The sequence below is a fragment of the Silene latifolia genome, chromosome 9 (genome assembly GCF_048544455.1).
Source record: "Silene latifolia isolate original U9 population chromosome 9, ASM4854445v1, whole genome shotgun sequence".
In the NCBI taxonomy this organism is placed as follows: domain Eukaryota; kingdom Viridiplantae; phylum Streptophyta; class Magnoliopsida; order Caryophyllales; family Caryophyllaceae; genus Silene; species Silene latifolia.
In genome coordinates, this window is record NC_133534.1 from 35,675,921 (window position 1) to 35,748,009 (window position 72,089).

The following is a 72,089-nucleotide window of genomic DNA, read 5'->3' on the forward strand; positions in this document are numbered from 1 at the left end:
AGATGATTTTCCACGAAATACGCAAAACCTAAGCATCATTGAAATATGAATGTTTTTGTACGCATTGAAATTATAACTGAAATGTTGGATCTCCCTACAAAGGGTAATCCTCCAAAAATAAACGTATGCTACTTATGAGCAGCGAGCACACGGTATTCTTTAGTAAAAGGCGAAAGAATAGTTCGCTTTGTGCTCACTGCATAGCTGCGTGAAGAATACATGTTTACATGCCACTTTTTTATAGTGGGTTTCTAGCTTGTATCTTATGTATTCTCCAATGTGGGACTCGTTTTGCTAGAGTTGAACTAGGTAGCACCAAAACGGACACAGACACGGACACGTGACACGGCATCCCATGAAATTTAGGACACGGGACACGTTACTTAAATTTAATAAAATATATATTTTGTAGTTATATATGTGTGATTTTATTTTTGAAAAAGTATTTGATATTAAATTTAAATAAATGAAGGTAAAATTTGACATCAAATATAACTTATTCTCATTTCTAAAACCAAAAACGAACTTATAATCAATCTATTTCGACATCTCATTACTTGTCTAAAGAACATCATTTGCCCACCAAATTAAACCATATAACAATTCACGCCATTTACCTTAAATTCAACTTTCCGTTTGAAGGTGTGTCCAAATACCATGGACACGGCTCAAAATACCATGGACACGCGTCGGACACGTGCCCAAATAAAAGATGAAAGTTAGACACGGCTTTACAGGTGTCCGACACGTTTTGACGTGTGTCCGACGAGTGTCGTGTCCGACACGGGTGTCCAACACGGGAACACCGATTAAGAGGAGTGTCCGTGCAACCTAGGAGCTGAAGACCAACTTAAAAGTTAAAACCACAACTCCACTCACTGACGCATTGATTTTTCAATAACCAGTACTTTATATTTCACTTCTAAACTTAAAATTCAATAGTTTAACCGTAAACAGTATTTATATTTTACTTCTAAACTTAACATCCAATAATTCAATAATTTGATAATTAACGAGGACATAATTGCTAATTTAAAAATATATGAGTAAGAAAATTATGCATTGATTCAGTTTTCCTTGACTACAAAGGTGCGATACGATGTGTATTGATTTTCATACAATCATACTCGTACATTGGTCTCCTGTCACTGATTGACAATAATCATAGAACAAGAAAATAGCTCGACATTAGACACGATATTTTTTTATGAGCTATGACACATTTGCGTTTGTATACGTTGGCCTTATGTTGAAGCAAATTTGCTGTCATAATTGGAGCGAAAAGCGGAGGCGATCTCAAACACATGAAACTGACTCTTTTTTTTTCTTTTTTGGACGAATTGAACATTTATTAATAACAAGAGGAAAAGGTTCGATTACATCACGGTAGGGGGTCGGGATTAAGGGGCTCATATATTCGGCCGTTTTTGGGTATTACAGATTTCATTGGGAGGCTCATTGACAGAATTAGCTGAAACGGAAATTCACTTAAATTGGACAGAGGCTGCGCGAACGAAGGCCTCCACTAGAACAAATTATGATGTAGACTCTCCCAAATTGAGGAGATCTTAGACATGTACCTCTCCGTAGTGCAATGGAGATCACAGGCCTAGGCTATGAGCCTTCTTGATCACCCAAGAACCCCATCAAGGTAAGTAGTTTGTTAGATGTTCGTGGCTCGTTATTTATACCTACCTCCACTTTATACAAGTTTATTTTATCGATGTGGGATTATGCCCTAACTCGTGTCCTACGAACAATACCAGCATGCTTTGCTCTATTATGCACTACTATTGCTGGAAAAACCTACTGAAATCTTTCATTCATTCAAAGTGTAGATTAATTTGGAAGATATGAAATCATTGTTTGACGTTTCTTGACGTTTTTCCTCAATGTCGGTGAACTTCCATTGTCCCGTTTATTTATTTACTTCTTATATTATCTGTAACAAATATTTAAATCAAAAGTAAATAAATGATTAGGAGAAATATAGGTTATCGTTACATTTGGCAAATATTAAGTTTATAACAACTGCCTTTGTAACCACGAGCGCTATATATTTTTGTCTACCGGAAAGAAAATGAAAGCAGAATTTAAAGTTCTCAATAGGCTTTAACAGCAGCAGATGTTATATCATAATAATCTCGTACTAAACCCTAATATTCCAACTATGACTACATACAAACATACTATGCATTTACCTGAATAGTGTCATGGTCTGAAACTTTTTTTTTTTCTGTATTGGAGGGAAAAGTTGATCCCAACCAAAACCCCTTAAATTGACTTAAGATGTGAAAAAACATTTTTCTTTGTATTGGAGCGGAAAGTTGATCAAATCAAAAACCCTTAAATTGACTTAAGATAGTTGTGAAAGGTCTTAAATCTTAAACTAAACACATAATTCACTGAAACCATAGAACCAAAGATTATTAATGTAATGTTATTGTTCTTCATACGTTATAAAAGGCCGAGAGGACATTTTCCATATGGTTAAGGGGCACAAGAACAGAATTAACTATTTCCATATTTGTTTTTGAAAGACGGATTTGGGAGGCTATGTTCGTTGCTATTGTGACCCTTATTTGGGAGGTGAGGAATGAATGCATTTTTGAAAACAAAGCGCCAAATTGGTTATGTATGACGGACAAAGTGGTCTTACGGGTAGGGATGTGGAGTAAAGCTTGGAAAGATAAAATGCCATACTCGTTAGAAGATTGGATGAACAATTGGAAAACGCTAAGGTCGTGGAGGGGATAAATTTTTTAGGGTCGAATGCTTTTGTATTTGGTCTGATGTTGTATGGCTGCTTGTAGCTGTACTTTGTTTTTTTGTTTCTTTTTGGGACTCTACTCGTTGTAGGTCTCCGGGTTAATCCCCCCTTTTTAATCAAAAAAAAACAAGAACAGAATTAACTATTTTCCTGTGAGGATTATGGTTAGAATTAGCAGAAATGAAAAAGTTCACTTAAATTGGGCAAGAGGCCGCGCGAACGTAGGCCTTCACTAGAACAAATTATGATGTAGACTCTCCCATATTGAGGAGATCTTAGACATGTGCCTGTCCTTAGTGCAATGGAGATCACAAGCCTAGGCTATGAGTCTTCTTGATCACCCATTAACCCCATCCAGGTAAGTAGTTTGCTAGAGGTTCATAGCGATTTATTTATACCTACGTACCTATGCTTTATGCAAGTTTTTTGTCGACGTGGGATTTTGCCTTAACTCGTGTATTAGGAATGTATGTTGCTCAAGGAATGACACCAACATGCTTTGCTCTATGCCTCTATTGCTTGAATAACCTACTGAAACCATGAATAAATTTCAAGTGCAAATAAATTCTGAAGATATGAAATCATTGTTTGAGGTATGAAATTATCAAAACTCTTCTGTTAACGATTATCATTATTGCACAATATTTATTTATTTATTTACTTGTATAGTAGTAGAGATGTGAGTATGTGACTCGTTATAACGTAAATATTTCGTGGAAGTTACCACGATAAAAATAAGTATCATATGGCCTTAGGGCAATATATGGGTGGACAAAAATAAACTAGTTTGTGTACTAGACTGTAAGTCTGTAAGTGGTAACATTGATGTTTAAGATGTGAGCGAACTCAATTCAACATAAGATTTCAGGTAACTAGTTAAACTTCATTATTTATCTAGCTTAAGAAGATTAATCACTTCATGAAATTTAAAGAGTTTAATACGAATGAAAACAGATGATTTGTTTTCTAACGTAGGGAACAATAAATACACAAAACCTACACACCCTTGAAATATGAATGAATGTTTTTGTATGCACTGAAATGTTGGATCTCCCTGCAAAGGGAAACCCTCCAAATATAAACGTATGCTACTTATGAGCAGCGAGCACACGGTATTCTTTAGTAAAAGGCGAAAGAATAGTTGGCTTTGAGCTCACTGCATAGCTGCGTGAGAAATACAAAGTTACATGCCACTCTTTTATATTGAGCTTCTAGCTTGTATCTTATTTGTTCTTCAATGTGGGACTCGTTTTGTTAGAGCTGAACGACAACTTAAAACTACAACTCCACTAAATGATGCATTGATTTTTCATTAACCAGTACTTATATTTTACTACTAAACTTAAAATTCAGTAATTTAACCGTACATAGTGGATAATTAACGAAGATGTATTGCTTATTTTTTTAAAAAAAAATTGGCAACGATAAATAAAGGTTCCTTACACGAAGCTCACCTGCATCTCTAAATCAGATGCAAACACTACATTATCCATACTCTTTAAAAAACCCAAAGATGACTTACTGTAGCTGTAACAGTACCCCAATACTATTCTACCCATACTGCCCCTGCCTTTCATTCTTATTACTTCCGTGCCACTATTTATTTAATTAATTCAGCTCATTCCCCTCTTTCCCCTCCCAGACTCATATCCCTGCATCATTTGGTATCTTTTTTTGCTAATTTCTTCTTCATCAGATCGACAACAATGATCGTCACGAATTTAGTTCGGTTGATGCAAACACGTAGCAGGTAAGTTGCCCTGTTCATCAGAGTGACTGCATGTAATTTCTGGGTTATTTGCGTGCTTTGATCCCTCTATTACTGTGATTTTCTTCCTGAATGTAACCTATTGAGCTTTATACTTGAGATTGAGTTAATTTAAATAACTTAGGGTTTAGTTTTTGGGTTCTAACATTTATTGCATGCAAGGATCTGGCCATTTTTAAGGGTTTAAATTGATTGCATGGAATAAATTGGGTAGCTTTTAATATGGGTCTGAGTTAATATAAATAACTTGGGTTTAGTTTCTGGGTTAAAATTGACGATGTTGTTGGTGCCTTGAGCGATATAACGTGAAATTCTCGTGAGGTTTGCTGACAATACAATGAAATTTAACAGGCCGTTACCGACCATGGTCCATAGTAAAGAGGGATGAATAGTTTAGGAAGCTTAAATAGTGGTTTAGTATAGAATATGCTTGCTTCTGCCTCCTGTATTCTACCAAAACATAGGCAACTCCTTTTCACCAGGTGCATAGACTAACAAGTGTGCCTTGGCATGATAACATTGTCCCATATGATCTTTGTCCAAGTAAAAGCAGTAGAAGTTCCTCTACATACACATATCATACACAGGTTGTAAATTTGTAATTTGTAGCATACCTTGCTTTATCTACCGAATTTAATGGTAATACTTATGCAGACTTGTGTTGGCTGGGTGTGCTTATCTTCAACAGTGAGGATACATCTCCAAATTTAAGATGTAGAGACATGAGTGGCAGCTAACTGCTGTCATGACTGTTATATATATATGTATTATTCGGTTCATCTTGACCGTACTTATTCACGTACACAACTTTCGTGTACTCTTAGCAGCTCTCAAAGAGAGTTGGGGAGTAATAGTCAGTCATACACACCAGGAAGTTTCCCAAATTTCAGTATTGAATTGGGGTTTGTTACTTTGTTAGTGGAATTTCCATGTCTTGTTTGAGACCACTTGTGTACAACCAAGTTATTAACTCGATTATAAATAGGATATATAACATGAAAAGAGTCTGTTGTGTGTAGTCTGTGTACAACTGTCGCATTTGAGTCTGTCCTTTCAATTTGCTTTGAGTGTAGGGTTTTGTGATAGATATACTCTTTACTATTTCTTATTGTTTTCTATATATTTTGCAGGTTAACTTGTAGTTTTTGTGCTATTGTGGAAATTGAAGGACATTTTCGAAGTGAATTTAAAAGAGCGGCGTCTCAGACAGCAAGGTAGCTTTACTTTTTTCGTAATTTTTACTGGTTTTGTCAACTGCTGTTTAAGTTATCTTCCGTCATTCGGACCCATTCGAGAGTGGGGGAGAGGGAGGGAAATAAGGAGAGGCAGAGGCAGAGTGAAGGGGAGGGGGAGGGAGAAAGACAGGGAAGGGAGGGAGAGGGAGGGAGGAGGAAAGGAGTGTTGGAATGGGGTGGAAAAGAGAGTCTATACTTGTTTTGGTTCAGATTTTTTTTCCTGCAGGACCGTAGAGTTCGAATTCAGGTTATCCAAGGAGTCAAAAACTCACTATTATTCGGCTTTGAAATAGTGAAATAAAGTAATTTGAAAATATCATAGCTGAAGTCTTTCTATTATCCTTTACTTGGTATCGTTTGGTTGTCACTATAAAGGTTGGTGAAAGTTCACATGAATTGGAAAAATGGATTGTTTGGTTGCCCAAATCACAAGATTCACTTTTTCTTATGCATTGTCAGTTCCTCCTAGGTAATTGAAAACTCCTAGCTCAAATTTTGGATGCCAGTCAAATAGTATTGTCCGATTACCTCTTGCAAATCATATAAATTGAGAAATCTAATGAATTACAAAAAGTGGAGTTGTGAACTATGAGAAATTGAGAACCTATGTTTGAAAGGATTACGGGGCAATTAATTATGTGTTTTAGGTCACCAATTAACCCAAAAATCTGTTTGATTGGGAAAGACTTGGGGTCAGCTAATTCTTGGCAGATTATGAGTATGTTGTACTTTTCTACGGTCCAATTAATCGGTTTGCTTGGTTATTTGTAGTTTTCTACGTATTAACTGCCACCAGATGGGCAGGTCACTACATTTGCAAATCTATTTTTCCCTGATTATATCTTATTGCATTTCAGGCTGTTATGTCTCTTAATCATTAACTGTTCAATATTCTATTTTCATTTTCAATGACACCAGGGACTCCGTATTATTCGGCTTGGGAATATTGTGGAATAAGGCTTAGTACATTTGACCCATTGGCCATTGAAACATTGTGTATTGTTGTTTTTGTCCGTGCAAGATTTTTCATTTTTCGATTTTTATGAGAAACTTATAGTCTTCTCTTTCCTTATGTAGCCGGGAAATCTTTTGAAAAGCCACGACCTTCATTATGTACAAAAGAGGGAGCAACCGGCTGAGGCAGAAAAGGAAGAACAGTTAGCCAACGCTAAATCCGGAAATCAGGAGGGTTCACTAATGGAAACAAAAGCAAAAGGTGATGATCAAAGTAGTAATGTGAGAACATCAACTGCGTATCAGATCGCTGCCAATGCTGCTTCTTATTTGCATACTCGAACCGAAGCCATTCTTCCTTCTAAGTCCTTAAATGACAAAGTGGATCAAAGTGTAAAAAATTGCAGTATTAATTCTGAGATGGCTTCGCTGATGGCTACCACTGATTCGACGACGACTGTGATTGCTGCAAAAGAGGATGTGAAGCAGGCCGTTGTTGATGATCTGAGCTCAATTAGCTCATCACCTTGCGAGTGGTTTGTTTGTGATATGAGAAGAGTGCAACTAGATTGTTCGTCATTGAGGTAGCCTTAATCATGTTTGTTTCATTAGTTAGGATATTTGTTTCCTCGGTGTATTAAAGTACTTCAACTAATTATCCATCTAATAGCTATTGTAAATTCTTTCATGTATAGGGATCTGAAATGTTGGCGTCTTGGCAGGCTAACCTACTCTTTGAGCCAACACAGTTTGAGGTAATGCTATATTTATACTCTATTCCTAGAAAGATTTTTTTTCCTTGCTTTGTGTTAAACGTATCAGTCCAATTGTTGAGGTACAGCCTTAGAGGTCCATTAGATTTTATTTTATTAAAAATCGCATTTAGTTATATCATGATGTTATCAGAGTTAATATTCTTTTCACTGGTCAGAATTTCTTTCCTAATAATTTATTTTGAGTCTGTTGACACTTTTGCTGTCAGTTATCGTTAATTCCAAATTCAAAGATTTTGGAGCACCTGTTGGAGACCTTTCTACATGTGTCAACCTGGATACGGGAAACAGGTCTGCACAAAGTTAGTTGGCGAGTTCTTTCTTTTAAATTTGGATTTGGGAGTCTTGAGTCTTGACTGATAAGATAATCAATATTCAGCAGTTTTTTTTTTTTACTGCTCCCCTTCTCTTGGCTTATCTATCATGTTCACAGGGTTTATCCCTATCGTCAATTGGTGAGTACTATAAATCAGAGGACTCACATATGAACGCTATTCACCTTGCCTGTGATTTTCTCGAGGCATGGATTCATCTAACCTAGGTAGAGTGTTTTAATGATTCATTTGTGTTCTTATCACTAAATGTAGTTAATGTATGTTGACGTTTCCATATATGAGTAACTTTTATTTAGGCCTTGATTCAATTCTGGTACATGATTTAGTCTTGCGTCTATATTCATTTCAGAATGTTTCATATCTCTATTAAGTAATACTACTACTTTGGGTATTAAGTTTGGTAGTGTCATATCTCTATTCAGTAATAATACTACTACTTTGGGCATGACATCTCATATACGTGTGATTATCCACACATGAATCAAAGGATGTAATAATTTGATAAATTAGGGATTGTGATGTGGAGAGGATCGTGGGAGTAGTCGTTATTCGGCTAGGTGATTAAATTTAATTAGGCCGGTGGCATTTACTTATGCAAGATTTCGTAAAAGTTAGATCGTGGATATATGTTCTTAATCGAATATATCTGAAGTCATTACAATCAGATCTGTAGTTACTCCTGACTCACCAAAAGTTGGTTGTCTACTACTTATGTTGATTAATTTCTCGACAGGCTGAGGACTTTGAGATGAGAAAGTGATTGAAGCTTGTTCATTAGCGACGACTTCTTTTTATGCCATGGTATAGTTCGTCAATTTCGTAACTATGTAATATTATTCAGTGTTGATATCATATGATGGTCTTGATTTAATACTTTAATCCTTTCTTGTTTGTTATCGTATATTTAGTTTAGTTCTGACTTACACTATTCCCTTTTTGCTCCATAACTAATGTATTATTATGATTCTAAATGTAATATACATGGAGTTTCGAAAAACACAACATGAACAACAATACATTATTATTGCTATAGAGAATTTTTAGAAAAACAATAGAGGTTTCATTGACCAGATTGTCATTCATTTATTTTCTACTTGATCAAGCAAAGAGGCAAGCCTCGGAGCAAAAAACGGTACCACCATTGCCAGCCTTTTTTTATCACACACCTGCTTTTCTAGCGTTTCTGGAAATTTAAGTGTAGTTTAATAACCCCAAGTCGTTTACCCCTTGTATTTTACTTACATTCAATTGTGTTCATTTGGTATTGAGTTGATTATCAAGGCAACTACTATTATTTATTATAGTGTTTTTCAAAATTTTATATTATCCGGCTTTGAAATAGAGAAATAAGGTTCATTGGTTCATTATTGTGTAGCTTCAGACATAGCAAAATTTTAAATGTCTGCCCAGTGATCATAATTATGCTATGTACCGGATAATAGGTTCATTGTTCTGTAGATCTCAACCATATATGATATATGAGACTGATTATGCTCAGGTAGGCAGTCGAATTTGCTCAAATAGCGTGGAATCTGTCGGTTTCTAAATCAGAGGCACATAGTTTCTTCCCAACTCAATGTCGTCTCATTCCAAGACCGGACTAGGAGCTCCCAAATATATGTTGTCGTTGATTTCTGCAGTTTCAAACATCATGTGGTTTTTAGGTACCTCTTAAGTTGGCCTTGTCTTACGCCAGTTTACTGTTGATTAATTTACTGTTAGTTTGTAAGTTCAGTGTGACCCATTAGTGAGCCATTTTCATAATCCAAATCAAAAGATAGTGAGTTTTTAACTAAATTAGGAATGGAAACTATAAATATGTACTGATGGAATCAGAATAATAATCGTTTCCATTATATTCTTCGATTTGCATAATATAGAGAATGAACATTCAACAGGCAGACATGGAATCAACACTTCCAATGGAATGACAAGCGGAGATTATGCAGACTTCCTTACAACAATTTTCGTCTGTAAAGATGGGTGACAACATCGACAACGACTGAGAAGTTATCGATGTCGAGCATGAATATAGTTAAATCAATGTTGAAGTCAGTCAAATTTCAAGCATGCTGTTAAAACCTGATGCCGAGGAAACTGCTGAATATGTGAGTAATGAAATGGAAGAAGAAAACTTCTATGAGCAGATACTGCCTCCTATAAAAGAAAACTCAATAGAACAACCTTTTTCTGAAGAAAGTCATGAGGTTGGAGATATTATTGCGCAACTGAAACCTGAAGATGACACTTCAATGAAAACAACAAAAAAAATTCAGGAGCAAAATAACAGCAGACGAAGAGGGCAAGTCACCACAAACCTTAAGTTATGAGAAAAAGTTGGACAATGAGGGCGTGTCACTCGAAGATGCTGAACAAATTTCTGACGAGATATCAGAGAGCAGAAACGGAAGTCGCGCAGATGAAGAAGCTGAGCCTACCGTTGAACCCCAGCAATCCTACCAAGAAATATTAGAGCCAAGTCAAATTATATGTGAAGAGCCGAAGAGGTAAGAGGAAACTGAAATTTCATTTTTAGTAGTTGAAAATTTGCATCTTGGTTCATAAAATGCTTTTGGAAACAATATTGGTCTTTCAAAGGCAAATGACTCAAATAGGACGCTGATAACTCTAATGAAACAGAAGTCACGACGTGTACAAAAGAGATGCTGGTTGATAGCAGTTCAACCATTGAAGAGTGAAGAGACCCAAGGGGTAGCGGAGCTCGGAAAGCAACATCATTCAGGTGACATCAAAATTTCATAACTGGATAAAATTTACAGGCCTGGTAATTGTTCAAGTCTTAATTCTTAGCCTTATTAGTAAAATTTGTTGTTCTAAGATCAAAATTGCAGACAAAAGTCTAAAATGGAGTTTGACTTGATTAGGTTTTAGTACGGTATACAATTCCTGGTTTCTTAACAATAGCATGATTGCAATTATAGAATTAAATGTTGTTTACATTATTCAAATTGAGTATCTTTATTATAATGAAGAAACAGGGATTGAGTTCAACTAATACGATGCATGCATATTGGAAATTTTTGCTCACTTAAGTGCCATGTACAAATTTCTACTAACTGTGAGCTATGGTCAAGCTAATCTAAGTACGATTAGTTAAGATAAAGTACATTTACATACAATTATATGGGGATTGCGATTTGTCATGAGGAAATATTTGAGTATACATCTATGAAAATCTACCGACTGTTGTTCACTAATTATTTTGCATTAGACATCTGTAGCTACATTATATGACCAGCAACATCTTTACCATACATGTATACTAAAACAATGATTACAAACCTAGGTAGGTATACAGGGTCACATTCAACTCAACTGTGAAGTTTCTAACGGAACTGGCAAACTACCAATAACAGCCTTTACCACGGATGCAGAGAAGATCTTTCGCATGTTGGCACCAGATCGGATGAAACATTCCGTAAGTCTTTCTAATTTACTTACAATCTTTCCAAGAAAAAAGGAAGAAACAGTAGAATAGACAAATGTCATTTACATTCTAAATAAAGAGATCAGAAAACATATTCCAGATATGTTCCTTGCTAAATAACGCATATCAAATGTACAAGAAGACGGCGACATTTGACACGCTGAAAAATCTACTCCAGACATCGCCTAACTCAATTGAGGTTGGCCCAAACAAAACACTCTCAATGAATAATGTGCTCCAATGTGTTCTAAACAAAGTTGTTGCTGTGCCTGACGAACCACGGAAATCAACAACTGAAGAAACAATATCGCAGGTGACTGAAAATGCAAGCATTGAATCTATTGTTGCACCAACAACTGAGCAACAGATAGTGCCATCCACAACAGTTGCAGCACCTAACAACAATGATGCTACAAAAACCATAAACAAACAGCTAAGTGCTGCTGAACAACAACAAGACCCTATACAAAATGCAGCACATGTTCTTGGGCAAACAAATGCCTGAGCCAGTACACATGTATCACCTTGGGTGTCAAAGCTGATCTTTGTTAAGATAGAAGGTGCAAAATCAACTACTGCAAAGCAGAAATACTGGCATCAAAACACACGCTTCAGTTTCAGTGATCGTAGGTCCGTAGTATCTGTATAAGGTCGCCTTTTTTTTAGAAATTTTGACGCTTCCTTTTGCACGATAATAGCTCTTTGTAATATAAGAGTTTTGTACTGTTCAAAAGCATTGCACGTTTGCTTTTGATCAACACTTCCTCTTGCACAATGAAAACAATGGCCCTATGTAATACTTGTGTTTTATCCAATGTTCTCTACAATATGCACTTATAACTTTACACAACCTATGCCTTGTAAATCTGTCCTGCTGCTATTTTTCAAGGCTAAACCATGTACGATTTCACCAATTTGGGGCACCGCGCCCGGTAGGGCGCGGTGCAACAACTAGTTATTATAAAAACTTAAACTAGGGATGGTGTTACTTAAAAAACGGGGCTTCTTCGAAGAGTTGTTGGAGTAACACATTGAGGATGTCATATCTTTTCTTTTCTTCGGTAATTGAACTTTTGTAGAGTACCTGCAACAAAACACACTTACGCCACGAGGACGTAGAAATTTATGGGAGAGAGATCTACTTTCGGAGAGATAAATTGTGTCTTGGAGATTCATCCCCTTGGCTATGCTTCTTCTTGGAAATGGCCATTCTCCACTTCTCATGCACACGATGAGTAGAGGGGTACCTGCAAAGTATAGGTGTAAAATGGGAGCATGGTGGTTTCTCAAACGAGTAAGTCTTACACTTCTTGGGGCGAGCTGAGAAAATGAAAGGCTGATGGTCATCAGAAGCCTTCTGAGCTGGAGAACAAGTAAAAGTAGCCTTTTCATTCACCAGAGAGACAGGGACACTTGGATCATTAACCACACCCCTAGTGATATTTTGGGAGGTAGGAGTACCCAGAGAGGAAAAATTGTCACATATTGAAGACGCACTTGAAGTCACAGTCTCAGTAGAGAACACGTTCAAACTTTTGCAAGGAAAAGAAAGTTTCACGTTCATAAAATCACGGGAGTCATGTCTTCGTTCATTGCCCTCATCATCTTAGGTTTCCACTTTTTAGAACATCTTCTCTTGTTCTTCTTCTTCTTCTTCTTCTTCTTCTTCTTACATCGTTCACTTATTATAGTGTCTCTCTCCTTAGTAGCCTCATTGTGACACCCATACTCCAAGTGCCTTACCAGGACCACTCAGGTATAAAGGTATCACCATCTCGGTCTCTCGAGGCAATGATAATCATAATACAATAACGAAACAACATTTAAATAGTATAAGTTTAGTGAATAAATACAATCCAAAACCAACTGCCCAAAATACGGGTTACAAGTTCTCAAAACAACTGTCTAATCAACTAAATGAAATGTCTGACAAACTACTCAAGCTACAGCGGAAGACTCTATCATCTGAAGGTGACACATCCCAGCTATCCCATGTATCTCGACTCATACCTGCTCAACAACTTCTCACCATCCCCGAATGGATCACCACAGTTTTTAAAACAATAAACGGGGTCAGTACTAATCACACAATTTATATAACTCAACAATACAACAAACAACACAGCTCAATCTTCACAGATATACTCCGAACTCCATCATCAACTCCACAATACTGACTACACACTAGTGTGTGTAGCCCTGCCAGAGTACCCATCGCAACAGGTTACTCCTCGCCGCCAGTGGGGGGACCGCAGCCGTTCCCACCTAAGCCCCGCTCATCTCCGTCGAGCGAAAAACCCAAATCCATTAATGTGCACATCCCTTATGTGGCGGGTTCCACAAAAGGCGAATAATGGGCGTGAAGTCACTCCCGCAAGTGACTCCACTCAGCCAGGGACGCACCCCGAAAAACACAGACAAATACAATCAACCACAACTACTATCAACAATCAAAACCAACAACCGTCACAATACTCGTATGATAATATTCAACAATCACAAAGCACAGCCAACACATCATGTGACTAATACTGAGTAGAGAAACCCTACCTGGAATGCAATACAATCAGACGGTCTCAACAGCTGTTATCAAAAGGCCTCCTCTACGAATCCTCCTCCTAACATATAATCATACGATTACTAACAATCATAAAAGACAACAAAAACCCCCAAACCCCAAAATTAGGGTTTAAACAACCTTAACAAAATACAATAAAATCAGTACGTAGATCTTATCCTCGACGCAAGGATCACAAGAATGTAAAGAACGATGAATTCCGACCTCCCAAGCTCCGGAATTTGTCAATAATGCGAAGGATGCGAAGTACGTAGGTTGCAATCTCTTTTCAAAGTAATTAAGTTTGTAAAAAGTGTATTAAGAAAGTGACGGAAAGGTTTAAGTACTAATTCACATTATTAACAAAACCCGACAAAACATTACCCGTAAACCGGGCTACTCGATCGAGTAACTGACGTACTCGATCGAGTGCCTCCTACTCGATCGAGTACCAAGGCTACTCGATCGAGTACCCTACAGGTCAGAAACTATTTTAAAATGCAAAACACCCTTACTCGACAGAGTAAGACCCACTCGATAGAGTACCCACAGACTCATAAAACCGTAGTATTACAGTCTTCCCTCCTTAAAAAGAACTTCGTCCCCGAAGTTCAAACCACAACAAAACAAAGACATACTACTATACTCCCGACACAACAACCAAAACAAAACTCAACATAAAAGCATGCTACTAACCAAACTCAACCCGACTCAACCACAACAAAACATACCGACACAACACAAAAAGGGTGTAAAAACTCTTAAAAACTCTTTGCGATCATCTCCTACCCCCCTAAAACAAACAAGGTTACGTCCCCGTAACCATACATACCTGATCAAAAAAGGAAAAGGTAACGCTCTCTCATGGCCTCCTCTGCCTCCCATGTAGCTTCCTCAACCTCGTGGTTAGACCAAAGGATCTTAAGCAAAACTGTATCACCACTCCTAGTCTTCCTAACCTTCCGGTCAAGAATCTGCTTAGGCACCTCAAGATAAGACAAGGACTCATCTAGCTCTATGCTCTCTGCCTCTAACACATGTGACGGATCACTCACATACTTGCGCAACTGAGATACATGAAACACGTTATGCACTCTCTCCAACGCAGCTGGTAAAGCCAAACGATAAGCAACCTCTCCAACCCGGTCTAAGATCTCATAAGGTCTGATGAACTTCTGACTCAACTTGCCTTTCTTCCCAAACCTCATAACCCCACGCATAGGAGACACTTTTAGAAGAACCTTGTCCCCAACCTGAAACTCTATATCCCGGCGATGTAGATCTGCACAACTCTTTTGCCTATCCTGAGCCGCTCGCATCCTTTCCCTGATCATCTTAATCTGCTCAACCATCTCATGTACCATCTCTGGTCCTAGAACCACTGCCTCAGCACTGTTATCCCAACAAATCGGACTCCTACATCTCCTCCCATATAAGGCCTCAAACGGTGTCATGCCAATACTAGTGTGATAGCTGTTGTTGTAAGAAAACTCTATCAAATCCAACCTCTGTTCCCAGCTACCACCAAAGTCCATCACACAGGCTCGTAACATATCCTCAAGAGTCTTGATCGTTCTCTCTGTCTGACCATCTGTCGCAGGATGAAATGCTGTACTCATCTTCAATGTCGTTCCCAAAGATTCCTGCAACTTTTTCCAAAACCTTGAGATAAACCTCGCATCTCTGTCAGATACTATATCCTTAGGGACCCCATGTAACTTTAGCACATTCTTCCGATAAGCCATATCTAATTGTGCCTTAGTCCATGTATCTTTCATTGGCACAAAATGAGCTGACTTGGTCAGTCGATCCACTATTACCCATATCATGTTGTTACCCTGTTGACTTTTCGGCAAACCCACGATAAAATCCATAGAAATGGATTCCCACTTCCACTCAGGTACCCCTAAAGACTGAATCTTACCTTGTGGTCGTCGCTGTTCCCCTTTAACTCTCTGGCATGTCAAACAACGGGCCACAAACTCAGCTGTCTCTTTCTTCATCCCACGCCACCAGAACGTGTTCTTTAAATCCTTGTACAGCTTGTCACCACCTGGATGTACTGAATATGGTGTACAATGTGCCTCTGTCATGATTGTCTTTTTCAGCTCCTCATCATTAGGGACACACCACCTCCCATCGAACCTCAAACTACCATCTGAATGAATAGAGAATCTAGACACTGTCCCTTTCTCTACTCCAGCTCTCCACTCTACCATCTTAGGATCCAACGCCTGTTTACCTCGAATATCATCATAAAGATCAGGTTGTACTGTCAAATCTCCCATGACATCCTCTCTTTGCATCATATGTATCTCAAACCTCCCCACCTCATCTCTCAACCTCATCAAAGATAAAGTTGTACACAAAGAATGTACGCTCTTCCTGCTTAAAGCATCCGCAACAACATTGGCTTTCCCTTCATGGTAGATAATATCCATGTCATAATCGCCAATCAGCTTCATCCACCTCCTCTGTCTCATGTTCAACTCCTTTTGAGTGAAGATGTACTTCAGACTCTTGTGATCAGAAAATACCTAAAAGGTCGCCCCATAAAGGTAATGTCTCCAAATCTTGAGAGCAAATACCACCGCACCCAACTCTAGATCGTGTGTTGGGTAATTCTCCTCATAAGGCTTCAATTGCCTAGAAGCATAGGCAATCACTCTACCGTTCTGCATCAACACACATCCCAACCCACTCTTTGAGGTATCTGTATAAACCTCAAAGTTCTCACTCCCTTCAGGCAATGCTAATATAGGAGCTGTGGTCAAACGCTCCTTTAATGTTTGGAACGCCGTCTCACAACTCTCATCCCAACAAAACCTGTTCTCTTTCCTCATCAAAGCTGTCATAGGTCTAGCAATCTTGGAGAAATCCTTCACGAACCGTCTGTAATATCCAGCTAAACCCAAGAAACTCCCGATCTCAGCAACATTCTTTGGTGCTTCCCACTTGGTCACTGCCTCAATCTTTGCCGGATCCACAGCTGCCCCCTTCTTAGAGATCACATGCCCCAGAAAAACAACTTTCTCTAACCAGAACTCACACTTGGATAATTTAGCATATAACTCATGTTCCCTCAAGGTCTGCAACAGAATCCTCAGATGCTCCTCATGCTCCTCCTTAGTCTTGGAATAGACTAAGATGTCATCAATGAACACCACCACAAACTTGTCCAAAAACTGGATGAAGATTATGTTCATCAAATCCATAAACACAGCCGGTGCATTAGATAATCCAAAAGGCATTACCACATACTCATAATGGCCATACCTCGACGTGAAAGCTATCTTTGGTATGTCCACCTCTCTAATCTTCACCTGATGGTACCCCGACCTCAAATCAATCTTGGAAAAGACTGATGCACCACTAAATTGATCAAACAGGTCGTCTATCCTTGGCAAAGGATACTTGTTCTTCACCATCACTCGGTTCAGCTCCCTGTAATCTATGCACAACCTCAAACTCCCATCTTTCTTCTTCACAAAAAGAACTGGTGCACCCCACGGTGATACACTAGGTCTAATGTATCCCTTCTCTATCAGATCATCTAACTGCTTCCTGAGCTCCTCCAGCTCTTTAGGACCCATCCGGTACGGTGCCTTAGAGATTGGCCCCATTCCCGGTTTCAACTCAACCGTGAAATCTATCTCCCTCTTCGGTGGCAACCCCGGAATCTCCTCTGGAAAGACATCTGCAAACTCATCCACCACTGGTATCCGATCAATGTCGGACTCTCTATCCGGTCATCTCTCACATGGCACAAGATCAAAGGACATCCCTTCCTCAGATAGGACTTCAAGGTCACAGCTGCAATCAACTTAACTTTGGGTTTGACCACAAACCCATGATAAGACACACTAACGCCCTTAGGACCTCTCAAAGACACTTTCTTTTGATGACAGTCTATCTTAGCTTTGTACTTTCCCAACCAATCCATCCCGACTATCATCTCAAAACCGTCTAAAGGAAACTCTAGCAAGTCTACAGGTAGATCAACTTGCCCAACTATCATAGATACATCCCTATACAACCTCCCACATGATACAGACTCACCCGAAGGTATAAAAACTTTCTCACTTACAAACTCATATACCCTCAGACCCAACCGTTTAACATTACTCGAAGATACAAACGACTGCGACGCCCCCGAATCAAACAAAACAAAGGTATGAATACCGTTACCAAGAAAGGTACCAGTGATAACATGTGCGTCATTCTCAGCTGCTTTCTTGTCCATCATATACAGCTTTCCACTGGTCTTCTGTCCACCTCCCGGACAAGATCTTCGTCGAAGTGGTCGGCTTAGCACCCGACCCCTGATTGTTGTTGTTGTTCGTAGCTGGTTTCTGATAAGAATTACCGCCATTGCGGTTACCTCCACCCTGGTTGCTCTGACCTTCCCGGTTAGACCATGACCCAGCCGGTCTGTTGCTCGCATAACTCTGTGCCGGCCCCTGAGAATAGCTCCCCTGAGGCGATCTTTGAAAAGTTCCCTGTACACTCGTGCACTCATGTCTCTTGTGGCCTACACCGCTACAACCAAAGCAGGTCATCCCCCAACTACCACTACCGCTCCCACGGCCACGCCTAAAGGAAGCCCTAGCACTGAACCCCGAGCCAGAAGAAAACGCTCTAGCCTGATTGTGGTTGCCTTTCTTGTAGTTAGATTGGCCACCACCCTCACTCTCCGCCTTTCTTTTCTCACCTCCTCTCTCCCGGGCCATCTCCACCAACCTCTCAGCTCTCTCAGCCCTCTCATAAGCTTCCTTAACATCAGTAAGGACTCCAACGGGTAACCTGTCCATAATCCTGGGGGTCAACCACCTCTCAAATCTCAGCGCTAGGTTCTCCTCACTCAAACCCATGTCCTCAGCATATCTAGACTTCTCATTAAACTGCTTGTAGTACTCAGCTACCGACATATCAGACGTCATCCTAAACCCATCAAACTCCTCTCTCAGCTTACTCCTCACATGCTCAGGTACAAACTCTCTCCTCATAGCCCTTCGAAACTCTTCCCAAGGTATAGCAGGCAGACCCTGCTTCGTATACATCTCTCTAGCATTCGCTTTCACCTTGTCCCACCACTCACCAGCAGCTTCCCTCAAGTAGAACGCAATTTGTTCTATTTCATCTCATCAGGACAATGTACCAGGTCCAGAATGTTCTCCATCTCACGATGCCAATTATCAAGAATAATTGGCTCCCCGGTCCCCTTATACTCTTTTGGGTTAAACCTCGCTATATAAAGACTGATCCTAGAATGATCAACCTCCTTATCCTTTCCCACTCTCTTGAGGGCCTCCGTAAGAGCATCTTGATGCTCCAACATCTTAACTATATCGTCGATGTTCATGCTCTCAGCTCTCGCATACAAAGCGGTTTTCTTTGGCGGCATCTTGAAATTATATAAGAAAAGGTAGATATAAACATACATACCATAACCCAAAACACGAAAACAACCTGCCCAGAACCCACTCGATCGAGTGCCTAAACCTACTCGATCGAGTAGAGGCTACTCGATCAAGTGCCCATAGTACTCGATCGAGTGCCCCGACTCCAGACCCAAAACAGACATTCTGATCTCTAACATGCTCGACCGAGCAGCCTAGCCACTCGATCGAGTGACCCCCTACTCGATCGAGTGCCCCTATGTACTCGATTGAGTACTCAAAAACATGGTTCTGATCATGAAAACGTCAAAATACCCACTCGGTCGAGTCAGACCCACTCGATCGAGTACCTCACCTACTCGATCGAGTGCCCCCCACTCGATCGAGTCATGCTGACTCGTACTTACTACCCGCATGTTATATCACATACCCAACATACTATGCAACTTCATAATCTCAACATTATAATATAACTAAGCATGCAATTATACACAATTCCTCATACAATCAACAAAAGAATTTACTTCATGTTATTAAATGCCACATAATAAACAACCATCATGCTTCTTTATACAAACCATCATATAAACACACCCCACCAACTTCCAACTCTTCAATCACAATTTCAATCCTCCACTCCCAACATCCAACAACTTACAACATATACCGTTACTTTCACATATAAACTGACAGACGCCACATACGACCTTGACATATACCCCCCCATGTGACCGGTTCAAAATTGTAGGGCGAGTTCTCGACTTTAGGACGTCTCCCAAGCCTTTGCATTAGCTCCTACAACCTTTACCCCGGGTTCATTTTAATTGAATCCCTATGTTCATTATATTCATTAGTTACAGGTTTCAGGATCGTCGCTCTGATACCACTTTGTGACACCCCCATACTCCAAGTGCCTTACCAGGACCACTCGGGTATAAAGGTGTCACCATCTCGGTCTCCCGAGACAATGATAATCATAATACAATAACGAAATAACATTTAAATAGTATAAGTTTAGTGAATAAATACAATCCAAAACCAACTGCCCAAAATACGGGTTACAAGTTCTCAAAACAGCTGTCTAATCAACTAAATGAAATGTCTGACAAACTACTCAAGCTACAGCGGAAGACTCTATCATCTGAAGGTGACACATCCCAGCTATCCCATGTATCTCGACTCATACCTGCTCAACAACTTCTCACCATCCCCGAATGGATCACCACAGTTTTTAAAACAATAAACGGGGTCAGTACTAATCACACAATTTATATAACTCAACAATACAACAAACAACACAGCTCAATCTTCACAGATATACTCCGAACTCCATCATCAACTCCACAATACTGACTGCACATTAGTGTGTGTAGCCCTGCCAGAGTACCCATCGCAACAGGTTACTCCTCACCGCCAGTGGGGGACCGCAGCCGTTCCCACCTAAGCCCTGCTCATCTCCGTCGAGCGAAAAACCCAAATCCATTAATGTGCACATCCCTTCTGTGGCGGGTTCCACAGAAGGCGAATAATGGGCGTGAAGCCACTCCCGCAAGTGACTCCACTCAGCCAGGGACGCACCCCGAAGAACACAGACAAATACAATCAACCACAACTACTATTAACAATCAAAACCAACAACCGTCACAATACTCGTATGATAATATTCAACAATCACAAAGCACAACCAACACATCATGTGACTAATACTGAGTAGGGAAACCCTACCTGGAATGCAATACAATCAGACGGTCTCAACAGCTGTTATCAAAAGGCCTCCTCTACGAATCCTCCTCCTAACATATAATCATACGATTACTAACAATCATAAAAGACAACAAAAACCCCCAAACCCCAAAATTAGGGTTTAAACAACCTTAACGAAATACCATAAAATCAGTATGTAGATCTTACCCTCGACGCAAGGATCACAAGAATGTAAAGAACGATGAATTCCGACTTCCCAAGCTCCGGGATTTGTCAATAATGCGAAGGATGCGAAGTACGTAGGTTGCAATCTCTTTTCAAAGTAATTAAGTTTGTAAAAAGTGTATTAAGAAAGTGACGGAAAGGTTTAAGTACTAATTCGCATTATTAACAAAACCCGACAAAACATTACCCGTAAACCGGGCTACTCGATCGAGTAACTGACGTACTCGATCGAGTGCCGCCTACTCGATCGAGTACCAAGGCTACTCGATCGAGTACCCTACAGGTCAGAAACTATTTTAAAATGCAAAACACCCTTACTCGACAGAGTAAGGCCCACTCGATAGAGTACCCAGAGGCTCATAAAACCGTAGTATTACACTCACCCTTAAGAATCCGAATTGTTAAACTTGACAAGTCAGTTTACAGTAAAAGCTCACCTTTTTTACCATCCAGCAACTTTTTATAAGATTGTGCGGGGATCCTTAGACGGGAACTACCACCTCTTTTTTTGGAAAACTCAATAACTGACTTATTTATGAGCAAGAAAATCATCCACTAATTACAACAAAGGTGTGCAATATGTGTGCTGATTTTCATACAATCATATTGACATATGTTGAAGCAAATTTGTTGTCATAATTTGGAGTGGAAAGCTGACCCGATCCCAAACACATGAGACTGACTCTATGATGATACCCCAAAACAGCCGATAGCACCGATATGGCTGACCGACTAAAGGCCGAACCGAAAGACCCAATTTGCATCAACCTAATTGGAGCCAATGTCCGCCCAAGATGATCATCTATGACTGATAAACGGACTCGATTCTAATTCGACAGATCAATCATCATATATTATCGACCCACTGCCAATTTCTATACATTTATACTGAAACAATAGAACCAAAAAATATTTGACGCAAGTGTAGGCCATAGGATTCTGAAAACGTGATTAACAAACTTTCAAAGAGGCGGATGCCATTGCCTTGCTCATGCGGATTCATAAATTTTATGTGTCTCAGTATGTCGGGCCGCAAGTTGCGGCGCGCTGCCAGGGGCGGATCTAGGGGGCCCGGGTGGGCACGTGCCCACCATAAAAGTTTAGAAATAAATTTTTATTAGGATTATATATATGCACCTAGTCTATGTGGCTCAGTTAGGAAATGTGCTTTATACAGGAGGGGCCCATCTCATTTCCTAGCTATAATTGGTAGGCAAAAATTGTTTGATATATGATTTGAGCCCTGGATCTCAAGGTTAATGCACAAACTTCTTAACCATTGAATCACCCATTTTTATTGCTTATATTAGCACTAGAATTAACTATATCTTTTAATGAGAGATCTTATTTTTCATTAACTATAAAATACGTTTATTTTAAATTTAAAACAAAATATTATCAATCATATTAGAAAAATTATCCCGAATCAATTCTTTTTATATTTTTACATTATACTCCGTACAACATTAGTTTAAGCGAAAAAGATTGAAAATATATTTTTTCTTAAAAAATTTTGAAAATATATTGAAAATTTTTGTTGGTGCCCCCCTTATAAGAAATTCTTGCGTTCGCCCCTGCGCGCTGCTGCTTTTATTTTTACTCGACTTAGCTTTGATAAAATTGATTTGATCTTTTGCGGTGTTTATAGTATAAAATAATAATAATAATATAATTATTAAAAGTAATTAATATTAATATTAATATAAACTTTAGTAAAATGAACAGAGGTCGCGCGAGCGCAGGCCTCCACTAAAACAAATTATGATGTAGACTCTCTCACATTGGGGAGATCTTAGACATGTGTCTCTCCGTTGTGCAATGGAGATTACAAGCCTAGGCTATGAGCCTTCTTGGTCGCCCATTAACCCCATCCAGGTAAGTAGATTGTTAGTTGTTCGTGGTTTATTATTTATATCTACCTCTACTTTATACGGAGTACATGTTTATTTTGTCGATGTGGGATTATGTCCTAATTCGTGTATTAGGATTTTAGGAATAGACATTCTTAAGGAATGTACCAACATGCTTTGCTCTATTGCTAGAAAAACCTAATGAAACCATGAATAATTCCTAGTGCAATCGAGTTACTGGAGGTGTGACTCGTGGTAAAGTAAATATTTTGTGGAAGTAACGACGGATAACACAAATATCGATATGACCTTAGGGCTTTTACCTTTTTTTTTTTACTGATAAGGATCTAAACTTATTTTTTGTTTTTTTGAGTGAAGATATGGACTTAAATTAGTTATGTTTAGCTATAAAGACCTATTCTTCTTTAAGATGTTAAAACAATCGTTAAAATCAACACATTTGTTAAGAAAATTAGTACTAGTGGAGAATTAAAACGGTCGTTACTAAACATTAAATACATCTCTAAAAATGTTTTCCATTCCCTTAAAAAAAAAATGATGTTCATCAAACATAATTCTCATCCAAACTACAAATAAAAAGTGGAGATCAAATATAAACTTGGTTAGATAGTCATGGGACAAATTGGTTAAAAAGGTGAATTGATAATAACAAAATTGAAACCTGAAATTCAAAATAACCAGACCTACATGTCCACATAATGCGAAGATCTTACCCACTCGAAATAACCTCCACGAACTAACCCTACATGCACTTGACCTGGAGACCCATCGGTGCCCTCAAGTAAAATATGGGTATGTACGGGTTGAGTTTATACGAGTTTCGGGTTTGTAAAATATAGATTTGTATGGGCCGAGTTAGGGTTGAAATAGGTTATATTAAAGTCTTTTTTCAAATGTTTATTTCTTTAATTTCAATTATAAACATAATTATTCTTAATATTATAATTATAATTATCTAGTTTAATACGGAGTATATGATATTAATAAGAAATAAATATTTATTGTGTCTAATATATTCAATATCGCAATACTCTACAAAGTATTGAATTGATCGGTTGTTAGTTTGTTACAGATACATGCCAAATAATGACTATATTAGTACTGTATGAATCATTTGAGTAATTAATCATTTAACTATATTATATATTATATAGGGTTATTTAACATAAATACTCCAAATTATAGGGGACCTTCTCATAATACTCCAAACTCTATTTTAACTCAAAATAAAACCAACTATAGGGTATCATCTCTCAAAATAGAATTAGAAGACTGATTACCTGCTTAGTCAGTCATTATCATCTTTAATTTTTTTAATAACAATATTAATAATAAAAAAAATATTTAAACCCCCTTCCTCTGTCAAACAGTCAAACTCACTCACCAAAATTGTTCAATCCCTTCCACCTCACGCCACCAACGTGCCTTACTGCCAAGCTTCGGCCACCGCTCCTCAAGCCGCCGAAGCTTCAACCACCATAATTAATAATATCTGCACTCCCTTACTCCGACCACCACCGCGACTCTTTTAGATCCGAGCTCTTTTCATTCTTTTTGTGCATCGCTACCCGAACCCAACTCTGACCGTCGCAACAGCCAAGATTAGACCACCAAGAAGCAATCCACACACTACCCTGCACCATCAGCTCCAATATCGTCGCGGCGCCTGAAATATATACCTTCTTGTTCCATTCATTAATTCGACCACCACCATTGATACACCACCAACTTCTTTGTTCGGCCTTGATTCTCGCACCCACATCCGTCCTTTCGTCCACTCCTACAACAAAACCACCTTCTTATCCACCCTAAATCAACCACCATCTTCTCCCTTTTACCAACCAATCACCCTCACATCACAAGCATTTCCTCCCCCATCTCATCCACCCTAAAAATCAGTAGCTATTCGACCTCAAAGATCTTTTTAACCATTGATGGTGTTCCGAAACCCTAGGAGAGATAATATGGTAATTTGGGGTAAATAATAGAATTAGGATATAACTGTGAGATGGAGAATAGGGGATTTGAGGTTCGAGTTCTCGCATGACTGAGATTAGAGTAATTTTCAGTGGCCGACGATCATGGTGGTGCTGTGGTGATTGCCAGTGGTGAGGTTTCAGGGTGGTCTCTTGGGGGTGAATGACTGGTGTATGGTGAGGGAGGATATTTCAACTTTCAAGTTTATTTATTTCATAAATAAAAAATAACAATTTCCTTCCCCTCAAACAAAAAAAAGAATAAATTGAATGTTGAACAAGATGAAGATAACAATGAATAAATTGAAGGTTGAACAAAAAAAACAAAGGGGAACAAATGGTAGTTCACGTGATATTGGAAGAGGAAGGAAAAACAAAAAGAGAAAAGTGGGACCCGCAAAAGAAATTACCTGCTGTTTCAGGTCAATAAAAACCCAATTCTATTATAAGATAACAAGAGTATAGTTAAGTATAATCCCAGTTAAATGGAAGTTTGGAGTAATTTGAGAAGGACTCCAATAGTATAGAGTATTGACATTAAATAACCCTATTATATATTATATTATATTCCAAAAGTTTGAAAGTTTAGATTAATTCTATCATTTTATATTAGTCTCAATTGCTTTAAATACAAATACAAACTAGTTTTAAACCCGTGCAAAATTGCACGGTATGTATTTGGGCCGGTATTAATGTTTTTGGATGCAATTTTTTTTTTTTTTTTTTTTTTGCATTTTATTGTAATTATCTAGTTGGTCTAAATTAATTTCATTTATTCCGAATGTAAAATTATTTCATAGTATTTTTGCTAAGACGGAAATTGTCGCATGTTTGTATTGGCGGACGATTTGAAGAAATTAATTCTTTGCACACCAACGGGTCCCACCATAACCTGAATTTTCAAAAAAAAAAAAAATTGTACGAATGAGGTGGCGTATCCTGCATTCAGCACTGTCTTCTAAATTAATAAAGATAAGATTCTCAATAAATATACCTAGTTGCGGATCGGGTTACAGCTCAGTCGAGTCTTGACCTTAAATGTGCGGATTATTATCGGGTCGGGTTGTCTTGGGTTCGAGTTATTTTCAGGTTATTTCCATATAGGTTTCGGTCGGATTTTCCAGGCCGGGTCATCTTTTGACCGGTCTAGGTGCAACTAATTACCGGTAACTAATGGACATTGATGGCAGATCCTAAATGCTAAACAGAATAACTCGAGTCCTTAACGCTAACATGAACTCTGATAACATGGCAGCAAAAGTATCTTGCCCAAATATTGTTGCTCAAAATAAGTACGAAATTATCCTTCAAGGATAAAAAAGCTAACGTTTGCACTATTAAAAACACACTATACATCAGAGGACTTGCCCTAAACTCGGCTAATGAGCGCAATGTGTTCCAGGGAGACCAAAAACAAGGAATTCGGAATAGTATTTTCACATGTCCGTCTATCTAAAACAAAATCAAACTAGTCTATAACACCGATTAGCATGGTTGGGTGGCTGATTTGAGTTTATCAACCTCTGTCAAAAGCTGCGAATTTCCTTCACAGGCTTCTTTTAATACCTCCAACCTTGGACCTGTACAGTTTGCTGGTGACAAGGTTGCGACATTTTCCTCCGACTTCATAATCGTGGTAAAGCTGTTGTATTTTATCAAATCTAGCATCATGCCCTGCAACGAATTTTCCCATTTAAGCAACTATTAGAGCACAATACTTGTGAGACTGTCTCATTGTAAGATTTATCATGAACGTGAGATGGTCATAAGAAATTCTGGTAACGTCTACAAAACTAAAGAATGGGAAGCGCCTTCACAACAAATTACTCCCTTCAATACACACCAAACTACCCATGAGATCATTGCACAAATATTAAAAGAATATAAACTATTACAAAAGGTGAGTACGTGGGAATGCATAATGACTAAATTACTAAAGAACCAGAATACAAAGCAAAAATTGGTGTTATTTGGATGTCGATTTTTGTTACATTGGGTACTTTATAAGGAAAGTTTTGGAAATTTGGATCACTAAAAGAGAATGGGTAGTTCGGTGTCGGTTTACCCAAAATAGAACGTGGTAGTTTGGGGTGGATGGAAGGGAGTTGAGCTCATTTTGAGGGATATAAAAGTTTAAAACATATGCCCTTTATATTATAAATCGAAATTTTTGTGTGTAAGCGGAGCCACAAGAACAATGTTGATAGACTTGAGCCAAGTCATGAGTACCATAATCATCACTTGCCGGCTAAACTAGCTAACATATGCATATTTTACAGAAATGTTGTCATATGGGTTACCGGTTCCAATTTGCCCATTATGAGGAAAATGAAAATATTGTTGCCTTCAAATATCAAGTAAAAAAGGAGGTATACTTTCCAAAATAAATGAACCAGTAAGGTGAACAATGTTTTTGAAACGGAGGTCGGCGGGAGTATTTTCCATCCAATTATTATTATGAATGAGATTTATGGGTGTGACATCATAGCGCTCACTATTATCAATTTATTTATCAAATGCATGAAGATTAGGTATTCCATTACCGTCTATCAAATAGCCAAGATATAATAAGGGGGCGTTTGGTGCAAACTAGGGAAAGGTAAAGGAAATCGGAAAGGGAAACAAGAGGAAAGGAATGGGGATTTCGGATTACCCTTAACTTCCCTACTTGATTGGTTCATCCATGAAAGGGAATAAGAACACAATAACCACCTACTTTCTTCTACACCATCATCAACCACCTCCACCTGCCACAACAACCTACTATCCTGACCGACGCCGGCCACACGCCAATACTTTGCCGAGCCACCCCTCTCCCTTTCGAAATCTCACACCACCCACACAACCACCACCCAAAAACCAAAAAGAATCTTCCCTCACTCCTGAAATCACCTCCCCCACCCATGGAATGTATAATGTGAGAAAGCTGGATTTAGAGACACCATTGGAATCTAACACGGGAGAACCTTGGAGCAAGATATTTCTACCAACTAAAAAAGAATACATAGAAATGAAGATTACGCAAAATGAATGGTCGAAAAGTATACCTCATGTTGCCTTTTGCGTGAATAATCTCTTAGAATTGATTTTACAATTTTGTTTCGCAGCAACGACTTGTCTCCACCAGAACTGCTAAATATGAAGGACGACAAATGATGTAAAGCAATTGTATATGACACGGAGCCCCTTCTAACCGATCTATCCAGTGCTCCTGAAACCCAAGATTTTGCATATGCTTCGAGAATAGCAGCGTCGTCCTGTATAGAGCAATAGTAAATGAATCTCTCAATTTCAAAATGAAAACAAACAAATAACACAAAAAGAGACATAGATCTCCCTCCATGCAGAATAGATTTAGTCAAAAGCTCGTCACAATATATACAGTCCCATCTCTCCGAATGATCGTTACTCTTTTTTTATGGGGCAAACAATATGAATAAATAACCCCAACGGTCAACCAATAACACCCCCATTTCACTTATGTAAGAGCTAGTTGTGGCATGTTTAGGGGTCCATACATTTTCGTGAATGTTACTTGGAAAGATAAAGTTGCCTACTTTGAGCAAGGAATACAGCCTCGAATGATCACAATCGATCATTCTTGAAGTCGTAGAACTATTATCAGTTATCAACGATGGTAATACTAACCCAGTGCCTTAAATGGCTACCACCCGCGACAAGGCACGAGGGGTTGCATATACGCAGTTTTACCCCTCTGACCTAAGTCGAAAATATTTTCCGATAACACAAATGAAAATTGACTTGTGAATAACATTGACCGACTGCCACTTCACAACACTAGAAGCACAAACTATTTGGTGAGCCATTTTGGTATATTCCATCATTATTTCAAAGATAACAAACTACTATGGTTCCAATGGAAATGAAAATAGAACTATTTTCAACAAAGGCCAAAATGTAAAGACACACCTCAACAGGCTCCAGGTATCCTTCAGGCCGAGACACACACTTATCTAAAGGTGGCAGCAGTTCAAGAACACGGGCATTAGACAAAGTATTCCAAGCAGCAAGTCTCACAGAAGATTCGACCTGTCTGTGAAGATAAATACTGATTTGCCGGCCATAAATCACGTCACCATAAGAAACTGCAGCAAACTGCTCTACAAGAGCTTCCAAAAATGTCGAGTAATTCTCATGGATCTCAGTTTGAAACCTAAGACAACCCCCATCATTGATGCTACTCAACTGTAACTCATCTAGATGTTGACCATAGAGACTTTGCAATGCTTCAAACATATCCCTGCTCTTTTCTTCTTCGAGAACACCTTTCCCGGCAAGTAATGGTACTGACAGTGAATGCAATCTCCAGATCAAGGGTATGCTTCGAACAGGAGATTTGTCTTCATTGGGAAGGCACGAAGACATTGCTTCAATACCCAACAAAAGAAAAAGTCCAGCTTTAGCAACTTGAAGAAATTCCGCTGTATTTTGCATTGAGGGTTCAGTAAAAGAACTAATGGTCGTGATTGGACTAAGTAACCAGTAGCTGGGAAGAGGCATCCGTTGGCGAGCCCACTCAACCATTAAGGAGCTACTATCTTCCCTAATTACGACATTAGAAGTTTCCTCCTCTTCGGGAATCGTACCCAAAGAATTACCAACTCCGTTGATTGATTTGCTTTTGATGTGAGGACCGCCCTTCATTTCAGGGTTCTTTTCCTTTTTCTTCTTTTCATCCAACCACCTATCAGTAAAGTGAGAAGCCAGAATCTTACAGAATTGCAGCAGGTCATCTTCATTATTTTCCCACTCCAGTGATTCCTTGCCGAGAGAACGGCGAAGGAAATGCAAAATATGTTGATTAAGATACTTAAGAACAGGGACTTCCAATAGGATGTCAAATATCTTTTGCAGAGTCATTTTGTCCCCAGGACCCACCATCAAGCTCGATGCTAGAGCAGAATTGACAATCTTCACCATAAACTTATTTTCTTCATCTGGAAGATCCATAGGCCAGGATGAAAGCCAAGGCCCAAGCAATTCAATAAACAATCTCGCATCAGCTTGGAAAGCAACAACATTTACGCCCCAAAACCCACCTCCTAAAGCACCCCATCCTACACCAACTCCTGGAGCTGGACCTCCTCGGCCAAACACCTCAATCTGACGGATATGATGCCATTCTGAAGTGACTATATTCATAAATTCATCAACCACTTTTTCCCATTTGGGTAGTGAAGATTTAAAAATGCCATCATGAAGTATCTTACGGCCTCTGCTTGCCTCGAGTCCTTCAAACAGTTTATACCCAACCTTGCCTTGCGTCTGAAAAACCAAATGATCGGCGGAAAGTACCAAACGGACTAATGTGTTTAGGCACCATACAGCAGCTAATGACACCTCCGGATCAGGTTTTTGTCTCAAGTAGCAGAGCTTATCTACTAAATCGCTCATTCTAGATAGACCCTCGTTTTCATCAGAGAAATTGAAAATACCATTATTAATGATTTGAAGTGCAAGTTTAGAAACAAGCTCGGGAAGAATTCTCTCTTTTGTGCTGCAGCCTTTCTGCACAAGGATATCTGCTGGAGTTGCTTTTAAGAGAACGGTTTGAAGGAAGTGCATAATAGCTGACAGAATCCATAACAAGGAGGATGCACTAGTATTATGATCTATAGACTTGTTATCTACTCCAATTAGCTGGTCAAAAAAAATCGGCAATGTTGTATCATACCTCACTTGTAGCCACTGTAAGGCTGAGTTGACCATTGGACAAACATCATTCCAGCACCAAGTTTCTACGTAAGTGCCAGAAGCACCTGGAAATTGTTGGCTTCGAATATTTGATGAATATGGATCGGGAAGCGTGTCAGCTAATGATTTTAAAACAAGGTATGTTTCTGTAGTTATGGAAGCAAATTCATTAAAGACATTTGTTTCGGTAAGCTTGTCGAAGGTAGGAGGACTCAGAAATACGCACAATGCAGGAAAGAACCCTGTGAAGGAAGAAATGCAGTAGCCATACATGACACAGACCTTCCAGAAACGTAATTGTTCCACCATCAATTGTGAAGCTAGTTTAGATTTCTCGGGCCCAAACTTTACCCACTCATTGATAAAAGGTGTGACGCGGCATAATTGCCATGTCATAACTTGGAAGAACCCCTTCTCAATAAAATCCATGCAAATGATCTTGCTTGATTGGGCTAAAACCTTTTAGCAGAAAAAAAAAACAAGGAATTAACGTGAGTACATCTTTTTTAGCAACAATTACAGCAACAAATCCTTAACCAAACATTGTGTATATAATTAACAAAATGAGATAGAGAGACAAGCTAAGAACAGAAGGTAGTTAATTACGAATAAACAGAAACTGGGATGCCGCATTTCCTCAACCCCGCCAAATTACAAATCAGTTTAAATGTGTTCTGTCATGGTAGGTTGCTTAAAATCTATATATGAAACACTGTATAGAGCTTATGGGTATTAAATATACATATTCATATTTAACTAGACAGCCTTGAAAAGAAGAACAGTCTGCACGCTCTATATCTAATTTTCAAAAATACGAATCAACAACAGTGAACAACTCCCCAAAGTAAAATAAATTGGGTTTTTCAACATGGTACCTTCGTGTTTTTTCAAATTCTACTTGGTACCAGTGCATTTTTAAAATCATCAATGGTACCCCTAAGGTCTATTAGCAACTCTCAACAGTGACCCTGTATTTCTTCTGTCACTTTACTACTAGTATAGATCCCCGTGCTACAGCACGGTATTTTTTAGCTTTATTTTATAAAGAGACATTCTCATTAAATTAATTGCATAAATTAACTGTACCTTTAATGTTATAATGTACTAATATAATCTTAGTAAGAGGTAGAAAATGAAAGTTTATAACCATCAAAAGACACTTTAAGTTAAGTTATTTTTGTCTTAAACCATTTTTACTTTACTATAAAAATTAACTTTATAATGATATATCATTGCATGAAACTAATTTATGACATTAAATTACAATTAAGTGATGTAAAAATGTAAAATCTAATTTAAACGCGTATAAACTTTATAACAAAAACAGGTAAAAATAGTATGCTGCGCACTTATAAAGACGAATTACGAATAATTAGACTAATATTTTTTTTATTTTTAACTAAAAAAATACATAAAAATTATTACGTCCTTTAAAATATACACCATATTTAGATTGTAACTGATGAAGGATAATATAAGAAACAGATTTACGTAATTTTAGGGTGTAAGTGATGACAATAATTATGTTAAAGACTCCATAAGAAACAAGTTTGCGTAATTTTAGAGTGTAACTGATGAAAAATAGTATATATGGAAATGGAAATGATTGCATAATAAATTATGCATTTTAATGAAAACGTCACAAATATGAATTTTAATTAAAAGATTAGAGTTGAATTATAAGAATATATTAATTGGAAAGATAATAATGTAATGAATTTTTTTTTACTTGTTACCTTATTTAGTTAGATGCCTTTTGGAGGGAAAACTAAGAGAATTTTTATTCTCTTAGTAGTAGGGGGGAAGTAGTAGGGGGGATGTTAAATGGTGATGGGACTTTTTACTGGTGTCATTTTACCTTATTACCCTTCAATTGTCCTCGACTCTTTCACTAACAAATCTAAACAGCACTCCTCCCTCAACATTCCTCCCCAAACAGAAGCCAAATTCACCTTCAACTTCACCAGCACCTCCTTTGACCTCACAAACAACTTCACCATAATACATCATCGACTCCTCCTTTAACCTCCCAAATGAACTTTAAACTCATTAACAAATCATGCTCCATCAATCCATCATCACCACCATTGACCCGCATCAAACTCTCTGTTTTTGCTCATAAATCAACACAGCTAACACTTCCCCGCACAATGATTACTCCAACCCACACTTACAACAGCCAAACATCTTCACTCCAACCCCCACTTGCTACAACCAAACATTTACCATATTACTACCCACCAGGCCACAACCTCCAATTCATCCTCCCCTGTACAACCTAAAAGTGCACCACACCACATCTCATTTTCCTCCAAACCCCAACCATCACGGCAGCAGTCCCACTACCTTCTCCAACTCATGGCCACCTTCTTGGCAGTAGTCCTTTCATCATCAACAACCTCGTAACACTTTTACATGTTCTCTTAGATCTAGTGGTTTGGTGGTGGGCATGTTCACAGTTGAGTTAGAAATTGACCGTAGGGGTAGCATTGATAATTTTTAAACAAGCAGGGATACCACGTATAATTTCAAAAAAAACATAAAAAATCAAGAGTACCATGTAGAAAAACCCAAATAAATTTTTATCGGAACTCACATAAAAAATAATAAATGCTTACTTTCAAAAGTGTCACAGATTTAACTTTGGCACCCATGTCATTCCTCTTAAATCTGTCAACAATTGTCTGGACAAGTCTTTCAAACTTCCAGACTGCATTTGCACAGGTTGGGGAATGCCTAGCAACTGCAACAAGTATAGACAATATGCATTCTTCCGAAGCTGCTGACGGTTCAGTCTGCAAGTAATAATATCCATAAGAATATAGCATAAATTAACATAATCGACAGCAGCCACATAGATGCAAGAAATAGTAGTAGCAGACTAGCAGGCGTCAAAATATACAAAAATGTGAACAAGAAAGTTGCAAGAATGTGGAATGCTTTTTTTAAAGAATTGATCAAATATTTGAATGATACAAATTGAAAAGAAAAAGAATAATAATCATCAAAAGAAAAAGTAATTCAAAAATATAAACAAGAAACTGATGTGAAAAGACTTTAAAAAAAACGAACTAAGAGGAGGCACAAAGCTTGTCATTTGCTTTTTCATTATTCAGCCAACTTCATATTCAGTCTTACGGCCTAGTGGTTCAGAAGGAGGTCCCACCCAGTTAGTTACTGACCTTGTGCCACCTCTTAAAGAAAAATGAACAAAATTATAGTAAAAAAAAAAGCTAAAAAATTACATAAAAACAACAAACATAATAATGACAACATATCGGCTCCATAGTATTAAGTCTTTGTTTGAGACTTGTCTTGGAATTAGCCATCACCGCCTAATCTCGGTCATTTCACTATAAAAACCACCAATATTGCAATATTGACCTCATAAGCCGTCACGGTAAACGTCAGAACCTTGATCATTACATCGTATTTTGGTTGAGCAGTAGTCCGGTACATACTTAAATCCGTAATTAATGCAATGATACGAACACCTAAAAGCTTCAATCAACTCCTGATGACGCACCTACATAAGATAGGGAATTACAATGCAATTAACCATACCTCTAAGAGAAAACGAAATCGATGAAGTGATTCCATCCTGACTAATCCAGCAGCCACATCCTGGCTAGCAATGACATTATCATCTTGAATAGTACGTTCACCTTCATTTTTGTCATTCATAACTTCCTCATCAGGCGAAAGAATATTAGAGGGTTTAGTGCTATATTTCCAAAATCCACCACCAAAGAAACCATGTTTGATGTCAGGTCTGCATCGAAACACAGGAGCTGTATACAGATCCATCCTTGCCAATTTCTAAAGCAACCAGGTTCAATATCAAGTGTTAGTAAAAAGAGAATGAAAGGAGACATGCAAAATAAACTTAATTAATAACTAAACATACCACTGTACTATTGAAGAACTTCTCATTCAAGTCACAAGATAAAATGCATCGAATTACTTTTGCAGAAGCCAGAGTCACAGATGTGTGATTATCATCAATTGCCAACCTAAAATGCAAGACCAGGGCAAGCTGAGTTATTAACCACCATAAATTATCATTGCTGATTGTACAATTGATCCTAGATCTGAATACCATGTAGCTCACACAACCACACCAAGCAAAAATCTGGATGCTCAAGCCAGAAGAATAAGGTACAGGTGGAGGAGAAATATGTAAGAAGAACAGGGGTCTTGTTTATAGTGTCTCCCGAACTTTTAGTGTCAAGTCAAAACTTATGACTAGTATTTTTTTCCCCATAAATTTGACGCCACAAAGAAGTCCAATCCAGTTTATGTGTATGATCATAGCAAGGTTTCCTACAATTTTTTTGGCTAAACCCTATTCCAGATTGCACTTTGCGGACTTGGCATATGTCACTTCACTTGTGCTAAATTATTACGCCCTCAAACCCATTTAAATTGTCCCTATTTGACTTTAGCGGTTAAACGATGTCGACTCAGACCAACATTTTGTCATACTTGCAACTTCAAAAAATGATAAAATTTAAAAAATGATAAAATGAAAAATAGATTTGATGAATCAAACATGACAAATTTTTACATTGTATTGTTGCCATATTTGGAGGAATCAATGAATGTATTTGACATTGGTTGACCACTGAAGTCGGATGGGGATAATCAACTTGGGATAGATGTAATTACATGAACAAAAAAGAAAAAAAATATTCATAAAATCCCAGAGCTTACCTTAAAGACAAGGCCAGCTCAGGCTCTGGGCCAAGCGCATAAGCCCAAAGGGCCTCCCAGTCGATAATGTGCATCTCATCACTGACTTTTGTCATGCAGTCTAGCTCACTTCTGCAGATTGCCTGCAAAGCCTTACTCAAAATAGTTTCAAGAAGATGCCATGCAAGAGTTCGCTGTCCAGGAATCTGAGAAGAGACATAATATGAATAAGATTGTAGATTTCTAATCATGTAAGAAGCATCCAAGAAAGGAGAGGTCAAGAAAATAGGGATGGTATTCTTCCACTGAAGGTAGCTATTACAAAGCCATGTCCCGTGGTACTTACCACACTTCTTGCAAGAGCTAGGGCCTCTTTCACAGTATACCCAGCAGCAGCAGGGTCCCCTTCTGTTCTCAAGAAATCACGTTCAGCAACATTATCAACACTATATGTTGGACTCAGAGAACTACCTACAAGAGAAATAAACAAACATTGTAGCGCAGCATAAGCAAAGTGGCAATTAAATATAAGATCTTCTTTTAATGGTTTATTGTAGGATTATCAATAAAAAAAAATTTAAGGACAAGATAGCTCATAACAAACACCAACATCTAATGAAAATTGCCCGATGAATCCACGGTTCATAACACAAGGAATGATAGTACAACTTTACAGCAGCAACAACAATAATACCCCACTGCTCAATAGCTCCCATTTGCAAGGTAAGGGGGTACGCAGCCTTACCCCTATGTTGTTAACATGAAGATACGCTTCACAGAAGCCCCATCATGAAAATTGTGTCGAGCAATTGGCCACTTCATAGTAAAAAGAAGCATAACTAATTCGGCAGGCTATTTAGCTTTATTCCATTTTAATCTAGAGCCAAGTGATATGGCTGCATTCTCAATAGCTGCACAGCCATAACTAGGGTACAGCACAGTCTCACAATATGATACATGAAGACAATTACCTTCAATAACATTTCCATCCAATGAGAATCTCAAATTCCTCACAGCTTCAACCCGCTTACTCCAACTAGACCATTCACTGCTGCCTTTCGATACTGGATCCTGAACAATGCCTTCATCTGGCTTTGTCTGCAATTTTGGCATGGTCTGAGTTGGAAGCCGCGAAGTACTTTCTCGAACTGAAACTTCATCTCCACCTGCACTTCCATCAGCTTGCTTATCACCCAGAAGATTTATAGCATTAGAACTCAAACCAGAGCTGCCCTTCTTCTCGAGCTTCTTTGTACCCCGTTTCTTTAAAAGATTAAGTAATTCGGGATTTAACCTATTTCTCAACTCTGCCTGAGCTTCAGCAATCTCTTCAGGTGACATTTTTTTTAATAACTCTCGATTTTCGGCATCAATCTGACTTTCAAGACCCATGTCTCCTTGCCCATAAGTTAGACGGCTGGATTCAGAAGTCGATGAGGGATACTTGTCCCCTATAGAAACCATGTCAGTTGAAGAGAAATCTTCAAACCCCATGTCTACCTCATTGTAAGGGGATCTCTCCAACTGAGACTCGGGTAAATCTGATGTACTGTTGTTATCTATATCCATGGATTGCTCATTAACTAAGGAATTATTATCAAAATTTCTCCCCATTCTTTCACATGTCTTTTGTTGTTTCACACCATTTCTCATACTCATAGTGTTGTCCTTCGCCTGGATATTTGAATCAACATCACTGCGAATAACCTCTTTCCATCTACTCAAATCCAGTCCTTTCTTCTTTTTCGTTTCAATAGGCTTGGCAAAATTAGCCAGTGGGTCATAATTTGTAGGGTCATTTTCTTCATCATAGTTACCATCATCATCACCCCCACCACCGCTAGTCACTAATTGACCCACTGGAGTCCAGTGCTGCAAGAGAATCAATTTGTTCGTCATAAATTTTGCAGATGAGACATGAACATATCAGAAGTTCGGAAACACTCCACCTCAAATAATTCAAATAAAATGCAAGACACTATGAGAGACACGTATCAACTTCATTAGTTACACACAAATTTTCACCAAATATATTCAATTCAAATACATACTCTATGTAGTAACAACAGCTCAACCGGTATAATTAGTAACAACAATATTCAAGTATCTCAGTTTACTACATGCATCAAGTTACTGAGGCAATAGAATAGGCTTAACACTTAAAGTTACATACGGCAGAAACAATGATCATTGATAAAAAGCATGAGGGTCAATATTAACCAGTGGAAATCATGAAAGTTAATATCAGCTTGCAACATCCAGCATGCCATATTTCAGAAAGGGTCATAGTATCATTTTTCAGTTAGTCTCTTATTAAAACCGTGGAACATCTGTCATTTACTACTAAGGTTAATCATGTAGAACTAATAAAATGAACATTATATAGAGCAATCTCAAGGTTACCTAATTTGTTATAAATACGCCACATCTCATACACGATACTCTCCTATAGAGTATCTATTATATAGAAGTAGATTTTATGTAAGCACGATGATAGATACAATACACTCCAACAGACTGCCAATTCGCTTGGGTTAGGTTGAAGCCGGTAACACAGGTTATTCTCTCCTCATAATGAATCCCCTTCGTAATTCAAAAGTTCAAATCCACCAAAGGGGGCAAGCATATCCAAGAGAAACACTGAACCAAATCGACATTGTTGGATACACCAAGCCAAATCTACTCCAGACAGCATTTTATCATAGTATCGTCTAAACGAAACTGCTCATTTATGTGCCACCAACAAATCCAACCATAACAAAGTCACTAGCAACAGCTCAACCTTCGCAATCAAGCACTAAAACCGTTATACTTAAACCATAAACACAACCAAAGATTAAAACTTTACCCCTTCAACTGAGTTAAACATCATCAATTTACTAAAACAACAGCATCTTTACGCAATTGAACAAATTATACACAAACTGCAGATATAATTAATTGAAGCCGAGATTAAAACTTGGAAAAAGGGGGGGGGGGGGGGGAAACATACAGGACCATGGGAACGATGGCGGGCAACAGGGAAAGGAAGAGGGGAAGTTAAAGGGAAGGAAGAAGTAGATGAAGGAGTAGTGAAATTGTCAGAAATAATGCCCTTTTCAACAATTCCACCAATTAATTGTGAGGAAGTTTCTTCAGATAAATGAAATGCGTTTGCTCCGAAAACTCTTTGTTTGGGTTGTTTTTTTGGTGGTTTTCCGCCATTGTTGTTTCTTTGTTTCTCCATTGAAGCTTTTGGGGACTGGTTATGCGGGTTTGAGAATGTTCAACAGAGTGATTAAGCAAGCGTAGGAGGGAAGAGAGACTGGTTATTGGGGAAAACCGGAAAAGAGACAGTGTGGAGCCGTGGAGGGACTAGGGAGAGTTAAATCAAATTGGGGTTTATATACTTGACTCTCCTCCCGATTCACGATTCAGTAATTATTGCGTTTTACAATATAAGATGATTCATTTTTTTTTTATTAAAATCACACTTTTAATGAATTATTTTTTCTAGCAAAAAAACGTTTTGTGGTGTGAGACGGTCTTATTCTAAACTTTATTTTCATGATTGACAGACTTTAGTTACAAGGGCGAATTTAAGTTCACAAAGTTTGTGTTGTCTTATTTGAAAAAGTTATTGACTTAAACTTGAGAAATATTGTGTTTGAATTGAGTTTGACTCGAGTCTTTTTTTCATGCTGAACTTAAGTGTCAACATTTTAAGCTTGGCGAGCTTCAAGTTCAACGTGAAATTTCCGAGTCAGTTCTAAACCCGTTTGTGCTTGAGATCATATAAACTCGGTCACTCTTATAAACAAGTCACAATACAACAACAACAACAACAACATCAGAGCCTTAATCCCAAAATGATTTGGGGTCGGCTGACATGAATCATCTTTTCGAACCGTCCATGGGTGAACGCACGCCTCAAAATGCGAATAAAAAAAGGGAAGATGAAAAACAAAAAGGAAGAACGAAAATGTAATGGAAAGTCAAGGTGAACTTAGGGGTTTTAAAATCGAATTCCGTCTTTCTTTTATAAAAACTTAAAATTTAAATCGAGAGAAAAGATTAAAACGATTTTTAAAAACCGAAATAGAGTTAAGGATCCGGAATGAACCAGATGAAATCTATAAGAAAGTGGTTGGTGAAAAAGTGTAATAAAGGAGAGAAAAATAAATAAATTAATTTCTTTAAATTAAATAAAAAAACACTAAATATGTCAAAAAACATCAAATACTAAAAATCCACATGTATCCTTTCCCTCCATTGTGCCCTCTCCGTCACCATACTCTCCTCAAGCCCCGTATCGTCCTCATATCGCGCTTTCAAAGACTCTCAACTACATGCCCTGCCTCTGCCTTCCTCTGCCTCTAGTCACAATACAACACAAAAAAAATGGAGATTCAAACCTATAACCAAGTCTTCATAACAATGTTGCCTTAACCGTTAACAATAAGGGTAAGACATCTTCGGAACTAAACATTTATTTCATTTTATTGAGTTAATCTAATTTACCAACTTTTTCCATCACAAAAACTGAATAAGTAACTCTAATCCAATAGAATAGAGTGAGTACAAACATAATAAATTACACAATTAATCACCACATCATATAATTTAGTTTTCAAGATAATATTATCATGAAACTCATCGTCTCATATAAGAATTTGTGCCAAGTAAAATGAACTGCAGCTTTCAGCCGACATTAGCAATGACATTAATTTGCTGTACATGAAATCTGTTTGATTAACAACTGCAAAATATGAGGCCCTAACATGGTCGAAACTCCAAACCCTATACAAAATCTATGGTATGGTTAAAAAATACTGAAACTACCTAACATTAACAGTTTGGATGAACTACTGCACAACTGATCTGTTGCTTTCGGACTTTACAGATAGATACTTACAAAACCTTATGTTTGTATGCAACTATGCATTCAAAAACCAAATGTTTTAGTATAACATGTCTGAACTCTGAATTAATTGTCGTCAGTCTCTCTCGGGGGCATCACCAGCGCTCCTCACACTCAGGTTACCCGACTGTAACCACATCCTCGCAAACTCCTCTGAAACAAATTTTCCTGAATTAACATTGTCCAGCGAATCAAAGTCGAGCTTGCTAAGAGTGGATAGTGATCTTCCTGGACTTCCAGTAGACGGAGTCAAACAGAAACTCGCGGTAGCAAACGAGGAGCCACAAGACGAGTGATGAATAGAGAATGGGCTGGGTGACATTGGCTTCTGAATTGGTAAACCGTCTAAACGCCCTCTGCAAATAAGTGGTTTGGATTCCAAAGATGATCGTTTTGTGGCGTCATCAACAAATAATAAATCGTCGATCCTAGCCATAATGTTAAATGCTAGGCTCTCCATTACTCTGGAATAGCTTTCGAGAATCGCTTGCCCAACATCCTGCGTCACATGAAAATTATCATTCCGTTAGTCGGCCTGGGGTCGGAAGTAGCAAGTACTCTGTAACAAGCAGCAAAACAATATGAGAGATCAAATTAAAAGTACCTGGTTACACTGTATCTTGGTCATGTCCAATACAGTTTGAGGAAGGACAGGAAACCGAAGCTTTAGGGTCCTTAAAAGCGTTTCAGCACGGTGAGCAAGAACGTGATTCTTCTCATTGTCAGTAACAAGGCCTTTAACCTTGCCACTCCAAGATGATCGTTTACTTTTCGAGTGACTCCAATGTCTCCTCTCATCTTTCGATATCCATAAATGGATAGCTGCCTCAATCCTATTCGCTACTTCCAGTACAAGATGTTCAGAAGACAAGTCAAGGCAATCAAGAAGATACTCGGGTGAGAATTCTTCTGCGGTTATGCAACGGTACATGATATCCCCCAGACAATCTTTTCCATTCTGCAAATAAATGCAAAGAATTAATTTGTAAAGCTGGAAAACACGAGAATGACAGTAACTCGGTAGTTAATACTAACCTTGGGCAACGACTCCAAATAAACGCAAGGAATTTCCATCTCCTCAAGGACACTATTATTAATAGCCATAGCCGCTTTAAGAATCTGATTAGTACAATCCCTACGTTGTTGTAACCGCTTCCTACCCTCTTCAGACAACCCACTAGATGGGACTCTGGGACACGGTAACCACCACTTGTCCTCCTGTCTTACACGGTTATCGCTCTCTGGATCCACATACCAAAACTCAGTCTCCTTGAATTCTTCAAGCATACTAAGCAGCATTGCATCTAGTTTCTTAAGAGCAGGTAGATTCACATACAAATCCGACCTCACCCTTGTTGACATCACCTCGAAGGTACCACCTCCCGGGAATTCCTGCTTTGAGGGGACTAAATCGACAATTGAGTCGTTCACACTTAATAACCACCCCATTTCCCTGCACCACATTTTTTTGTTTTGCGGTAGCAATGGCTCCAATTTCCACAACTCCCCAAATACACTTGCTACAAATTCAACAACATCGTGAATCAGTCAAATGGGGACGATAAATATGGGATCGAGCTAGTATAAAAAAATGTGTTATTGTGTAAATACCAGCAAGATTAGTGATGGCATTTGAGATAGCAAGGGCGCTGCAGACTCCTCTACCGCCACCAGACATGTCTTCTCCTAGTAATAATTTTGCAAATCTTTCCTTCATCATTTCTACTTCTGTTCCATTCATGTAAACAAAACAACAAAATTGTAAAAACTAGTCGTATTTACTGAATGCCTTGGAAGAAAATACTCGCAAAAACAGTACAAAATGTAACGTCAACACACATACTTGTATAAAGCGGTTTTACACAAATTTATCATAAAACAGGATCTAACTAATTTCTAACCTTATAAAGAACTTGTACAACAAATAATTAGGGAGAATTTGTACCTTCCTCCAACTCGAATTAAACTACCTACTTTCCTATATGAGAGAAATAAGATTGAATTATAAAGGGATAGCAATTAGCAAGGCGTGTGGCGGTCATTCATGTAATATATCAACTACCGAGTTAGTCATCTTGTCTTAGACGTTTTACAAAAATAAGGTTTAAAACGGATCCAAACACATTTATATTACGGAGTAGTTGATGAAGTACTTATCAAAAGAACTCATTTTGGAAAAAATAAAAATAAAATACCCGTGTAAGACGGCCTTACAATACAAGCATTTGTGTTAACCACTTGAGAATACTAAAGACTATACTTCCGAATTCCGAAATGGTGAGAATAAAGAAAGAAGAAATGTATGTAGTACCGGATAAATGGGAGTGAGGTTTGGAGGGCAAGTCACCCCGGTAAGCAAAGTCACGACCGGTGACCGAGGGGATGGCAAAACGTGGGTTGTTGAAGTCGTGTTTCACGGCTGCGGCAGCAGAGCCTAGTAGAGAGAAACTGGAAGAAGTCTCCGAGTCATCACTTTGCCGGTCATTCTCCGACGTAGTCATGTCATGTGCTCCCCGTAGTTAAATGCTTATATATTATTCAACGACAACGATGATGACGATGATGATGAAATGGAGGGCTGCTGAGATGCCACTACTACCACCACATTGTAAGTAGGATTAGGCAAAGGGAAACTGGCTGAGTAGTAGGGAGACCTTACGAGTTACGACAGGAACTGTATGTACGTATATGAGAATAATGTTGATGAAAATGGTCCTAATTCCTACTTCTTGTCTCTTTCTGGTTTTTAAATACAATTTTAAACACAAAATACTAAATAATTTTTGTTTTTATTTGGATCGATTTAATCTGGTCGACATACTTCTTTGTGTAGACTATCCATAATGCGGTAAAGTTCTCTCTTATTAATTTAACATTCAAGTATTTTTAGAGTTCGAACATGAAATTGCTTGTTAAGTTAAAATAACCACTTGTTGTTCTATATGCTCATGGACTAATCAGATAATGATTAGTTATGCACAAATAGGATTATACATCCAGTTGTACCATAAACATTGTACAGCCAATGTATAAGAATCCGACCTTATATGTGTATTCTTTCTGAGCTAATTCAAAGTTCATGTTTCTAATGTGTAAATGGATGAGCTCATTTTCTTATAAAGTTTATATTCTTTACCATAAAGCTCGGATACTTTATAACAAAACTCAGATTTTACATCGTACAACATATACAACTGGTTGTATAGTCCATGAATTATTAATTATGGTTAGAAATATAATATCCTTGTAATTAATTAAGAAGATGATTATGGAGTTATGGTTACAAATAATCATTCAATGCAAGCGCATAATTATTCATAATTCTACATTTCTACGTGTTCGTGCATCTTATTAATACTTATTATTGCTATCTTATCATTTTGGTACAACTACAATTTATAATCCTACTACATAATTTTAAACATTTTTTAAGATGTTTGACTAAATTCCATCGACCAACCGCCACATTCTTATTATTGGGTGTTAAACCTTGATAAGGGGTATGTGTTACATGATTTACAATTTAAGGAGAAACAGTGGTGGAGCGGCCGGGATAGTCGGGAGTGAGCGAATTTTTTTAAAATTTTTAGTTCAAATTTTCGATTTTTGTTTAAAATTCTTTTATGCTATTACCCGTGTACTTGAGTTGGAATTTTACCTAATCAGCAACACTGTAGACTCGTAAGCGGAGATTACAATTGGAAAGGAGGAGAATACCTTGTATGGGTCGGGATTTTAGATAGCGAACCACCTGCAGTGCAATTGATTGACGGAATAAAATTCAGAAAGCTTACAATATGAAACAAGGATCCAACTGAATAACTGATACATTAGACACAAATTTCGCAATTGATAGAAGAGACTAACCTACTACATGCTTTTATTAATTTATAATTAAGACTACATACTGACTAATTAATCCTTGTTAGTTTCATCAACATCCTTGTGTCCACCAGGCAGCTTTTCCTTGATCTTCTCAAAGATCCCTTTCTTCTCTTGCTGCTCATGAACCCCTCCACAGTGTCCGTCAGGCGGACAATGTGGTGGGGCCATAGTTGCAGCATGAGCTGGAGAAATGATCGCCTCGTCCTTGTGATGTCCTGGCAACTTATCTTTGATCTTCTCGAGGAACCCCTTCTTCTCCTCCGGCTGAATTTCCCCTGCACCTTCATTCTTGTGACTAGGCAACTTTTCCTTCTTCTTTCGCCTTTGTATCTTCATTCCCCCTTCTTCCACCTCCTCCTCTGACTGTTTATCAATCACCCATTCAAATCAAATTTCGTTATATTCGTATAAAATTACAAGCATTTTTAAAGAGGACCGTCTCCTGATGAAGTTATAGTGAACTGACCCATATGAAAATTAAAATGAGTTACTTTCTCATATCAGGTTAATGTAATTAAGGGTTGGTCTCACACTATATTAGTGTGAAACCGTCTTATAAGAGACTGATTCATACCGAGCTGGAACTGCTGCTGTTTGAGCGGTGGAGCTTATCCATGAGAGATGGCTCGTGTTCACCCCCTGCAGCGGGAACATCCTCGTCACCTTCCTTCTTTCCGAAGCAATCAAAGAGGCTTCTTTCAGTAGCCGGGGCCTCCGGGTTTTCAGTTTGGAAGCCGGTTGGGTAAGGATTTGACATAATGATCGATCAGCAGGACAATGCAATAAATTTACCTATATCTCAAGTTGAACCTGAACTATTATTCTTAGACAGTTAGACTCGAGACGATGTATTTTCCTTGCTTATGGCTTGATGAGTAACAGTTGTGTGAATACTAATCTATTTATAGAATGAAAGGGTGTACCTGAATTTGAGAGAGATTATTTTAGAAATGGATTCGAGACAGTACAAACACATTTTCCTGCTAAAATGTTGGTGCAGAAACTATGATACTGTACAGTTATGAGTTTTTTAGTCAGTAATTAGTATAGCATTCTGTGCATTTGTGTTTTTGATGTATTGGAAGGGGATACAACTATCAAAAGCCGATCCATAGGAAAGATGAAAGCTCTAATTGATCTGCAGCGGCGACTTATCAATTCGGCCCAGTGATGTTTTTGAGATTTAGAATTCTGGATTTTGGTGGCAATGTCTTTAGGTAGTTAGGGGAAGGCTACAAGTTCCTAGGTCCCTGTCTTTCAATATCCCCAGCATTGTATCAAGTTCTATCGCAGAAACTACTGTACGACCGTCGTACATGCGACGACAAACTACTTTTTGATAAATAATGATCACTTTTTGTCAAAAAGCACGGGAACAACTATCGTATGTAAGAATTGTTGCAAGTTCTATACAAGTGACGTCGATTTGATAAATCCATTGTATGAACTATGAAGCACTCTCATTCAATTTAAAAGAACCAAATATGTAAATATTAGTACAGATTTTGAGATTGATTTTCCAAATCTCCAAATTCAGATTTTGAGATTGATTTTCCGAATCTCCGAATTCAGAATTTGAGATTGATTTTCCGAATCTATCATAATCCGTACGAAACGGCTAATACAAAATGGCAAACAAATGGCAGAAGCTAATTTTCGAGCAACTGCCAACAGAAGAAAGAATTCCTGGTCCAAGAACAACTGCTAACAAACTTTATTTCTTCATTTACAGTTGGGTTACAAATTTTCATGTAATGTCAGGATAGATTCAGATGTTACAAGTAAACTTTCAGCAAAAAAAGCATAAACTACCTTGATTAAATGCGGCCCATCACCTCTAAGAGCACCTCCTTCTTGAGCGGTTTGGTCATATGGAAATCCATACCCGCCTCAGTGATCTTATTCCCCGCCTCTCCTGCTTCATCGGCTGTTAGTGCAATGATCGGAATGTGAATTCCGTACTTCTTTTCCTCTTGTCGGATTCTTGTAGTTGCTTCAAAACCATCCATAACAGGCATCTGCAAAGGGATCCCATTAGCACTACGTACTTGTTTACTACAACAATATTACCCAATGCCTCGAGGAATCATATTGGCTGTTTCCGAATGCTCATAATGACCCATAATGAAATTTGCAACAAAAGACGACTATTCTATTTCGTCTTAATACAAAACCAAATAATAAGGCGTCTTTGGATCAATTGGACTATAAACAAATATATTTAGGCAATCAAATTAGGAAACAGTATAGACGTAATCAAAATTTTTTACTCTGCATTTCGGTTTTACCTGGCAATCCATGAGAACATAATCATAAGGAAACTTTGAAGGGCCCTCTCCACCTATGTTATTTAGAGCATTGCAGATCAGTTCCAAGGCTTCTTTACCATTTTCACATACTTCAGCATGACCACCAAGGTGTGTAATTAGGCTAGTAGCAACCATTCTACCGATCAGATAATCATCTGCAATTAAGAAATTCTTTCCATCCAAAGGTTTCTTATTCAAGCCTGGTCCACCAGTACTTTGTGCATCACTGAAAAGCGGGCCAAGCGACGGGGTTTTGGGCCCTGCGTCGTACTTAGGAGTTGAAGATTTATTGTTGCTGGCACTAACATTGTCTTCTTCTATCTCCCCATGGTCGAGTCTTGTCGTTGTCAGCTCTCTATGGCAACTAAAGCTCTTAAAGCTCAAAAAACTATTCCATCGAGTACTATCACTTCGCCTAAAGTTCATACTGTGAGCTCTAAGAATTGACTTCTCACCTTCACTTTCTGATGATTGGTGGTAGGGGAAAACAGTAGTTGACCTCATTTTCCTTGTAGAAGCTTTGACCAGTTCACCCCCAAACTCCGGCAAAAGCTCTACCACTCTAAACAAGTGATTCCCATGAAAGGGCTCCTGTATAATGCAATCTGTTGGAGAGAGACTCTCGTCTGCTAGTCCCGGGAAGTGGGCCCTCCGAGTTTCGGGCCTCTCCAACCAGACTACCTTAATACATGAATCCAAATTATCCTTCCTGAGCTGGGCTACCGATCTGCACATTTCCTGAAAATTTCCAGCATTAGCATCAAGTATGAGCATTATGCACCGGACTGTTCCCGGAAAGCTAGGCTTACAAACTGATGGGCCATCGTCGGCCCCATCAAACGAACTTAAAGGCAAGAGCTTGGGACCAGAACTCGGGGACCACATAAAGCTTCCTGAAGATGAGCTGTAACATTGAGATGTATTAATCAGATTAATCCTGAGCTTCTTCTTTAGAGCATGAGGGATTCGGTTCACTTGTCTCAAGACTATCACCTTTATCCCTAGGCTCTCCATGTACCTTTGAACCATTCTTCTTCGCTCATCATGCTTCATCAAAAGAACCGCTATGGATCCTTCGACTCTAGGGCTAGGATAGGTGTCTTGGTATTGTACCTTATCTAGTCTTGGACTATTTAATGATGGATTCTCTTGTACAATCAGGAAAATGTTGAATCTAAAACATGTCCCTGCCTCACCATTCGCTTTGTCTACAATCTCTATATCACCACCCATCAACCGGACCTAAAATGATTTGATAAATCCAAGTTAGTATTCTTTCGGATATGAATAAATTGTCATGGCAAAGCTGAGGTCATATGCTCGAATGAATGGTTCCTCATTTGCAAATCCACCGATTCTTGTTACAACTTAAATTTAGTATTTGTACAGTTCAAATTATAAACAACTTTATGATAAGAGCCTCAGATCCCGCTTATAGCGGGGTAAGGGCGTTGGGACGTACCTAGCCTTACCCTTGTGTCCACAAAGAGGAGAGGTTGTTCGCGGATGATACATGATGAAAAATACGAGTTCATTAAAAATTGAACTGAATAACTACTGGGAGAACTTGACAATATAAAGGAGTACAACTAGGTATCATAATTCGACTTCATGTAATAGTGAGTATTTAGCTCCATTAGAAATAGAACCAATACTTCAGCTCATGTTTATAGAATATAATGCCAAATTGCCAACCATTTGGTCATATCAAATTATGTCAAAAGCATATAGGAGTAAAACTCTTCGTGAATGGTCAGATCCTAAACAATCTTCAATATTTATCAGTAGGTTGAATAACTTAACTAACTTGGATAATGGGCATATCAGAGGAGCTAACATTCAGACAAAAACTACAAGGATATATTAGAGAAATGAATTAGATCAGGGGCAAAAGTAGGTACCAAAGATTGAACAATGCCAAGTCCTAAGCCAGTGCCAACTTGTCCTGAAGAATTTTCTTTAACTTGGACAAAGTCCTCAAAGATAGATTTGCGTTTATCTTTCGGAATGCCAAGACCGGTATCCTCCACTTCAAACACAAATTCCATGCTATTGGAATCATGATTGATCATCTTCATATCTTCTAGGTCGTTATATGCTTGCTTATTCCTGTAGAAAATGTGGGATAAGCGGTTCAAGAAGCTATTCTTATTTGAAGTGATGATTGAATTCTCCAAACTCGGCTTCTTCACCCATGCTCGGATAGAAATGTGACCACTTGGAGTATACTTAACGGCATTGCTCAACAAGTTGCTAAGGATCTGCTTTAGCTTGCCTCGGTCACCTATGACAGAGGAAAACTTCAAGATAGACCCATCACAAGGATCCAAAATCACTTCTATCCCCTTTTTCATGGCCACTGGATGGTGTAAATCTGCTATGTCCTCGAGAAGTTGTTCCAGATTAAAGCCCCCCTCTTCAAGCTGCATTTTCCCTGCTTCAATCTTACTGAAATCTAAGATTGAATTCACCATTGCTGCATCAACATTAAGTACAAATGTATTTCACATCAGACCATAAAAAATTTGAGAAGAACGTTAATATCCGAAACATTGAACTAGGATGCTAGGAAGCAGATTAGCGTTATATATGGACTTTTTTACATTGATCAATCAAAAGAGGAACAGCTTTTTCTCTTTTAGTTAGAAACTTAGGATCATAAATGCATCAGTTAAAAAACATTGTGACTTGACCATGAGAGACATTGCTTAAACTTTTGTCGTTTACACATATGTTAGCTAGCATAGTCAGTGAAATTAGAAAGTGGTACTCATGGTCTAGGTTCAAAACGCGTCAGTCATCAGCAAAATTGCCCTTTTGACTCCATCTCTATTAGCACTTTCTGGAAAGAAAGGGCAACGAAGATGAATAAAAAGGTAAAGCATTCTTCTTTGTTTCGGAAGTGTAACTACTATATACAACCATAAAAGTAAGAAAAATACCCAAGAGATCATCAGTGCATGTGTCTATCTTCTTGAAATTTGAAGCTAATTCAGAAGTGGGAGATACTTCACTATAGCACAAATCAATCAAGCCCTTGATGCAAGCTAGATAGCCACGAACATCATGGTTAGCACTGGCAAATGCCAAGCTTTGTTTCAAGCTTTTCCTCTCAGCTTGAGATGTTTTATCCATTTGCCGCATATATGCAGAACATAAGTGGACCTCTCGCCAAGTCGCCCTTACTATCAGGGTCACAAAAACGAAGACAGATATTAAGACAGCTACCATCATCACTATGAGAAGTATCAATGCCACCTTGGTGTGTTTGTGAACATCACCTACCAATCCCCAATTGCTTGGAAAAGCAAATACATAAACCTGAAAAAACCACAAATTGACATTGAGATTTTACAAGAGATTGGGACATAGAGACTGTTATTTGTCAGAACTCAGATTGGTCAGATTCCTAGCAGTTGTTAATTGTTTGTCAAAACTCAAATGAGACGGATTCTGAACAGTTATTAATTATTAGGTATTTTATATATCGTTTAGTATTGTTATGTGACATTAATAGCCAAAATCAGATTAAAAAACCATATGTCTATGCTAACCGTGTGCAACACGTTACCCTCAGACACTTCATTTTAAGACGAGAAATAAGATTTTTTTCATAAAATAGCCGAGTATGACACCAGTACAACTGTACAAGTAACCATGTCGGATACTTTTAAAGTTTGGGGAACATAGCTTGTGAGTTTCCCCCCCGTAGAAAAGAGAGTATAAGGAAAGGAACAGAATAGTAACATACCAATGCAACTCTAGCAACATCAATTTGAGAACAGTAGAATATGAACTCAGTTTGTTCAATTTTTAAGTTGGTAGCCACACTAAAACCATTTTTGGTTTTACATGAAATCTCTCCGACAATCTTGTCAGTACTACCTTCAAGAACCAAAGCAGTATCACCTGTACTTCTAAATCGAGTCCCTTTGTTTCCTTGCAAGATAATCCTGCCAGGATCATTAATAGTTGCCATATACAAGCTTCCTCCATTAAAATTAATATCATAAAAAAGATCGGTGATTCTTTTAACAGTATATCCAAGAGATACTACTCCTTTTCCGTCTAGTCCTGCCGTGTCTAAGAACAGGTCAGGTCCATCATCTCTGTTTGTCCAACTAAACCCTAAAGAAGCATAACCAATTGTGCTATTCAATGCACTTTGAAACCAAGTTTCATTAACTATAGCAACGGGTTCCATGGTTTTGATTTCTCCAAATAATTTTCCAGAATTAGAGTCGACCGATTGAGTGTACCAAGTATAGCCACTGGTACTTGAATTCAGAGATAAAAATGTGGAGTTAGAGTATGCTGCATAAATTTTGTCATTGTTTTTATAATATGAAAAGAATAAGCCATCCAATCCAATATATGACGCTTGTGTTGCATGCGGTGTTATCAACAGCGCTTCGAGTAAAGAAGGAGCAACCTAAAAAGAAAAGCGAAAAAAAGTTGAAGCATTTACTTCTGTTGTAACAAGAAATGCGTATGCATTGAATATCAACCAATCCATGCAAAGCTATAAACAAGCGAGCTTCAAAAAACAGGATTTTGACAAAGGAAAAGCACAAACCTCATTTAGAATATCAGAAAACAAGAGTTGTTTACGAACTGTGCCCAATATACTTGCTAATTCTCTGGCTGAGGAGTTGACGGGAAGCACTAGTTTTGCTGCATTATCGATGTTTGATGCAATTTGATTAGCCGTTTGCATCTCCATATCATGTTTGATTTTTTTCACTGTATGATACCAATATGGGACGACAATGCTTGGCAGCAGAAGCACAATAAGTGTCTGCATAAGAAAAATACAACAAAATGAGTAATTGTGCTTGTGAATCACATTTACCCTACTAACAAAGAATTCACATTCTGTCACTGAAATAAGACTAGCAATCTCAATTTTCTGAAAAGAAGAAAACCTGCAGAATTTTACCAGTATTTATGATCATCAGAAAATATAATATTTATGGGTTGGGTTCAAAGTGACTTTTAAAGCAAAAGACACCCCTAAAATGTTTCTTAAACTCCGGTGTCGCGCGTAAATTTAAATATAATATCACTTTCTATTTCTTCGCTTTACAAAGGAGTTTTTAACAGATTCTGAACATACCAAAACTAAGAAACATGTGACAGGCTGAGGCCATGAAATATGATGCTTCATAAAAGCAGATGTCATATGTAGTTTCCTCATAGTTTTTTTTTTTTTTTTTTTTTTTGAAGTATGTGTATACACTGATTTTGAAAGAGTTACACAAAATGGTTGAAACAGGTATCAACTAAATACCAGGAGAATGTAATAATCAAGCACAAGTGTGAAAGAGTAATGAAACTGTTGGCCTGAATATATACATACCATGGAATATCAAGAAGATCTTTAAGATATCAAATTTCGGAATCGTGATAAAATCTTTTGTGCTTGTTTCTAAGTTCATCAAACTTACCTTATTAATCACCAAAACCCCCTAAATAGAACAGTCCTAAGCAGGTAACTCGTTATTAGTCGTCGACTCGTCGTTAACGACCGATATAAGACGGCATAACTATTTGTTTACCTACATCAGCTACATGTCATGATGTCAACCAATATCAAAACTGCCCTTACGGATCCTTGCACGTAAATTAAAATTTACTACAATAGTTTATACACCAAATAATTTTCAGAATTTATTTGTTAATCCACCAGAAAATTACATGTACTTCTAGATTTTCATTTCCGCACACAACCCCCAAAATCTAGGCTCATCCTTGCAAAGATTTAACCAAGCTAGCTATGGTTAACCTGCATATCGTAAGTGCATAACATTGGTATCAGCAGTACTAATACTTTTTCAAATGTTTTACTTCTTTGTTTATGTGAAATCTCACCATCACTTTTACCATTCTAATTCCGTCATTGTGTAGGGCATAAGACAATGTACACCGGCTATGCCTAAGAAATTTTAATATAATATGTGACTTACTGACTGGAATCGTCAACGAATTTCACAACATTATTGAACAAATATAATATTTTGGGTGTCTCAGTCAATTGTTTAGCTTTTTATTTTTATTTTTATTTTTGGTGTTGACTAAGAGTATCTCTTACCGAGGGCTGGGCAATCTCCTTCGGATTACTGAAGGCAATTTAATGGGTTGACCTCTCCCAAGTTTAGCTTTCTATTTTGAGAATGCCTTTGATGGGCAATTTAATCTTCTACACTCAATTTGGTCCACCTATCATCCAATAACTGGCTCTCTCCTTTCTCCTTGGTCTTTGTGTCAAAACCAAAGGTAAACAAATGACCGAGGCGGAAGGAATACCTGGTTATTTTTGTGAAATCTCACCCCTACTTGTACAATTTTAATTCTCTCATTGTTTAGTCATAAGATGATGGTACACCAGCTATATCATGCCTAAGAAATATTTCTATATGTCGAGCTACTAACACGAATCATCAAGAGAAAGTTAACATATTGAGTAAACATACCATATTTACCAAAACATTATTAATTATTAATTCATATTAATTCATTAAAACTAGGGAGATACGGTCTATCACTAATTACTCTATGTGACGAGACTTTAGACTCGAGAGCCACAAAAAAGCAACTAGTCTCCTGTAAAAGAGCCTGCGTAATACAACATACTCCCTCCAATTCGCTATAATGTTCCCTATTTCCCAAAACGGATTATTCAAGTAATGTTCCCCTTTCCTTTTTTGGTAACTTTTTTCTCTTATTTTATTCATTTCTCTCTCCTATAATCAAACCCCACACAACTTTTTTATTCCTATTTTATTACTTTTCTTAATGTTTTGGCCCCACAACTCATTATTTAACTCCTATTAATTCATCTCTCTCTCCTAACATCAACCCCACCAATGTCCTTTATTCATTTTTAATAATATTTCTTAAGTATCGTGCCAAAAGTAAATGGGAACAATATAACGAATTGGAGGGAGTACCATTTTAATCAAATTCTCCATCATATACCCAATAATCAACAAATTTGGATTTTGATTGTATCAAATAAGGGCCAAGATCAGTGAATACATTGGGACAAGGAAGTCCAACTCGTAACAGATATATCTTCATCTTAACTACTAGATCAAGACATCTTCGATAAATCGATAAATTCAAAAAGTAACTACCCACAAAAAAAAAATGAATTATATTGAAATGTAAAAGGTGAAGAAATAATAGGTATACCTAAAATTGAAGGAACATAAGAGAACAGGGGTAACAGATAACCCATAACATCAGAAATGGGGTTTATGCTCCAGAATTTAAGGTACCATGAAACATTAATGTGAGTAAATTGGTTGATATTCCCTCCGATTCTCTGGATTTGTCCCATTTGTTTGAGCACAAAATCTCTCCCTCACAAATTTTGAAAAATGGTATCAGTTGGCCCTTGATGAACTGATGCTCTGTTGCTGTGTGCAAAGGAGGCACTGACCAATGTTCGCGTCTTTCTGCTAAAGTTTTATTTTGGGTAAGCGTGGACATTTTAATCTCGTGGGAAACGAGTTTTCTTGGTGCCAAATTGGCAAAACAACGATTCATTTGTGACAAATTGGTAAGGAAAAAAAATGTAGGAATGGTGACAAATGACAAATTAATTACATCATTGCTTTTTCATGTACAACTTTTAGTCTTTCATGTACTTTGTATCATTATTTTTCCTTATCTTGCCCTTCTTCTAAAAAAAATACCAAATTCTCTCTACTTCTCTTCCTCCCAAAACTCATCAAATTTGATTCAAATGATTCAATTATGAATACTATCTTTCATGTTAATCAAGTAATAATGACCCTAATTTAATTAACTATGGATTATAAAACGAGATCTGATTAATGTGCAGTTAGAAGAATGCATAGTTCACCACATACGGAGTAGTACTCACGCAACTCGTCCGAAAAGGTAGTCAGGAAGCATTAACAATATTAAATTAAGGGATTTAATTAATTAGGGTTAATGAAATTAGGCTTTGTAAAATTGTGTTAACAAAATTAGGAACACTGGAAGCGCGGTTGCGGTGGAAGAGGGGTCGGGTGAGCACGTTGGAGGGCGACATGGTTGCTGTCGTTCAGGAGGCTGTAGTGACGGTGTGGTGTGGTGTGGTGTGGTGCGGATGTCTTGACTCCGACCAGTTTTAGGGAGGTGACAGGAAAGGACTCAGGGACGGTAGGGAGACGATGGTTGCGCCAGGTTCATGGGGTCGGGGTGGTGCGACAGTATTGAGGGGGGGCGGTATGGCTGTGGTGGACGACGTTGGTTGGTAGTGGTGGTTGGTTGGGTGGTTTTGGAATGAGTAATTTGAGGTCATAAAAATGTTAAGGGTATAATGGTCATTCATGTCCATAATTGAGTAAATCAAGTCGATGAATGGGCATAACCCATTAACTATACTTGATGAAATTATCCTTACTTAACTAGTAAACTCAAAAAAATCACGTGAGACTCTTCATTAGCAATTATAAACCGAAATTTAAAATGAACAAACATGATTCGAGTTCGATCTTTCTTAAACCTAATACTTCTCTAATTTTAATAATTTAGCTAAAAAAATTATCCGACATTCATTTTCAAGCCAGGTCGGGATTAATTTTGGTCCTCAATTTTAGCCTAAACTCGACCCAATTACATGAGTCAGGCCAACGGTCATCGAATCGCAACCTTTTTTTAGGCTGTTGGGACACCCAAGACCTGAAAAATGTCGAGTTGGGTCGGGTTTGTCTTGCAAGAATGCAGGCTTCATTTAGTCACCTTTTCCTATTTGTTAGGTTTTCAATTAGATGTTATGAGTTGGGTCATTTCGCTAAGGATATTTTGGTCAAACTTAGTTATAGGAATAACAAACTAAATAACATAATAGTTTTTTTGGCCATTTGTCACATTCAATCCGCTTTTTTTACCAATTTATTACAAGTTATAGTTTTTTTTTACCAATTTGGCAAACATCTTCCACTTTTTTACCAACTTAGTTATTTAGCCCAAATATCTACCAGCACAAACCACAATTTATCCATCATAGAAGAGATGGAAACAAAATTCACAAATTGTTTAATAGGACGGTCATAAAACCAATCCATTAACCAAAAAGCCCAATGTATAAGGAAATTATCAAAAATTAAGAAAAACTATGATGTAACTTGATGTAAGGGATTTGTCGTCACTTCCCAATCAAAAACAATTTATAAATTACCCAATAAAAGTAGTATTTATTCGGGTGTCGAACACAAAGATGGCGGGGGTGTATACTTAGTCCGTTTAAGTCCCAATTTAGTCAAATAAAAAAATAAGATGTTGATTTATCTAAAACTAAGATGCAAACAAGTTAAATTAAACTAAATGGGATTGTGTTCAATTGATGGAAGAACTAGAGTCTTCGGGTTCACTTGGGTAGGAGGGTATAAAACAAGATCAAAACAAGACATGGGTGATGACAATGGTCAAGGAATTAAGACTAATTTCCTAATCACCTCGAGTCCATTAACAAGTTATCACTTAATTAATATGAACTCAATACTAACATGACATATAGACCTTCCAATAGCATAAGCATCAAGACAAGCCAAACATGTCAAAGAAAGAGTCAAACTTTCGTTCAAACTATTCTACGAACACTTAATATGCATGAGAACAAGACCGATCGATCTCTAATCATAGCATAAAGACCATCCAACAGCTTAAGCACCAAGACAAGTTAAACATGCCAATGAAAGATTCAACTTTCGTTCAAACATTTCATCGAGCACTTCATATGCATGAAAGTAAATACCAAGTAATCACCCAATTCCAAATGTTAATAACCCATTTTTACACCCATTAATGACCCAAGATCCCTCTAAACTCGAGATGAGACTACTCACTCATGTTCATGGATGAGAAATCACCATAGTTTTTTTTTTTTGAAGTATGTGTATACACTGATTTTGAAAGAGTTACACAAAATGGTTGAAACAGGTATCAACTAAATACCAGGAGAATGTAATAATCAAGCACAAGTGTGAAAGAGTAATGAAACTGTTGGCCTGAATATATACATACCATGGAATATCAAGAAGATCTTTAAGATATCAAATTTCGGAATCGTGATAAAATCTTTTGTGCTTGTTTCTAAGTTCATCAAACTTACCTTATTAATCACCAAAACCCCCTAAATAGAACAGTCCTAAGCAGGTAACTCGTTATTAGTCGTCGACTCGTCGTTAACGACCGATATAAGACGGCATAACTATTTGTTTACCTACATCAGCTACATGTCATGATGTCAACCAATATCAAAACTGCCCTTACGGATCCTTGCACGTAAATTAAAATTTACTCTAATAGTTTATACACCAAATAATTTTCAATTTTATTTGTTAATCCACCAGAAAATTACATGTACTTCTAGATTTTCATTTCCGCACACAACCCCCAAAATCTAGGCTCATCCTTGCAAAGATTTAACCAAGCTAGCTATGGTTAACCTGCATATCGTAAGTGCATAACATTGGTATCAGCAGTACTAATACTTTTTCAAATGTTTTACTTCTTTGTTTATGTGAAATCTCACCATCACTTTTACCATTCTAATTCCGTCATTGTGTAGGGCATAAGACAATGTACACCGGCTATGCCTAAGAAATTTTAATATAATATGTGACTTACTGACTGGAATCGTCAACGAATTTCATAACATTATTGAACAAATATAATATTTTGGGTATCTCAGTCAATTGTTTAGCTTTTTATTTTTTATTTTTTTTGGTGTTGACTAAGAGTATCTCTTACCGAGGGCTGGGCAATCTCCTTCGGGTACTGAAGGCAATTTAATGGGTTGACCTCTCCCAAGTTTAGCTTTCTATTTTGAGAATGCCTTTGATGGGCAATTTAATCTTTTACACTCAATTTGGTCCACCTATCATCCAATAATTGGCTCCCTCCTTTTTCCTTGGTCTTTGTGTCAAAACCAAAGGTAAACAAATGACCGGGGCGGAAGGAATACCTGGTTATTTTTGTGAAATCTCACCCCTACTTGTACAATTTTAATTCTCTCATTGTTTAGTCATAAGATGATGGTACACCAGCTATATCATGCCTAAGAAATATTTCTATATGTCGAGCTACTAACACGAATCATCAAGAGAAAGTTAACATATTGAGTAAACATACCATATTTACCAAAACATTATTAATTCATATTAATAATTCATTAAAACTAGGGAGAGACGGTCTATCACTAATTACTCTATGTGACGAGACTTTAGACTCGAGAGCCACAAAAAAGCAACTAGTCTCCTGTAAAAGAGCCTGCGTAATACAACATACCATTTTAATCAAATTCTCCATCATATACCCAATAATCAACAAATTTGGATTTTGATTTTATCAAATAAGGGCCAAGATCAGTGAATACATTGGGACAAGGAAGTCCAACTCGTAACAGATATATCTTCATCTTAACTACTAGATCAAGACATCTTCGATAAACGGATTAATTCAAAAAGTAACTACACACAAAAAAAAAAATGAATTATATTGAAGATGTAAAAAGTGAAGAAATAATAGGTATACCTAAAATTGAAGGAACATAAGAGAAGAGAGGTAAAAGATAACCCATAACATCAGAAATGGAGTTTATGCTCCAGAATTTAAGGTACCATGAAACATTAATGTGAGTAAATTGGTTGATATTCCCTCCGATTCTCTGGATTTGTCCCATTTGTTTGAGATCTCTCCCTCACAAATTTTGAAAAATGGTATCAGTTGCCCCTTGATGAACTGATGCTCTGTTGCTGTGTGCAAAGGGGGCACTGACCAATGTTCGCGTCTTTCTGCTAAAGTTTTATTTTGGGTAATCGTGGACATTTTAATCTCGTGGGAAAAGAGTGCTTTATTTTTTCCTGGTGCCAAATTGGTAAAACAACGATTCATTTGTAACAAACAAAAAATCTCATTATAAACGGCATATATCCGTCTATGACGAAAGACGGGTCAAATATAATACCACATTCCTAATGAGACAAGCAACAAGTAGGGTGGTGGGGCCAAAAATATCACCACTTTTAAGTTATTTAACCCGTCTTTAGCTATAGACGGATATATATCTGTCTATAGCAAGACTAGCTATGTGACAAATTGGTAAAGAAAAAAAATGTAGGAGTGGTGACAAATTAACTATACTTGATGAAACTACCCTTACTCAACTAGTAAACTAAAAAAATCAGGTGAGACTCTTCATTAGCAATTATGAACCGAAATTTAAAATGAACATTCGAGTTCGATCTTTTTTAAACCTAATACTTCTCTAATTTTAATAATTCAGCCAAAAAAACTATCCAACATTCATTTTCAAGCCAGGTCGGGCTTAATTTTGGTCCTCAATTTTAGCCTAAACTCGACCCAATTACATGAGTCGGGCCAATGGTCATCGGATCACAACCTTTTTTTAGGCTGTTGGGACACCCAAGGCCTGAAAAATATCGAGTTGGGTCGGGTTTGTCTTGTAGGAATACAGGCTTCATTTAGTCACCTTTTCCTATTTGTTAGGTTTTCAATTAGATTTTGTGAGTTGAGTCATTTCGCTAAGGACATTTTGGCCAAACTTAGTTATAGTAATAAAAAACTAAATAACATACTCCCTCCTATTCATTCATTTTGTCCCCCTTCTATTTTGCACAAGAATTAAGAAAATGATTTTGGACCACATAAAACACTCTATTCCACTCTACCCCACATATAATTAAATTTGGACCACACAAAAGTTACCAAAAAAGGAAAGAGGGACAAAAATCCGACTAGTTTCGATAAGGAAAGAGGGACAAAATGAATGAATAGGAGGGAGTAATAGTTTTTTTGGCCATTTATCACATTCAATCCGCTTTTTTTACCAATTTATTACAAGTTGTAGTTTTTCTTACCAATTTGGCAAACATCTTACACTTTTTTTACCAACTTAGTTGTTTAGCCCAATGGTCTACCAGCACAAACCACAATTTATCCGTCATAGAAGATGTAACACCCCCATACTCTAAGTGCCTTACCAGGACCACTCAGGTATAAAGATGCTACCATCTCGGTTACCCGAGGCATGATAATCATAAAACAATGAAGAAACATACTTTATTAAACAAGTTAAGTGATTACATAACAAAACCAACTGTAAGCAAAATACAACTGCTCTCAAACTATAAACCAACAGAAAGGAACTGTCCTAACAAACACAACGGAAGACTAAAGACTCTGATATGTGATGACTCCATCCCCAGCTAGATCCCACGCGTATCCAAGGTATACCTGCCAAGTAACTGCTCACCACCCCCGAATGGATCACCACAGTTTTTAAAATATTTAAACGGGGTCAGTACTAATCACACAATTTATATACATATCAACAATCCGATAAACAGACAGCTCACACCGTCACACATACAATCACACCAATCCCAACAATCTCAATCACCGATCGTCCACTGGACGACCACGCGATGGGGGACCGCAGCCGTACCCACCAAATCCCCGCTCTTCATACCGAGCGATAAACTCATGTTCATTAATGTGCACATCCCTTCTGTGGCGGGTTCCACAGAAGGCGAAACTAGGGCGTGAAGCCACTCCCGCAATTGACCCCACTCAGCCGAGGCCACGCCTCACGAACCATAGACAACGATCACAACCACAATCACAATACAATTACTATATCAAACAACCAAACACAACACATCAACCAATATCCCATTATGGGACTAATCGAGTAGAAATCCTACGGTATGCACACAATCGACGGTCTCTCTTCTTTGAATCAAAAGCTTCCTCTATGAACCCTCCTCCTATCATACAACACATAAAGGCTACCAAATCACATACTACACATAAAACCCCCAAATCCCCTAATTAGGGTTTAACCAAAATAAAGGAAAGACAACAAAAAGGGTACATAGATCTTACCCTTGACGCAAGGAACTCAACGGTATGAACAACGATAGAACGGCCCTCCAAACTCCGGAATTGCTAATTATGCGATTAGGATGAAGAACTTGCTTGCTTTCTCTCTTAAACAGTAATTTAGGTTTTGCAAAAGTGATTTAGAATAATGACGACAAAGCTTATATACCTCAATCGCGTAATTAACAAAACCCGAGAAAACTCCCAGTCAGAAATGGCTACTCGATCGAGTACCCAAGATACTCGATCGAGTACCCCCCCCTATTCGATCGAGTATCCCACCTACTCGATCGAGTACCCAACAAGTCAGAAACTTTTCTAAAACGCAACTTACCCCTACTCGACAGAGTAAGGCCTACTCGATAGAGTACCCTAAGACTCATAAATACGGAGTATTACAGTCTTCCCTCCTTAAAAAGAACTTCGTCCCCGAAGTTCAACCCATAACTAAAAACAAACATACTAACTCGGTCAAGACGTAACAAAGCTACTAAGGACTCAAAACAAAACCCCAACTTACAAAATATGAAACCATGAACTCTTAACACCAACTCTACCAACTATTCCTGCCTCCACACCTCGCTCACGATGTCGTATCAACTACATCATAAAATCTCCCGACACTAACTCCATACATAACCAACTACGTAAACATCCAACGGAATGTTACATTCTACCACCCTTAAAAGGAACTTCGTTCTCGAAGTTTACTCATACACATAACCTCATCATCCAACTGTCAACACTAGTGAAATATTCTCACACTCCTAAACATCACGCTACTACAAGCACGGTCATGACCTTTAATAAAATCACCCACAATACGAATCAATCTTTTATTCTACAACAGACTCAAACTTCCAAATATATTACCATATGCACAACCATCAAAATCTCTTTGATCGCTTCCTACTCCTCTTGAGACAAATGTTACGTCCTCGTAACTCACTAATGCTAAATCCTAGCTATATCTTCTCATTATCCTCATCACCACCACATGTCAAAGATAACCGTCTATAAACCAAACACTCACCATTCTTATATCCAAGGCTCCCATACATAAACATTTCTCATTCCTCAACTCATTCGGCATAGCACCTAACCTATACCATAAACTCGTAGCAAATCACCATACCCACTCTTCATTATTACTGCCAAACAACATACCTCTCTATGTAAGGCACTTATCTCCCAGAAACATAACTCACGATCCGTACTCGTTACGTACACGCACACTAGATCCTCAAGTTATTTCCTTCATTACCGCAAAACTCATACATAACTTAATATGACACTAATTCCCCCAACACCCTACACTCACTGTCCCAACAAAAGATTATGAACCACCTGCAGCTTTCAGATCATTACCACACATGTTCTACGGACCACTTGTCATTACCATGACTACTAAAGCCTTATCTAGAACAAGATCAAAATTACTGTAACAACCTCTCACAACCGTGTCCCATCAACAGAATATCACTATACCATGACAACAACGAAAACATATTCAACTCTATTTCATATCATACTCTACTTCATACCCAACTTAACCTGGTAAAGAAAACATCAATAAACAAAACAACTGTCTATCCGTACATACTGAAACTCACAAGAAGCAACATCAAACAAAACAACAATTTATGTGTAACTGGTATGTACTTTCGAAACTCGAATCATAATCATCCCGCCTACTCCACCACAACCGGTGACGGCATCACAACACCGCCACCAACAGCCACACCGTAGTGCGAAAATACCCGCATCACAGCACTATGTACCGTGCCCGGATCACCACCCGAGGCACCACAACCACACCGATAGACATCACAACTGCATACAATTCACATAAATACTGACTCAGCATAACTTCTAAGACAAGAAAAACTTACTCAAATCGGCTTTATTAAATCACCACGCAACATATTATATGGATAAACAGATAAGCATCTCATGAACATCATTTCTACCATTTCACGGAATACACATGTGTTATCAATACACATAAAATTATAACTAGCCATGTCAAATCAATCAAATTATTACCTTTTTGGATATCATTCAATTAAATTACCGTGTCCAACATATATATTACCGAACATTCATAAAACAACTTTATAATTATCACACCATACCACTTCTTGTGAGGTCTGAACCTCACACTAACATTTACACATAACATAGACTCGTAATCACAACCAACTAGTCAATCCTGACCACGTAAGTTACCACTCGATAAAGGTTACCTGTCGCCCGAGTTTAACTCATATGCCCCTCATAACATATTCCCCCATTCGCACAACCATCACTTCCTGCCAAATATAACCATACCTTTACTATTCAACTATTAGCATCCGCCTCATCTAACCACATCTTATACCCTCTCCCAATCATACACAACAATCAGGTCCCTACCAAATCAACCTCTTTAGAATTGCTACCTTTCTAATATACCATCACTCTTAACCACTAGTGACAACACCACAATGCCACCACTGCTCGTATATCAACCTCTTACACTCATATCAACATAACATGGTTTTTCTCCTATTTATGGTTAACATTCCAAATAACGAACATCAACCCATCCACAAAATTATCTCAACATTATTCCCAATACCATCTTATTTGTATTGTCATCCAACTCTCCACCAAATATCTCGTATCGTGCCAATACTCCACCAACTTCTTACTCCCTTAATTCCTCGAAACTCATTATCAATCATGTTGTCCTGAAACTCCTATATAACCTTTAGCTAACATCCTCGTGATACTATCACACATTTCGATGATTCCTTACCTTTATATCACATAACTCCAGGGAACATTTTCCTCACTTACTTTTATCCTTCTTTCCTCTTTACACTCAATAATACCAATTAATAGTCCAACTCCTTATTCCTTCTAGCTAACTCTTTAGAAATCCAGTTACCCCTTCGTTGCTCCAAAACTCAAATTCCATTATTTTCTACCGACATCATCTCACTCTTTCTTACCATGGATCTTCTCTTATTATGCTATCACTAACACTTGCCACTAATCTATCCATAGAATCAACGTTTAATGTTCAAACAATTGCATCTCCCTTTTTACATCTCTAGAAATCAGAATTCATTTAATACCGTTAATTACCCAAGGAAATCACACAGTAGTTTCATCTTTTAATAAACCAAACCTCCCAAACTCACTCACTGTCTACAAATACACCTCGTGACATGTCTCCACAAAGTTCACTATATATTACTCTTCTCAACCCCTTTAAACGAACTTTCACTACATATATCCTTAACCCACACGACTCCTAACCATCTCCCTCCATAATTCTTTACACATCTCAAGCTGCCCCTATCCACACCCCTACCTTCAATCTTTTTATTCACACGTTCCTTAGACTCACATCATCCCTTGCCCATATTCACTTACTTTTATGTTACTCAACACACAATCATATCACTCTTCTCATCTCAGAAAACATGCTCTATGTCTTAACTAAGCCATAACGGTCTTTCTTTTCTTTTTCCATTATCTATCACAACCACATATAGCTCATCTCCTCCCACCAAACTCATACTCATCAAAAGGTGCCACTCACCACCCCATAAGATTGGGTAACTTACGTATCAAGATCAACGTACATGTAAAACAATGCATAAAGAAGCAAAATAACAACTTTGGATTAAACATAATATGCAACGAATTCAAAAGATAAGCATATGACCCAAAACAGGGGTCACTATATCGAGTACAGGCCACTCGATCGAGTAAGGGACTTACTCGATCGAGTAGTGTGAAGATCGAAGCACGTAAAACAAATTACCAGGGACACTCGATCGAGTAAGCGACGTACTCGATCGAGTACCCCTACTCGATCGAGTACCAAGGCTACTCGATCGAGTACCTACGCATTTCTCAAAGACTTTGTCCGGTTTTTCAGAAAACAGTCATAACTCACTCATTTCTTGGTCGATTTGGGCGTGTCACCTATCGTTAGAATCTTAAAAGGACAAGCTATCACCTCCAATTAGAATCACATCAAAATCATTTATGCATCTCAAGTTATAATAGTTTAAAGACAACTTTGCTGTAATCAGACGGCATAACTATTTGATTTTTACTTCAAACCAGCTTAAACAACAAATAAGCAAACAAAACCAGTCCAAAACTCATAAAACCAGTATTCATAATCATATGTTACTATTTTCAAAAGCCAAACAACAACATTCATCATGCACATAATTTATCTAACTTGCCAATTATGACTTACCCACATGTTTTTATTCTATCACTTTTCGTAAACAAAATCACAAATACACGACATCAAGTCCCCTATTCACATGTTACTAGCATAACAACATTATAAAATAACTTCCATTATATAACATGCTTAAGCAGGAACCATGTTATCATACCACGATGATTCATCTTTTTCCACTAATTCATCCATCATACCACATATTTATCCACCATATTCGTTCAACATGTTCACCCAAAGACATGTTCAATTCACACTCCCAACCTTTTATACTTTTACTCAACACACAACAACAACATGTATACTTACACATCGCTTTATATATATAGACAAAACACTTTTCCTTACATAATTATATCATGCCAAATTACATGTATCAATCATTATACTTTCATGCTTTACAATCAACCAACATACAATTCACGTCATCATCTTTCAATTCAGATCCCCCATCCTCCACATGCATGCATCCATCAATTCATACAACATACTACTACATAGATACACACAGCACACAATAAGCACATAACGATCCCGACACATATCCCATGGTGACCGGTTCAAAATTGTAGGGCGAGTTCGCGACTTCAGGACGTCTCCCAAGTCTTTGCATTAGCTCCTACAACTTTTACCCCGGGTTCATTTTAATTGACTCCCTAGATTCATTAGATTCATTGGTTACAGGTTTCAGGATCGTCGCTCTGATACCATTTGTAACACCCCATACTCCAAGTGCCTTACCGGGACCACTCAGGTATAAAGATGCTACCATCTCGGTTACCGAGGCATGATAATCATAAAACAATGAAGAAACATACTTTATTAAACAAGTTAAGTGATTACATAACAAAACCAATTGTAAGCAAAATACAAATTGCTCTCAAACTATAAACCAACAATGAAAGGAACTGTCCTAACAAACACAGCGGAAGACTAAAGACTCGGATATGTGATGACTCCATCCCTGACTAGATCCCACGCGTATCCAAGGTATACCGCAAGTAATCGCTCACCACCCCGAATGGATCACCACGAGTTTTTAAAACATTTAAACGGGTCAAGTACTAATCACACAATTTATATACATATCAACAATCCGATAAAAGCAGACACTCACACCGTCACACATACAATCACACCAATCCCAACAATCTCAATCACCGACCGTCCTTTGGACCATTAGCCCCGAGTGGGGGACCGCAGCCGTACCCACCAAATCCCCGCTCTTCATACCGAGCGATAAACCCATGTTCATTAATGTGCACATCCCTTCTATGGCGGGTTCCACAGAAGGCGAAACTAGGGCGTGAAGCCACTCCCGCAAGTGACCCCACTCAGCCGAGGCCACGCCTCACAAACCATAGACAACGATCACAACCACAACCACAATACAATTACTATATCAAACAACCAAACACAACACATCAACCAATATCCCATTATGGGACTAATCGAGTAGAAATCCTACCGGTATGCACACAATCGACGGTCTCTCTTCTTTGAATCAAAAAGCTTCCTCTATGAACCCTCCTCCTATCATACAACACATAAAGGCTACCAAATCACATACTACACATAAAACCCCCAAATCCCCTAATTAGGGTTTAACCAAAATAAAGGAAAGACAACAAAAAGGGTACATAGATCTTACCCTTGACGCAAGGAACTCAACGGTATGAACAACGATAGGAACTGGCCCTCCAAACTCCGGGAATTGATAATTATGCGATTAGGATGAAGAACTTGCTTGCTTTATCTCTTAAACAGTAATTTAGGTTTTGCAAAAGTGATTTAGAATAATGACGACAAAGCTTATATACCTCAATCGCGTAATTAACAAAAAAACGAGAAAACTCCCCAGTAAATGGGCTACTCGATCGAGTACCCAAGATACTCGATCGAGTACCCCCCTACTCGATCGAGTATCCCAGCTACTCGATCGAGTACCCAACAGGTCAGAAACTTTTCTAAAACGCAACTTACCCCTACTCGACAGAGTAAGGCCTACTCGATAGAGTACTCTAAGACTCATAAATACGGAGTATTACAGAAGAGATTGAAACAAAATTCACAAATTGTTTAATAGGACGATTATAAGACCAATCCATTAACCAAAAAGCCCAATGTATAAGGAAATTATCAAAAATTAAGAAAAACTATGAGGAAACTACAGACCGTGGGGAGTCAACTACGGTAGCCAGCTTGGTGAGGCAGGGAGATGGGTTGGTGGTGACCACGCAGCTGAAGCGTATCAAGGATTTGACACTTCAGGCATAGGCGGTGGAGAGGACATGGATGAGGATGTGGGTGTCGACCCTTGAGCTTCGTTTATATGTTGTTTGATTTGTTGGGTGTTTGTTGCGGATTTCTTATCGTTCTTTGATATTTGGATTTATTCGGATAACTGAAATCGGGCCATAACGCCAATACTTTACTTTTCTATGTTGCTTTGTAGTTAAGACTTGATTTCTTGTGTCGGTCGATGGTTGAATCTCGTATTGCAGGTAAATGGTTGCGGTTTCGTGGTGTCGATTAGGAAGAAAAAAATCGAGTTCTGCTCCCAAGTACTCGACCGAGTACTGACCGACTACTCGACCGAGTACCGCGTACTCGGCCGCGTTCTCGCCGGTACTCGACCGAGTACCCTGGGCTTGAGTTCATGCTTTGATTCATAGATTGTTGTTTGGTTGAATGAGTTGTTAATTTTAGTATATGTGGCTTGATGAGGTTTATTAGTACCAAGGTGTGGGTGATATGGTATTCGTGTGACGACACTTTGATGGTCTGATAACTTGGTTTGGAATCGAGACGGATGTGAAATGCGAGTTAGTGTGGATAGAATCACAGTAATCATATGGTACTAGTTGGTATTGTGAATTGCAATACGTCTTTTCTAGCATCTGTGATTTCAAGTTATTTTATTTCCACTTTATACAAGTACTGTAACACCCCCATACTCCAAGTGCCTTACCAGGACCACTCAGGTATAAGGATGCCACCATCTCGGTTACCCGAGGCATGATAATCATAAGACAATGAAGAAACATACTTTATTAAATAAGTTTAAGTGATTACATTATAAAACCAAAGCTAACAAAAGGAATTACAAGGTTCTCATACGGTCTACAGCTAAAACTATCAAAGCTACTAGACTTCGTCTGACACAGCGGAAGACTTCTAACTGCCACGTGATGACTCATCCCAACTATCCCATACGCGTCATATCACACCTGCTCAATAACTGCTCACCACCCCCGAATGGATCACCACAGTTTTTAAAACATTTAAACGGGGTCAGTACTAATCACACAATTCAATACATATATCCACAATAAGATAAACAGGCAGCTGAACTGTCACACACACACACACACAACCAACTTCCATCGTCTCAATCTTGTTGTCGTCCTTTGGACCTACCCGCGAGTGGGGGACCGCAGTCGTTCCCACCTAAGCCCCGCTCATCATACCGAGCGATAACCCTGTCCATTAATGTGCACATCCCCTTTCGTGGCGGGTTCCACGAAGGGCGAAACTAGGGCGTGAGATCACTCTCGCAAGTGACCCCACTCAGCCGAGAACGCATCTCGAGAACCATCACAAACACAACCACAATCACAATTACAATTACAATCACCATATCAATCAACTAACTACAACACATCACCAATATCCCATTATGGGACTAATACTGAGTAGGAAATCCTACCGGATAGCACAACACGTGACGGTATCTACGGTTGTCTCAAAACGCCTCTTCTATGAACTCTCCTCCTACCATACAACACATAGATACTACTATTCAAATACTATTCATAAAAACCCCCAATTCCTAAATTAGGGTTTCACTAATCTTAACAAAACATTATATAAATTACATTAAAAGCTTACCCTCGACGCAAGGAATCCAACGACACAAACTACGATGCAAACCGACCGTCGAACTCGGAATTGTCAAGAACGCGATTAGGAAGAAGACAAGTTGCTTTCTCTCTTAAACAGGTTTTAGGTTTTGTAAAAAGTGATTTAGAACAAAGACGAATTGGTTTAAATACCTTAATCGCGTAATTAACAAAACCCGAGAAAACTCCCCAGTAAAACCGGACACTCGATCGAGTACCCAAGGTACTCGATCGAGTACCCCTTACTCGATCGAGTACCCGACTACTCGATCGAGTACCCAACAGTCGAAACTATTTTATTTCGCAACTTGCCCTTACTCGACAGAGTAAGGGCTACTCGATAGAGTACCCCAAGACTTATAAATACGGAGTATTACAGTCTTCCCTCCTTAAAAGGAACTTCGTCCCCGAAGTTCAACCCATACATAAAAACAACTATACTGACTCGACCAAGACACAACAACTTAGCTAAGGACTCGAGAACTCGACCGAACATAGAACATGAACTCTTAACCCCCATTCTACCAACTATGTTTACTTCCACAACATGACTCACTATATCGTATCTACCACATATATATCTCTCACGACACCAACTCCACACATAATCAACTACCATCCTCTAATGCTGCTAGCTCCATAATATCATCAACTATCAACATCGACTATCAAACCTAATACCAAGACACTCATAGACATCAAACGGGATGTTACATTCTACCACCCTTAAAAAGGAACTTCGTCCTCGAAGTTTACTCACACTCGTAACCTCATCATCCAACTGTCAATACTAGCGAAATATTCTCACACTCCTAAACATCACGCTACTACAAGCACGGTCATGACCTTTAATAAAATCACCCACAACATGAATCGATCTTTTATTCTACATCAAGACTCAACTTCCGAATATATTACCATATGTACAACCATCAAAATCTGTTTTATCGCACCCTACTCCTCTTAAGACAAATGTTACGTCCTCGTAACTCACTAATACCAAACCATGTCTATATCTCATTACCCCCTATACCACCACATGTCAAAGATAACCGTCTATAAACCAAACACTCACCATTCTTATATCCAAGGCTCCCATACATAAACATTTCCCATTCCTCAACTCATTCGGCAGCGCACCTAACCTATACCATAAACTCGTAGCAAATCACCATACCCACTCTTCATTATTACTGCCAACAACATACCTCTCTACGTAAGGCACTTATCTCCCAGAAGCATAACTCACGGTCCGCACTCGTTACGTACACGCACACTAGATCCTCAAGTTCTTTCTTTCATTACCGCAAAATTCATACACACTTAACATGACACTAATTTCCCCAACACCCTACACTCTTTGTCTCATCAAAAGATTATGAACTACCCGCCGCTTTCAGATCATTACAACACATGTTCCACGAATCATTTTCCATTACCATGTCCAACGATGTCTCATCTGAAAACAAGATCAACTTTACCGTAACAACCTCTCACAACCGTGTCCCATCAATGATTATCTTTGTCCCATGACAACAACGAAACATATTCAACTCCGTTTCATATCATACTCTACCTCATTCTTAACTTAACCCGGTAAAGAAAACATCAATAAGCAAGACAATTGTCTACATGTTCAACCAAAACTCACAGAGAACAACAGCAAACAAAACAACAATCTATGTATAACTGGTATGCACTTTCGAAAACTCGAATCATAAACATCCCGCCTACTCCACCACAACCGGTGACGGCATCACAACACCGCCACCAACAGCCACACCGTAGTGCGAAAATACCCGCATCACAACACTAAATATCGAGCCCGGATCACCACCCGAGGCACCACAACCACATCGATAGACATCACAACTACATAAGATTCCATAAATACTGACTCGGAATTAACCTTTCGGACAAGGAAACTTACTCCAATCCACTTTACTCTATCACAACGCAACATATTATATGAAATAACGGATAAGCATCTCATGAACATCATCTCTACCATTTCACGGAATACACGTGTGTTATTAATACACATAAAATTATAACTAGCCATGTCAAATTAATCAAATTATTACCTTTTTGGATATCATTCAATTAAACTACCGTGTCCAACATATATATATTACAGAACATTCATAAAATAGCTTTATAATTATCACACCGTACCACTTCTTGTGAGGTCAGAACCTCACACAAACATTTACACATATCATAGACCCGTAATCACAACCAACCAGTCAATCCTGACCACGTAAGTTACCACTCAACAAAGGTTACCTGCCGCCCGAGTTTAACTCATATGCCCCTTATAACATTCTTCCCTTCGCATCACCAGCACCTTCTGCCATACATAACCATACGCCTAACACTCATTATGAGAAACCACCTCCTAAGACTATGTCTTATACTTCCTGACAACCATACTTTTATCAATTCGGTCTTTACAAAATCACCTCTTTAGAATTGCCACTTTTCTAATATACACTTTCCCTTAACCACTAGTCAAAGACCATAACACTACCACTTTGTCCAGGACATCAAACCTCTTCACTCATCTCTAAATATCATGATTTCTTTTCTATCTTTGGTTAACATCCCAAACAACGAACATCGAATCCATGAACAAAATTATCTCAACATTCTTCCCAATATTTTCCTTAATTGAATCATCATCCATTTCTCCACCAAAATCTCATATCATGCGGATATTCTTCTAACTTCTTACTTTCCTTAATTCCTCGAAACTCATTATCATTCATGTTGTCCTGAAACTCCTATATAACCTTTGACTAACATCTTCGTGATACTATCACACATTTCGATGATTCCTTACCTTTACATCACATAACTCCGGTGAACATTTTCCTCAGCTTACTTTTATCCTTCTTTTCTCTTTACACTCAATAATACCAATTTAATAGCTCAACTCCTTATTACTTCTATCTAACCCTTTTGTGCACCAATTACCTTCTCATCGCTCCAAAACTCAAATCCCATTATTTTATATCGATATCATCTCCCTCTTTCTTACCACAAATATTCTCTTATTGTGTCATCAATCACCCTTGCCACTAATACATCCATAGAATCAACGTTTACTGTTCAACAATTGCATCTCCCTTCTTACATCTCTAGAAATCAAAATTCCTTTCATACCGCCAATTACCCAAGGAACTCACACGGTGGTAGTTTCATCTTTCAATAAACCTCCCAAACTCACTCACTGTCTATAAATACACCTCGCGACATGTCCCCACAAAGTTCACTACATATTACTCTTCTCAACCCCCCTTTAAACGAACTTTCACTACATAAATCCATAACCCACACGACTCCTAACCATTTCCCTCCTTAACTCTTTACACATCTCAAGCTGCCACCATCCACATTCTTACTTTCAATCTTTTCATTCTCACGTTCATTATACTCACATCATCCCTTGTCTATATTCACTTATTTTTACATTACTCAACATACAATCATATCACTC

The 72,089-nt window shown here is 38.1% G+C and overlaps 5 protein-coding genes and 5 non-coding genes across 30 annotated transcripts; 1 reads left to right on the forward strand and 9 right to left on the reverse strand.

Moving 5' to 3' along the window:
• Positions 1-88: 88 nt before the first annotated feature.
• Positions 89-206, reverse strand: LOC141604285 (U5 spliceosomal RNA). The gene has a single exon (XR_012525991.1). It is a non-coding gene; the product is annotated as a U5 spliceosomal RNA (small nuclear RNA).
• A 1,291-nt stretch (positions 207-1,497) lies between these two features.
• Positions 1,498-1,659, reverse strand: LOC141604261 (U1 spliceosomal RNA). The gene has a single exon (XR_012525974.1). It is a non-coding gene; the product is annotated as a U1 spliceosomal RNA (small nuclear RNA).
• Positions 1,660-2,975: 1,316 nt separating this feature from the next.
• LOC141604262 (U1 spliceosomal RNA) lies at positions 2,976-3,136 on the reverse strand. The gene has a single exon (XR_012525975.1). It is a non-coding gene; the product is annotated as a U1 spliceosomal RNA (small nuclear RNA).
• A 682-nt stretch (positions 3,137-3,818) lies between these two features.
• On the reverse strand, positions 3,819-3,936 carry LOC141604287 (U5 spliceosomal RNA). Its single transcript, XR_012525993.1, has one exon. It is a non-coding gene; the product is annotated as a U5 spliceosomal RNA (small nuclear RNA).
• A 325-nt stretch (positions 3,937-4,261) lies between these two features.
• LOC141599566 (phospholipase A1 PLIP2, chloroplastic-like) lies at positions 4,262-12,133 on the forward strand. 20 transcript variants are annotated; one of them, XM_074419628.1, is made up of 12 exons: positions 4,262-4,520; positions 5,669-5,752; positions 6,851-7,311; positions 7,423-7,482; positions 7,710-7,791; positions 7,934-8,041; positions 8,569-8,636; positions 9,334-9,499; positions 9,734-10,342; positions 10,476-10,578; positions 11,143-11,274; positions 11,384-12,133. In XM_074419628.1, exons 3-5 carry the CDS (start codon positions 6,971-6,973, stop codon positions 7,717-7,719), a joined length of 411 nt encoding a protein of 136 aa, XP_074275729.1. In that variant the 5' UTR covers positions 4,262-4,520; positions 5,669-5,752; positions 6,851-6,970; the 3' UTR covers positions 7,720-7,791; positions 7,934-8,041; positions 8,569-8,636; positions 9,334-9,499; positions 9,734-10,342; positions 10,476-10,578; positions 11,143-11,274; positions 11,384-12,133. The 20 variants fall into 20 exon arrangements, 18 of the variants coding, with proteins under 18 accessions (XP_074275729.1, XP_074275730.1, XP_074275718.1 ...); XR_012523851.1 differs by having other exon boundaries at positions 4,263-4,520; positions 7,710-7,802; XM_074419629.1 differs by lacking the exon at positions 7,934-8,041.
• Positions 12,134-22,889: 10,756 nt separating this feature from the next.
• Positions 22,890-23,051, reverse strand: LOC141604258 (U1 spliceosomal RNA). The gene has a single exon (XR_012525971.1). It is a non-coding gene; the product is annotated as a U1 spliceosomal RNA (small nuclear RNA).
• Positions 23,052-26,237: 3,186 nt separating this feature from the next.
• LOC141599568 (transcriptional elongation regulator MINIYO) lies at positions 26,238-38,866 on the reverse strand. Its single transcript, XM_074419630.1, has 10 exons — positions 38,415-38,866; positions 36,394-37,294; positions 35,769-35,893; positions 35,444-35,628; positions 34,638-34,743; positions 34,295-34,549; positions 33,349-33,525; positions 28,946-31,189; positions 28,063-28,272; positions 26,238-26,689 (listed from the first exon to the last, which is right to left on the reverse strand). The coding sequence occupies exons 1-10, from the start codon at positions 38,646-38,648 to the stop codon at positions 26,501-26,503; spliced, it is 4,626 nt and encodes a 1,541-aa protein (XP_074275731.1). The 5' UTR covers positions 38,649-38,866; the 3' UTR covers positions 26,238-26,500.
• A 1,262-nt stretch (positions 38,867-40,128) lies between these two features.
• On the reverse strand, positions 40,129-43,002 carry LOC141599570 (rop guanine nucleotide exchange factor 1-like). The gene is made up of 5 exons (XM_074419631.1): positions 42,634-43,002; positions 41,934-42,050; positions 41,358-41,842; positions 40,927-41,280; positions 40,129-40,821 (listed from the first exon to the last, which is right to left on the reverse strand). The coding sequence occupies exons 1-5, from the start codon at positions 42,821-42,823 to the stop codon at positions 40,399-40,401; spliced, it is 1,569 nt and encodes a 522-aa protein (XP_074275732.1). The 5' UTR covers positions 42,824-43,002; the 3' UTR covers positions 40,129-40,398.
• A 1,102-nt stretch (positions 43,003-44,104) lies between these two features.
• On the reverse strand, positions 44,105-45,506 carry LOC141599571 (dehydrin ERD14-like). The gene is made up of 2 exons (XM_074419632.1): positions 44,782-45,506; positions 44,105-44,570 (listed from the first exon to the last, which is right to left on the reverse strand). Exons 1-2 carry the CDS (start codon positions 44,962-44,964, stop codon positions 44,238-44,240), a joined length of 516 nt encoding a protein of 171 aa, XP_074275733.1. The 5' UTR covers positions 44,965-45,506; the 3' UTR covers positions 44,105-44,237.
• A 384-nt stretch (positions 45,507-45,890) lies between these two features.
• On the reverse strand, positions 45,891-58,387 carry LOC141599572 (histidine kinase CKI1-like). 2 transcript variants are annotated; one of them, XM_074419633.1, is made up of 7 exons: positions 58,067-58,387; positions 51,093-51,314; positions 50,268-50,948; positions 49,459-49,837; positions 48,418-48,992; positions 46,496-47,758; positions 45,891-46,225 (listed from the first exon to the last, which is right to left on the reverse strand). In XM_074419633.1, exons 2-7 carry the CDS (start codon positions 51,237-51,239, stop codon positions 46,025-46,027), a joined length of 3,246 nt encoding a protein of 1,081 aa, XP_074275734.1. In that variant the 5' UTR covers positions 51,240-51,314; positions 58,067-58,387; the 3' UTR covers positions 45,891-46,024. The 2 variants fall into 2 exon arrangements, with proteins under 2 accessions (XP_074275734.1, XP_074275736.1); XM_074419635.1 differs by lacking the exon at positions 58,067-58,387 and adding an exon at positions 53,711-53,811.
• Positions 58,388-72,089: the final 13,702 nt, after the last annotated feature.

Coding starts and splice junctions, on each gene's coding strand:
- LOC141599566 (XM_074419617.1), top strand. CDS start 6,971: ATGGAAACAAAAGCAAAAGGTGATGATCAAAGTAGTAATGTGAGAACA. Junction 7,312..7,422: donor CTAGATTGTTCGTCATTGAG/GTAGCCTTAATC, acceptor TTTCATGTATAG/GGATCTGAAATGTTGGCGTC. Junction 7,483..7,933: donor TTGAGCCAACACAGTTTGAG/GTAATGCTATAT, acceptor TCATGTTCACAG/GGTTTATCCCTATCGTCAAT.
- LOC141599568 (XM_074419630.1), bottom strand. CDS start 38,648: ATGGAGAAACAAAGAAACAACAATGGCGGAAAACCACCAAAAAAACAA. Junction 35,894..36,393: donor GGATGGAAATGTTATTGAAG/GTAATTGTCTTC, acceptor TTTCTCTTGTAG/GTAGTTCTCTGAGTCCAACA. Junction 34,550..34,637: donor AGTTCTTCAATAGTACAGTG/GTATGTTTAGTT, acceptor TGGTTGCTTTAG/AAATTGGCAAGGATGGATCT.
- LOC141599570 (XM_074419631.1), bottom strand. CDS start 42,823: ATGACTACGTCGGAGAATGACCGGCAAAGTGATGACTCGGAGACTTCT. Junction 41,281..41,357: donor ATTTGGAGTCGTTGCCCAAG/GTTAGTATTAAC, acceptor ATTTATTTGCAG/AATGGAAAAGATTGTCTGGG. Junction 40,822..40,926: donor CCAAGATACAGTGTAACCAG/GTACTTTTAATT, acceptor CATGTGACGCAG/GATGTTGGGCAAGCGATTCT.
- LOC141599571 (XM_074419632.1), bottom strand. CDS start 44,964: ATGTCAAATCCTTACCCAACCGGCTTCCAAACTGAAAACCCGGAGGCC. Junction 44,571..44,781: donor ACAGCAGCAGTTCCAGCTCG/GTATGAATCAGT, acceptor ATTGATAAACAG/TCAGAGGAGGAGGTGGAAGA.
- LOC141599572 (XM_074419633.1), bottom strand. CDS start 51,239: ATGGAGATGCAAACGGCTAATCAAATTGCATCAAACATCGATAATGCA. Junction 50,949..51,092: donor TTTCTGATATTCTAAATGAG/GTTTGTGCTTTT, acceptor TTTTCTTTTTAG/GTTGCTCCTTCTTTACTCGA. Junction 46,226..46,495: donor ATGTTCTCATGGATTGCCAG/GTAAAACCGAAA, acceptor ATCCCTTTGCAG/ATGCCTGTTATGGATGGTTT.